Source organism: Hordeum vulgare, chromosome 5H (assembly GCF_904849725.1).
Source record: "Hordeum vulgare subsp. vulgare chromosome 5H, MorexV3_pseudomolecules_assembly, whole genome shotgun sequence".
Classification (NCBI taxonomy): Eukaryota; Viridiplantae; Streptophyta; class Magnoliopsida; order Poales; family Poaceae; genus Hordeum; species Hordeum vulgare.
In genome coordinates, this window is record NC_058522.1 from 390,670,391 (window position 1) to 390,742,479 (window position 72,089).

General features: G+C 44.2%; 3 protein-coding genes across 3 annotated transcripts; all 3 read left to right on the forward strand.

Moving 5' to 3' along the window:
* The first annotated feature begins 19,442 nt into the window (after positions 1–19,442).
* LOC123396135 (oleosin 16 kDa-like) lies at positions 19,443–20,174 on the forward strand. The gene has a single exon (XM_045091187.1). The coding sequence runs from the start codon at positions 19,549–19,551 to the stop codon at positions 20,050–20,052; it is 504 nt and encodes a 167-aa protein (XP_044947122.1). The 5' UTR covers positions 19,443–19,548; the 3' UTR covers positions 20,053–20,174.
* A 1,459-nt stretch (positions 20,175–21,633) lies between these two features.
* LOC123396757 lies at positions 21,634–52,285 on the forward strand. Its single transcript, XM_045091598.1, has 9 exons — positions 21,634–21,692; positions 21,772–21,919; positions 38,751–39,317; positions 39,447–40,397; positions 49,339–49,585; positions 50,015–50,666; positions 50,802–51,582; positions 51,715–51,935; positions 52,183–52,285. The coding sequence occupies exons 1-9, from the start codon at positions 21,634–21,636 to the stop codon at positions 52,283–52,285; spliced, it is 3,729 nt and encodes a 1,242-aa protein (XP_044947533.1).
* Positions 52,286–64,815: 12,530 nt separating this feature from the next.
* Positions 64,816–65,555, forward strand: LOC123395708 (pathogenesis-related protein 1-like). Its single transcript, XM_045090739.1, has one exon. The coding sequence runs from the start codon at positions 64,907–64,909 to the stop codon at positions 65,399–65,401; it is 495 nt and encodes a 164-aa protein (XP_044946674.1). The 5' UTR covers positions 64,816–64,906; the 3' UTR covers positions 65,402–65,555.
* Positions 65,556–72,089: the final 6,534 nt, after the last annotated feature.

Genomic DNA, 72,089 nt, shown 5'->3' on the forward strand with positions numbered 1-72,089 from the left:
ATGGCTCCTGCCGGTTGCCGTACCATCGACGTGCAAGTCGATATTAACTATTACAACATGATCATCTCATACATCCAATATATCACATCACATCGTTGGCCATATCACATCACAAGCATACCCTGCAAAAACAAGTTAGACTCCCTCTAATTGTTGTTGCATGTTTTACGTGGTGACCATGGTATCTAGTAGGATCGCCTCTTACTTACGCAAACACCACAACGGAGATATATGAATTGCTATTTAACCTCATCCAAGGACCTCCTTGGTCAAATCCGATTCAACTAAAGTTGGAGAAACCGACACTTGCCAGTCATCTTTGAGCAAGGGAGTTACTCGTAACGATGAAACCAGTCTCTCGTAAGCGTACGAGTAATGTCGGTCCAAGCCGCCTCAATCTGACAATACCGCGGAATCAAGAAAAGACTAAGGAGGGCAGCAAAACGCACATCACCGCCAACAAAAACTTTTGTGTTCTACTCGAGAAGACATCTACGCATGAACCTAGCTCATGATGCCACTGTTGGGAACGTCGCATGGGAAACAAAAAATTTCCTACGCGCACGAAGACCTATCATGGTGATGTCCATCTACGAGAGGGGATTTTTGATCTACGTACCCTTGTAGATCGCACAGCAGAAGCGTTAGTGAACGCGGTTGATGTAGTGGAACGTCCTCACGTCCCTCGATCCGCCCCGCGAACCGTCCCACAAACCGTCCTGCGATCTAGTGCCGAACGGACGGCACCTCCGCGTTCAGCACACGTACAGCTCGACGATGATCTCGGCCTTCTTGATCCAGCAAGAGAGACGGAGAAGTAGATGAGTTCTCCGGCAGCGTGACGGCGCTCCGGAGGGTGGTGGTGATTTGATCTCGGCAGGGCTTCGCCCGAGCTCCGCAGAAACGCGATCTAGAGGAAAAACCGTGGAGGTATGTGGTCGGGCTGCCGTGGAAAAGTCGTCTCAAATCAGCCCTAAAACCTCTGTATATATAGGTGGGAGAGGGGGGGCCTTTCATTGAGGCTCAAGGAGCCCCAAGGGGGTCGGCCGAGCCAAGGGGGGAAGTCCTCCCCTTCCAAACCGAATCCAACTAGGTTTGGAAGGTGGAGTCCTTCTCTCCTTTCCCACCTCCTCTTTTTTTTCTTTCTCTTTGATTTCTTATCCTTTGGCGCATAGGGCCTTCTTGGGCTGTCCCACCAGCCCACTAAGGGCTGGTGCGCCACCCCCAAGGCCTATGGGCTTCCCCGGGGTGGGTCCCCCCCCGGTGAACACCCGGAACCCATTCGTCATTCCCGGTACATTCCCGGTAACTCCGAAAACCTTCCGGTAATCAAATGAGGTCATCCTATATATCAATCTTCGTTTCCGGACCATTCCGGAAACCCTCGTGACGTGTGTGATCTCATACGGGACTCCGAACAACATTCGATGACCAACCATATAACTCAAATACGCATAAAACAACGTCGAACCTTAAGTGTGCAGACCGTGCGGGTTCAAGAACTATGCAGACATGACCCGAGTGACTCCTCGGTCAATATCCAATAGCGGGACCTGGATGCCCATATTGGATCCCACATATTCTACGAAGATCTTATCGTTTTAACCTCAGTGCTAAGGATTCATATAATCTCGTATGTCATTCCCTTTGTCCTTCGGTATGTTACTTGCCCGAGATTCGATCGTCAGTATCCGCATACCTATTTCAATCTCGTTTACCGGCAAGTCTCTTTACTCGTTCCGTAATACAAGATCCCGCAACTTACACTAAGTCACATTGCTTGCAAGGCTTGTGTGTGATGTTGTATTACCGAGTGGGCCCCGAGATACCTCTCCGTCACACGGAGTGACAAATCCCAGTCTCGATCAATACTAACTCAACGAACACCTTCGGAGATACCTGTAGATCATCTTTATTGTCACCCAGTTACGTTGCGACGTTTGATACACAGAAAGCATTCCTCCGGTGTTAGTGAGTTATATGATCTCATGGTCATAGGAACAAATACTTGACACGCAGAAAACAGTAGCAACAAAATGACACGATCAACATGCTACGTCTATTAGTTTGGGTCTAGTCCATCACATGATTCTCCTAATGATGTGATCCCGTTATCAACTGACAACACTTGCCTATGGTCAGGAAACCTTGACCATCTCTGATCAACGAGCTAGTCAACTAGAGGCTTACTAGGGACAGTGTTTTGTCTATGTATCCACACATGCACTGTGTTTCCAATCAATACAATTATAGCATGGATAATAAACGATTATCATGAACAAAGAAATATAATAATAACTAATTTATTATTGCCTCTAGGGCATATTTCCAACAGAAAAGTGCCCGAGTGATTCGAAGTCCATCTATCTTGATGCTAAAAGCATTAAAAGTGGGGTAGAAGACGTTAAAACTTTGATTAGTAATGAAATTACTACCATGGATTTCAAGGAATTCAATTATGATAGTTGCTCCTTGATTGAATGCATTTCTTTGATGCAATCCATGTTGAACTCTCCACACGCTTATAGCCAAAACAAAGCCTTTACCGATCATATCGTCGAAGCTATGATGAAAGCTCTTGAAGAGAAACTGGAATTGGAAGTCTCTATTCCTAGAAAGCTTCATGATGAGTGGGAACCTACCATCAAAATTAGAATCAAAAACTATGAGTGCAATGCTTTGTGTGATTTGGGTGCTAGTGTTTCTACGATTCCAAAGTCTTTATGTGATGTTCTAGATTTTAATGAGATTGAAGAGTGTTCTCTTAATTTGCATCTTGCTGATTCTACTGTCAAGAAACCCATGGGAAGGATTGATAATGTTCTTATTATTGCAAATAGGAACTATGTACCCGTGGATTTCATTGTGGTTGACATTGATTGCAATCCTACATGCCCTATTATTCTTGGTAGACCTTTCCTAAGGACTATTGGTAGTATCAGCGATATGAAGGAAGGGAATATTAGATTTCAATTTCCTTTAAGGAAGGGTATGGAACACTTTCCTAGAAATAAAATAAGATTGCCTTATGAATCCATGATGAGGGCCACTTATGGTTTGAGCACCAAAGACGACGATACGTGATTCTATCGCTTCTATGCCTAGCTAAGGGCGTTAAACAATAGCGCTTGTTGGGAGGCAACCCAATGAATTTATCTTTTTTCTTTCTGTTTTGTTGCGTCCACACTTTCATAATTCTGTTGTGATTGTGTTTTTGTGTTTCTTTTTGTGTTTGAGCCAAGCAAAGCCTTTATGATTAGTCTTGGTAATGGTTGTTTGATCCTGCTGGAAAAAGACAGAAACTTTTCGCTCACGAGATGATTTTTCATTTTTATTAAGAAAGATCTTTTGAGTTGATTATTTTTGCTTCTGATTGATATTCTTTTTCCCCAGACGTCGTAAGTTTTCAGATTTTTTGAGGTACCAGAAGTATACGAAGAATACAGATTGCTACAGACTGGTCTGTTTTTGACAGATTCTGTTTTTGTTGGGTTGGTTGCTTGTTTTGATGAAACCATGGTTAGTATTGGTGGGTACTAGCCATGGAAAGTGAGAATACAGTATCCCATCATCAATATATATAGAATTCAAGTTTGCTGCAGTACCAAAAGAAGTGGTAGTTTGTTTTCTTGTACTAATGTTATCACAAGTTTCTGTTTAAGTTTTGTGTTGTGAAGTTTTCAAGTTTTGGGTCATGTTCTCATGGACAAAGAGATAAGGTGTGGAAAGAGCTCAAGCTTGGGGATGCCCAAGGCACCCCAAGCCAAATTCAAGGACACCAAAAAGCCTAAGCTTGAGGATGCCCGGGAAGGCATCCCCTCTTTCGTCTTTAATCCATCGGTAACATTACTTGGAGCTATATTTTTATTCACCACATGATATGTGTTTTTCTTGGAGCGTCTTGTATCTTAGGAGTCTTTTCTTTTTGTTGTGTCACAATCATCCTTGTTGCACACCTTTTTGAGAGAGAGAGACATGCACTCATCGTGATTTTGCTAGAATGCTCATAGTGCTTCACTTATATCTTTTGAGCTAGATACTTTTGCTCTAGTGCTTCACTTATATCTTTTGAGCTAGATACTTTTGCTCTAGTGCTTCACTTATATATTTTGAGGTGGATACTTTTGCTCTAGTGCTTCACTTCTATCTTTTTGAGCTAGATACGTTTGCTCTTGTGCTTCACTTATATCTTTAGAGCACGACGGTGCGTGATTTGGTAGTTGGCTTATGCTATGAAAGTAGTCCCATGTGCTAGGTACCCAAAGAGGATGCAAAAACCCTCCATCTTCATGTGCATTGAGTAGAAAGAAAAGTTTCGATTCCTCTCAATTAGTTTTGAGACATGGATTCGGGAATATTAAAAGCTATGTTAGTAGGGTGTTGTGAATCTAGAAATACTTGTGTTGAAGTTAGTGATTCCCGTAGCATGCACGTATGGTGAACCGCTATGTTAGGAAGTCGGAGGATAATTGATCTATTTATTGTCATCCTTTGTGTTGAGGTCGGGATCGCGTGATGGTTTACACCTACCAACCCTTCCCCTCGGAGTATGCGTTTAGCACTTTGTTTCGATTACTAATAAAAACTTTTGCAACAAGTATGTGAGTTCTTTATGACTAATGTTGAGTCCATGGTATAGATTCACTTTCACCTTCCACCATTGCTAGCCTCTCTAGCGCCACGCAATTCTCGACGGTGCACAAACCCACCAAATTCCTTCCTCAAAACAGCCACCATACCTACCTACTATGGCATTTTCATAGCCATTCCGAGATATATTGTCATGCAACTCCCACCGTTCCGTCTTATGACTTGTGCCATCACTCTCATATTGCCATTGCGTGATCATACTAGATCGTTGGACATCCCGGTACACTGCCGGAGGCATTTCCTATGGAGTCATCATCATTGTGATCTTTGAGCTTTGAGTAACTAAAAGTGTGATGATCATCATTATTAGAGCATTGTCCCATGTCAGGAAATAAATAAATAAATAAAAAGAGGCCAAAGAGCCCAAACACAAAAAAAAGGTGACAAAAGAAAAAAGAGATTGCTAAGAGCCCAAATAAATAAATAAAAGAAATGAGAGAAAAAGAGAGAAGGGACAATGCTACTATCTTTTTCCACACTTGTGCTTCATATTAGCACCATGTTCTTCATGATTGAGAGATTCTTGCTTTGTCACTACCATATGCTAGTGGGAATCTTCGTTTTATAACTTCGCTTGTATATTCCAATGATGGGCTTCCTCAAAATTGCCCTAGGTCTTCGTGAGCAAGCAAGTTGGATGCGCACCCACTAGTTTTCCTCTTGAGCTTTCACATACTTATAGCTCTAGTGCATCTTTTGTATGGCAATCCCTGCTCATTCACATTGATATCTATTAATGGGCATCTCCATAGCCTATTGATACGCCGAGTCAATGTGACCATCTCCTCCTTTTTGGTCTCACAACCACCACCACACTTTATTCCACCTATAGTGCTATATCCATGGCTCGCGCTCATGTACTGCGTGATAGTTATAAAAAGTTTGAGAAAGTAAGAGTGCGAAAACAATTACTTGGCCAATTCCGGGGTTGTGCATGATTTACATTTGTTGTGTGAGGATGATGGAGCATAGCCAGACTATATGATTTTGCAGGGATAACTTTCTTTGGCCTTGTTATTTTGAAAGTTCATGATTGCTTTGCTAGTTTGCTTGAAGTATTACTGTTTTCATGTCAATATCAAACTATTGTTTTGAATCATATGGATCTGAACATTCATGCCACGTGAAAGAAGTTGCAAAGGACAATTATGCTAGGTAGAATTCCACATCAAAAATTCATTCTTTATCACTTCCCTACTCGAGGACGAGCAAGAGTTAAGCTTGGGGATGCTTGATACGTCTCCAACGTATCTATAATTTTTGATGGTTTCATGCTATTATCTTGTCAAACTTTGGATGTTTTGCATGCCTTTTATATATTTATTGGGACTAACTTATTAATCCAGTGCCAAGTGCCAGTTCCTATTTTTTCCATGTTTTTGACCCCTTTCAGAGGAGATTTTGAAACGGAGTCCAAACGGAAGAAAATCCCCGTAAAGATTATTTCTGGAATGGAAGAAGATCGGGAGACTTGGGAGCCAAGCCAGAAGAGCCCCAGGGGCACCACAAGCCCCCACCCCGCGGCCAGGGGGCGGGCCATGCAGGCTTGTGGGCCCCTTGGAGGTCCCCTGACCTAGATCTTGCGCCTATAAATTCCCAAATATTCCCAAAAAAAATCAAGGGAGCATCGTAATCACTTTTCCGCCGCCGCAAGCTTCTGTCTCCGCAAGATCCCATCTGGAGCACGTTCTGGTACCCTGCCGGAGGGGGGATTCGGACATGGAGGGCTTCTTCATCAACACCATGACCTCTCTGATGATGCGTGAGTAGTTCACCATAGACCTACGGGTCCATAGCTAGTAACTAGATGGCTTCTTCTCTCTCTTGGATCTTCAATACAAAGTTCTCCATGATCTTCATGGAGATCTATCCGATGTAATCTTCTTTTGCGGTGTGTTTGTCGAGATCCGATGAATTGTGGATTTATGATCAGATTATCTATGAATCTTATTTGAGTTTCTTCTGATCTCTCTTATGCATGATTTCATATCCTTGTAATTCTCTTCGAGTTGTGGGTTTTGTCTGGCCAACTAGATCTATGATTCTTGCAATGGGAGAAGTGCTTGGTTTTGGGTTCATACCGTGTGGTGACCTCACCTAGTGACAGAAGGGGTAGCAAGGCACGTATCGTGTTGTTGCCATCAAGGGTAAAAAGATGGGGTTTTCATCATTGGTTTGAGATTATCCCTCTACATAATGTCATCTTGCTTAAAGCGTTACTCTGTTCGTCATGAACTCAATACACTAGATGCATGCTGGATAGCGGTTGATGTGTGGAGTAATAGTAGTAGATGCAGAAAGTATCGGTCTACTTGTCTCGGACGTGATGCCTATATGCTAGATCATTGCCTTAGATATCGTCATGACTTTGCGCGGTTCTATCAATTGCTCGACAGTAATTTGTTCACCCACCGTATTACTTGCTATTTTGAGAGAAGCCTCTAGTGAACACTATGGCCCCCAGGGTCTACTCCATACCATATTTTCAGCCTTAAACTTTTTACTTCGTTGCAGTTTCCTCCTTCAGATCTCACTTTGCAAACAATCTTGAAGGGATTGACAACCCCTTTGAAGCGTTGGGTGCAAGCTTGTTTGTGTTTGCGCATGTACTCTGGACTTGACGAGACCCTCCTTCTGGATCGGTACCTTGGTTCTCAAATTGAGGGAAATACTTATTGCTCCTGTGCTGCATCACCCTTTCCTCTTCAAGGGAAGAACCAATGCAAGCCCAATCTCCGTCAACGTGTCAATTTCTAGCGTTGTTGTTTGAGAAGTAGCACTCACCCATTAAGCTTTGCTAGTCTTGATACCTTTGGAAATGAGATTGTTGAGTCCTTGTGGCTCACAGTTTATTACAACACCAGTTGCAGGTACACGTAAAGTGATATTATGACATGAGCGTGATGGTTGTGCTATTTGGAATTCTTCTTCTTCTTCAATCTAGGATGGGTTCCAGGGCGGCAGCCTGGGATAGCAAGAATGGACATCGTTCTTTTATCCTTCATGATGACTGATTATGTTGTTGTACTGATGTGAACTTCATGTAGCTTATGGCGAGTATAAGCCAACTCCTTATACTCATCTTTTCAGTGAATGTAGTTGTAACGATATCCATTCTTGCGAAACGACGAGATGCGTTTCTATCCATCTCGAAGCCCTCACATCGAAATAAGGATAGGACCGCATCTTGGGCGTTACAAGATTAGAGGGAGCCAACGTATCGTACGACCTAGTGTCCAAGGATCCTTTTACCGACGACCCTCTTAGGCCTTTTTATTCCCTTTGTTCCTCTCGTCCTTCTCCTTCGGAGCCGTGTATGGCTTCCTGACTAGCATGGCTGCCAATAAAGGCATCATGGGGTCCTCAGGTAAGGGCACCGGGCAGGTGACTAATACGTCCATTTTGCATCATGCTTTTATATTGATATTTATCGCATTATAGGCTATTATTACACATTATGGTACAATACTTATGCCTTTTCTCTCTTATTTTATAAGGTTTACATGAAGAGGGAGAATGCCGGCAGCTGGAATTCTGGGCTGAAAAAGGAGCAAGTTTGAGATACCTATTCTGCACAACTCCAAAAGCCATGAAAATCAGTGAGGAATTATTTTGGAATATATAAAAAATATTGGGCGGAAGAAATACTGGAGTGGAGCCACGAGGAGGTCACGAGCCTGCCAGGCGCGCCCCACCCCCCTGGGCGCGCCTCGGCGCTCGTGGGCCCCCTGTTACCCCTCCGACTCCCATCTTCTGCTATATAGAGGGTTTTGTCCCAGAAAAAAAATCAAGAGAGAGCTTTCAGGAAGAAACGCCGCCGCCGCGAGGCAGAACTTGACCAGAACCAATCTAGAGCTCTGGCAGGGCCGTCCTACCGGGGAAACTTCCCTATCGGAGGGGGAAATCATCGCCATCGTCATCACCAACACTCCTCTCATCAGAGGGGACTCATCTCCATCAACATCTTCATCAGCACCATCTCATCTCAAAACCCTAGTTCATCTCTTGTACCCAATCTTCGTCTCGCGACTCCGATTGGTACTTGTAAGGTTGCTAGTAGTGTTAATTACTCCTTGTAGTTGATGCTAGTTGGTTTACTCGGTGGAAGATCATATGTTCAGATCCTTAATTCTATTCAATAACTCTCTGATCATGAACATAATTATTCTTTGTGAGTAGTTACGTTTGTTCGTGAGGACATGGGATAAGTCTTACTATAAGTAGTCATGTGAATTTGGTATTCGTTCGATATTTTGATGTGTTGTATGTTGTCTTTCCTCTAGTGGTGTTATGTGAACGTGGACTACATGACACTTCACCATTATTTGGGCCTATAGGAAGGCATTGGGAAGTAATAAGTAGATGATGGGTTGCTAGACTGATAGTAGCTTAAACCCTAGTTTATGCATTCCTTCGCAAGGGGTTGATTTGGATCCCCCAGTTTAATGCTATGGTTAGACTTTGTCTTAATTCTTATTTTGTAGTTGCGGATGCTTGCGAGAGGGGTTAATCATAAGTGGGATGTTTGTCCGAGTAAGGACAACACCCAAGCACCGGTCCACCCACATATCAAACTATCAAAGTAGCGAACGTGAATCATATGAACATGATGAAAACTAGCTTGACAGAAATTCCCATGTGTCCTCGGGAGCGCTTTACCTTATATAAGAGTTCGTCTAGGCTTGTCCCTTGCTACAAAAGGGATTGGTCCATCTTGCTGCACCTTTGTTACTATTGTTACTTGCTACCCGTTATGAATTATCTTATCACACAACTATCTGTTACCGATAATTTCAGTGCCTGCAGAGAATACCTTGTTGAAAACCACTTGTCATTTCCTTCTTCTCCTCGTTGGGTTCGACACTCTTACTTATCGAAAGGACTACGATAGATCCCCTACACTTGTGGGTCATCAAGACTCTTTTCTGGCGCCGTTTCCGGGGAGTGAAGCGCCTTTGGTGAGTGGAATTTGGTAAGGAAACATTTATATAGTGTGCTGAAATTTATTGTCACTTGTCACTATGGAAACTAATCCTTTTAGGGGCTTGTTCGGGGTATCTTCACCTCGACCGGAAGCACAAAGAATTGATCCTCAACCTACTGCACCTACTGAAAATATTTATTATGAAATTCCTTCGGGTATGCTAGAGAAACTGTTGGCTAATCCTTTTACAGGAGATGGAACATCACATCCCGACTTGCATCTAATCTATGTAGATGAAGTTTGTGGTTTATTTAAGTTTGCAGGTTTGCCCGAGGATGAGGTCAAGAAGAAGGTCTTTCCCTTATCTTTGATGGATAAAGCATTGACATGGTATAAGCTACGTGATGATACTGGATCATGGAACTATAACCGATTGAAATTGGAATTTCATCAAAAGCTTTATCCTATGCATTTGGTACATCGTGATCGGAATTATATATATAATTTTTGGCCTCGTGATAGAGATAGTATCGCTCAAGCTTGGGGGAGTCTTAAATCAATGTTATATTCATGCCCCAACCATGAGCTCCCTAGAGAAATTATTATTATGAACTTTTATGCTCGGCTTTCTCATGACAATCGCACCATGCTTGACACTTCTTGTACCGGTTCTTTTATGAAGAGAGATATTGATTTTAAATGGGATTTATTCGAAAGAATTAAACGAAACTCTGAAGATTGGGAGTTTGATGGAGGTAAGGAGTCAGGTATGAATCTTAAGTTCGATTGCGTTAAATCCTTCGTTGAAACAAATACATTTCGTGATTTTAGCGCTAAACATGGACTTGACTCTGAGATAGTAGCTTCTTTATGTGAATCATTTGCTGCTCATATACATCTCCCTAAGGAGAAGTGGTTTAAATACCATCCTCCCGTAGAAGTTAATGTAGTAAAACCCAATCCAGTTGAAGAGAAAGTTATTGCTTATAATGATTCTATTGTTCCTAGTGCTTACATTGAGAAACCACCTTTCCCTGTTAGAATAAAGGATCACGCTAAAGCTTCAACTGTGATACGTAAGGGATACATTAGAACACCCACACACCCTGAGCAAACTAAAGTTGAACCTAGTATTGCTATTATTAAAGATCTCTTGGCCAATAATGTTGATGGGCATGTTATTCAATTCTGTGAAGCTGCTGCTAGAATTGCTAAACCTCATGCTAGAGACAAACATAAACCTGTTGTTGGCATGCGTGTTGTTTCTATTATGATAGGAGATCATTGTTATCATGGTTTATGTGACATGGGTGCTAGTGTTAGTGCAATACCATAATCTTTATATAATGAAATTAAAGATGAGATTGCACCTGTTGAGATGGAATTTATTGATGTTACTATTAAACTTGCTAATAGAGATACTATCTGCCCTATGGGAATTGTTAGAGATGTTGAAGTCTTGTGTGGTAAAACTAAGTATCCTACTGATTTTCTCGTTCTTGCTACCACACAAGATAGCTTTTGTCCCATCATATTTGGTAGACCTTTTCTTAATACTGTTAATGCTCAAATTGATTGTGAGAAACAAATTGTTACTGTTGGCTTTGAAGTTGTGTCACATGAATTTAATTTTTCTAAGTTTGGTAGACAAGCTCATGAAAAAGAATTGTCTAGTAAGGATGAAATTATTGCTCTTGCTTCTATTGTTGTGCCTCCTACTGACCCTTTGGAGCAATACCGGCTTGAACATGAAAATGATATGCATATGGATGAAAGGAATGAGATAAATAGAGTTATCTTTGAACAACGTCCTATCCTTAAGAATAATTTGCCTGTTGAATTACTTGGAGATCCACCTCCACCAAAGGGTGATCCTGTGTTTGAGCTTAGACAATTACGTGATACTCTTAAGTATGCTTATCTTGACGAAAAAGAGATATATCATGTTATTATTAGTGATAACCTTTTAGAGCATGAAGAAAAGAAATTACTGAAAACTCTGAGGAAGCACCGTGCTGCTATTGGATATACTCTTTATGATCTTAAGGGCATTAGTCCCACTCTATGCCAGCATAAAATTAAAACTGATCCTGATTCCAAACCAGTTGTCGATCATCAATGAAGATTAAATCTAAGATGAAAGAGGTGCTAAGAAAAGAAATACTAAAGCTCCTGGAAGTAGGTATTATTTATCCTGTTGCTCATAGTGATTGGGTAAGTTTGGTGCATTGTGTCCCTAAGAAGGGAGGTATTACCGTTGTCCCTAATGATAAAGATGAATTGATCCCACAAAGAATTGTTACTGGCTATGGTAATTGATTTTAGGAAATTAAATAAAGCTACTAAGAAAGATCATTACCCTTTACCTGTTATTGATCAAATGCTAGAAAGATTGTCTAAGCATACACACTTTTGCTTTCTAGATGGTTATTCTGGTGTCTCCCAAATACCTGTTGCACAATCTGATCAGGAGAAAACCACTTTTACTTGCCCTTTCGGTACCTTTGCTTATAGACGTATGCCTTTTGGTTTATGTAATGCACCTGCTACCTTTAAAAGATGTATGGTGGCTATATTCTCTGACTTTTGTGAAAAGATTGTTGAGGTTTTCATGGATGATTTCTCCGTTTACGGATCTTCTTTTGATGATTGCTTGAGCAACCTTGATCGAGTTTTGCAGAGATGTAAAGATACTAACCTTGTCTTGAATTGGGAGAAGTGCCACTTTATGGTTAATGAAGGCATTGTCTTAGGACATAAAATTTCTGAAAGAGGTATTGAAGTCAACAAGGCTAAAGTTGATGCGATCGAGAAAATGCCATGCCCTACAGACATTAAAGGTATAAGAAGTTTCCTTGGTCATGCTGGTTTCTATAGAAGGTTTATTATAGACTTCTCTATGATTTCTAGGCCTCTCACCAATATCTTGCAAAAATATATTCCATTTGTTTTTTATGATGATTGTGAAGAAGCATTTGAAATACTTAAGAAGGCCTTGATAACTGCACCTATTGTTCAACCACCCGATTGGAACCTACCTTTTGAAATTATGTGTGATGCTGGTGATTATGTTGTTGGTGCTGTTCTAGGACAAAGAGTTGATAAGAAATTAAATGTTATTCATTATGCTAGTAAAACTCTAGACAGTGCCCAAAGAAACTATGCTACTACTGAAAAAGAATTTTTAGGAGTTGTGTTTCCATGTGATAAGTTCAGATCTTATATTGTTGATTCCAAAGTTACTATTCACACTGATCATGCTGCTATTAAATATCTCATGGAAAATAAAGATGATAAACCTAGACTTATTAGATGGTTTCTCTTGCTACAAGAATTTGATTTGCATATTGTTGATAGAAAGGGTGCAGAGAACCCCATAGCAGATAAGTTGTCTAGGTTAGAGAATGTTCTTGATGACCCACAACCTATTGATGATAGCTTCCCTGATGAATAATTGAATGTCATCACCAACACTCCTCTCATCGGAGGGGACTCTTCTCCATCAACATCTTCATCAGCACCATCTCATCTCCAAACCCTAGTTCATCTCTTGTACCCAATCTCCGTCTCACGACTCCGATTGGTACTTGTAAGGTTGCTAGTAGTGTTAATTACTCCTTGTAGGTGATGCTAGTTGGTTTACTCGGTGGAAGATCATATGTTCAGATCCTTAATGCTATTCAATACCTCTCTGATCATGAACATAATTATGCTTTGTGAGTAGTTACGTTTGTTCCTAAGGACATGGGATAAGTCTTACTATAAGTAGTCATGTAAATTTGGTATTCGTTCGATATTTTGATGTGTTGTATGTTGTCTTTCCTCTAGTGGTGTTATGTGAACGTCGAATATATGACACTTCACCATTATTTGGGCCTAGAGGAAGGCATTGGAAGTAATAAGTAGATGATTGGTTGCTAGAGTGACAGAAGCTTAACCCTAGTTTATGCGTTCCTCCGCAAGGGGCTGATTTGGATCCCCCAGTTTAATGCTATGGTTAGACTTTGTCTTAATTCTTCTTTCGTAGTTGCGTATGCTTGCGAGAGGGGTTAATCATAAGTGGGATGTTTGTCCAAGTAAGGACAACACCCAAGCACCGGGCCACCCACATATCAAACTATCAAAGTAGTGAACGCAAATCATATGAACATGATGAAAACTAGCTTGACAGAAATTCCCATGTGTCCTCGGGAGCGCTTTACCTTATATAAGAGTTCGTCCAGGCTTGCCCTTGCTACAAAAGGGATTGGGCCATCTGGTTGCACCTTTGTTACTATTGTTACTTGCTACCCGTTACGAATTATATTATCACACAACTATTTGTTACCGATAATTTCAGTGCCTGCAGAGAATACCTTGCTGAAAACCACTTGTCCTTTCGTTCTGCTCCTCGTTGGATTCGACACTCTTACTTATCGAAAGGACTACGATAGATCCCCTACACTTGTGGGTCATCAGTGACCTGCTGGGACTTTTTTAGCCACATCTGCGAGAATGGAGGAAGGAAGAAGTGAGCACTTTACTAAGAGGAAGGGATGAAAATTAATAATATGATAAAAACCTTACCGATCCGGTAGGATTAAGGACGGAAATGCCAACGTCCTCTTCTTCAGTTGGCCGAGTCTACTGTGGCTTGAACAACAATTTCCACAACTTCTCGTGAGTAATGAGGAAAAAGTTCCGCACAGTGGTCGGGTCGTCCGGATTATAAGCCCACATCGGGATGGCCCGATGTTGGCAAGGGAGAAGGTGGCGGTGTAGCATTACGTGGACCACGTTGGTGAGCTCGATTTTCTTCTCCATTATAGCGGAGATTTTCTTTGTGAGCGCCTTCACCTCCGCGGCCTCCCCCCCCCCCAATCTAGGGCTTTCTCTGTCCAGGACACAAGTTCGATGGGAGGACCAAATCTGAATGCCGGCGAAGCTACTCCTTCCGTGTTGCGTGGCTCCATGATATAGAACCACTCTTTCTATCACACCTTGATGGTGTCTATGAATGTGCCTTCCACACATTGGATCCGAGCGAGTTTGCTAACTGTTGCTCCCGTGCAGTCAGCCTATTCGCCATTAACGACTTTGGGCTTGATGTTGAGGACCTTCGGCCATATGCCAAAGTGGGGATGAAATTGCAGGAATGCTTCACAAACTACGATGAAGGCTGAGATGTGCATAATGGAATTTGGCGGAAGATCATGGAAGTCTACCCCATAATATTACATAATACCCTGAACAAAGGGGTGAAGGGAAAAAACAAGACCCCGACAAAAATGAGGAACGAAAACCACCCTGTCCCCGTCTTTTGGTGTGGGGATGACTTGTCCTTTTTCGGGGCACGGTGGGCTATGTTCTCCGGTAGAAAAATGGAGCTCTTTAGTTCGTGGATATCCTTCTCGGTGACGCATGAGCCCTTCCACTTGCCTTTCGAGCCCGAGCTGGCCATGGCCGGATTGGAATTAGGGTTCGAGGAAGTGGAGCGAATAAGAGAACTTGGGCACTGGAGGTTTGGAGGCTGGGAAAGGCAACAACTATGCGAGATCTGGAATGTATTAGGAGGCTATGGTGACGGTTTTACCTTTTATGAACAACTGAGATAACAAGAGTCCCACTACTACGTAGTGAACTTCGTCATTTCCCGATAAAATTGTGCGGTTATGCGGGTGTGGGATAATCCAAATCATAAACCATATCCCTGAAAAAGAGGAACATGATCTCCATAATGGAACGTGTCAGTAAAGACGGTCTCGAACCACGCTACCATAAAGGTCATAGACCTTGACCAGCCGGGACCTTTCGTTAGAAAGGGTGTGAGGCAAAAAACACTATTATTGGTCGAACGATCGGCCTTATATATATATATATATATATATATATATATATATATATATATCTGTGTGTGTGTGTGTGTGTGTTCGTGTGTGTGTGTGTGTGTGTGTGTGTGTGTGGAAGAGGGTACGTCATCAGCAACCGAACTATTGTCGGCTAAATGTAAGAAGAGAGGAACTCGCCTCGTAAGCCAAAGTCTTTGGGAGCATAAAGTAGATGAAGGTCAAGACTACGGCATTGGAGGGCCAGTTTGGGGTCTACTGAGGGAGTCCGGGACTAAAGGGTCCTCGGGCCGCTTGCTCATTTCCATGGGTCAGACTCCTGGACCGTTCTACCATCATTAAGTGATGCTGAATTCAAGATGGACTCTTCCCAAGACTTGGCGTCTAATCCAAGGACACATAGTGATTGGTATATTCCTTTCATGATTTAATCAACATTGTGTAACCTTAACGCCCCTGGTATGTATATATCAGAGGGCCATAGTTCGTAGGAAAGATTAAGCTCATTAATGTTTGGGTGTAGACCACAACATCTGATCTCGAAGTAGATCAACTATGTACTTTGTGCAACCCCATCAATATAACAAGAGGAGGACGCAGGGTTTTACATCCATCAAGAGGGCCCGAACCTGGGTAAACATTGTCTCCCTTGTCTCTTGTAACCCGTCGATCCAAGATCAATAGTTCGGAGCCCCTACTCGAGATCTGCCGGTTTTAATACCGACAACGTGCCATGCATCATGCCATGGTATGCAAGTCATGTATCCTCTTTTTGGTTCAAATGACTAACTCGGACGATTAAGTTTCACTCACATGTGAGTCAGTGGATTTGCGACTCAAGACTTTAGTAACTCTAAGTCACCTGAATTGTGAGGAAATCCCAGTCCTTCTCCCACCATTAGACCATGTCGCGTCACTGCCTTGTTTTTAATCCAATCTCTAAGATATCTGGGCCAAATGAGCCTAGGACGAAAAGTTGTCTTCGACAAAATACATGTCTACATAACTTGCGACCTTAGGGCTTCTCCAACGCTAACCCATAAAGCGGACACATTGAAGCAGGAGCACATCATCCAACAATATCCTCTAAATATCCATCTATGCATACGCATGTCCGGATGTCCGACGTGGCTAGACGTGTTAGAGCTGTCTCGAATATTATTGTACAAGGTATGTTAAAGTTGGACTTGTAGTTGTACTGTGTTTAGATAGGATATGGAGTCATGCTCAAGCAGGGCACTTGTATCCTAGGCCTCTCATATATAGCGGGTCTAGACACTCGATGTAACCTATGCCAACATAATAGCACAGGTGTGCAGGGGGAGCCGGTGGCGTGTGCCGGCGGCCAGGGTGTGGTATTGTGATGGTGTCACGGAGAGGAGCGCCCGTAGTCATGCCCCGGGGATGTAGCCATATCGGTGAACCTCGTTAACAAATCTCGGTATCGTGCTCGTGTGTTTTCTTGGTCCTCGGATGATCGACGAAGTGCCTCGGATTATTCTAACAAGTGGTATCATGAGCTAGGTTGACGAGAGGTTGCAAAAGGTTGATCTAGAGGAGGGAACAAAACACGATGAAAGTCTGCAGGAAGCAATCGTAATACAGCGAGTTTTGATGCAAAGCAGATGTATTGGTCGTGTTGTAATCATCATGAAGCAATTAGAAGCTGGCAGAGTTCTCGACGGGATTGGAAAGCAGCGTTGCAAGGGACGTGCGGCAATCGATCGGCGGATCGGATCGATCGGCGGATCAGTTGATCAGGCGTGTGTGGCGGCATGCCGTGTCGATGGCAAGTGTGCGATCCGGAGGCACGCGTGGCAGGCCAGTCGGTTGAGGTCGAAGTGTATTCGGAGCTAGCTAGTGCGTGCATGTGTTGAGCTAGTGGACCAGGCACGAAAGGAGCTCGACAGGCTCTGCGTGAAAGGTCTAGAGTGCAAACTGCAGAGATTTGTTTGGGGAAAAAGAGAGGATCGTGTCCTCGTATACGACATGGAAAGAGGCGGTAGCTGATCGTACTGGGAAAGAACAATCCATCACGTTGGTATCCATTGGAATTAGCAGGAGGCGTTGACAAGGTAATTGCTAGTATCCGAGTTGAGGCCAATGTCGTCTTTCGCAAGGTCACCCGTTTAAAGAATCATGACGTCATCAGGCATCAGGTTTGAGGTGAAGAAGTTCGATGGAACTGAAAACCTTGAGTTATGGCAGACATGGATGAAAGATTGTTGGCGCAACAGGAATGCTTGAAGGCGTTGCGGGAAGTTAAGCCAGCTTAGATGGAATTATCATGTGATAGATGGAAATTCACGACAGTCGGACGATTTCGGCTGGGTCGGACTGGACAGTCTGACGGGTCGACGCGAGTCGGTTGGTATAGAAGACGGTGGTAGGATCGGCGACGACAACATAGGAGCGTGATGCTGATGGTGACCGACTTCTGGGCGTGGAAACACGCGGCGCATGCTCTAGGGCTTGTGTGGCTTCGACAAGACTATGGCGCGGGGTTGATTCAAGAGGGTGCACATGTGAGCTTGAAGTCGACGGGGCGCAAGGGATGGACTGATTATCTACCATGGAGTCATGTTGAAGGTGGAGCTGGAGTCTGAAGGACTTCACTCGGGGAAAAGCGAGTGGCACGTGGTTCGGACTAGAGCTCGCTGGTCTGATGGAAACGTGATACTCGTCATCGGTCGGTGAGGATCGGTGGTACTCTGCAGCGGGGGTTGAGTGGTGTGGGTTCGCGACTCTTGAGACTCGACCGGGACAGCGGAGGCTCGACTTGGTAATAGCGGCGAGGCGTACGGTACACACGGGACATGGAGACGGGCTAGGGCTCTGGTGGTCATACATGTGGTGAAACAAACTGCGAATTTGACTCGAGATGACTACAAGCAATGGCGAAATTCTTTCAAGTTTCAGACAGGCGGTCAAGGAAAAGCAGTGATGTTGAGTTCAGGTAACTCTTGTGTGAGCGACACCCAATATGAGTTGTTCACTTTCACGTAGGTTAGTGATCGGTATGTGATGATGTTGGATACTCTGGAAGTTGGGAGCGCAACTAGAGTAATGTGGAGCTTAATTTCGTTCGAGCGTTGACTATGGTCAGGAAAAGAAGGAACTACAAGTTGCAGGTGAAGTCACATCGACTCTTTGGAGTAGCAGCGGTGCTCATGGGATACGCTCAAGTCCAATGTACATGGAAGATTGACGCATGAACGAATTCAAGGTGGTGGAGAATATTCGCCAGGGTGGAGTTTGTTAGAGTTGTGTCGAATATTATTGTACAAGGTAGGTTACAGTTGGACTTGTAGTTGTATTATGTTTAGATAGGATATGGAGTCGTGTCCAAGCAGGACACTTGTATCCTAGGCCTCTCATATATAGCGGGTCTAGACACACGATGTAACCTATGCCAACATAATAACACAGGTGTGCAGGGGGAGTCGGCGACGTATGCCGGCGCCCAGGACGGCCAGGATGTGGTATTATGACGGTGTCAGAGGGAGGAGCGACCGTAGTCATGTTCCGGAAATGTAGTCATATCGATGAACCTCGTTAACAAATCTCGGTGTAGTACTTGTGTGTTTGCTTGATCTTCGGATGATCGACGAAGTGCCTCGGATTATTCTAACAAGATGAATGTCCAAACTGCCTAACCTAGGTGAAAACCTGTTAAAACAGACTTTGAGGTTCGAGAATTGTCTAGAGGCGAAGTGTCTCTAGGTGAAAATGTGTAAAGCGGCGTCCAGCTTAACTCCAGACGCGCGGGCCAGCAAGGCAACGCCCACGCCGTCGATGAAAGACGTCATGTTGGAACCATGTCCTGCAGGCTGCTCGTCGAGCTCAGCGGCGGGGAAGGGTACTGCATTCGCAACACGTAAGACGAGAGTGCGCCGGGAGCCTGCAAGTTGGCACGTACGTGGCAAGGCTTGAGGCATCGCTATCCATGCAGATCACCACGTACCCTGCTGTGCGTCCACATGTTCGAGACTCGCTCCACCGCCGCCCTACACTCTCACTCACATCACATCTTATATACCACAATCCATCTCGCCGAGAAACCCACGGCGCATTTGGTTATCGCATTTCTCAGGTAAGGCTCAGGTTTCGGAGTAGCGAAGCTTTTAAAGTGTGCATCTGGCTACCGGCATGGCTGGAGAGCAAGCGTTCCACCGGGGAGGCGTGTACGGAGGCGGCAGCGCCGTCGGGCCGGACTACATGCGGGCCATCCGCGGCGACGACGACTACTACGGCGGGCACGGCCAGGGCCACAACCAGCCGGCGGCCGTCACCCTCGCGAAGGGGGTGGCCGCGGCGGCGGCCGCCGGGTCGATGCTGTTCCTGTCGGCCCTGACGCTGACGGGCACGGTGCTGGCGCTCATCGTGGCGACGCCTCTGCTGGTGATCTTCAGCCCCGTGCTGGTGCCCGCGGCCATAGCGGTGACGATGCTGACGGCTGGGTTCGTGTCGTCGGGGGCGTTCGGCGCGGCGGCGGTGGCGGTGCTGGCGTGGATGTACAAGTACCTGTCGCACGGGTCGCCCTCGCCGATGGGGGCTGACACGGTGGACCACGCGGGCGCGAAGCTGGACTCCAAGGCGCACGACGTGAAGAACTGGGCGCAGCATCGCCTCGACCAGGCCCGAGCTCCGTAGGCATGTTTTGGTCATTTGCCCTCCTATGTGGTTACCAGTGTGGATCCACGCCTCTCTATGTACGGACGTGCCTGCGGGCGGTGCTAGTACCACCGACGAATAATAAGTTGTTGCATATCTTATCTACTACGTAAATTAAAAATAAAAATGGAAAACGCCTGTACTACTTGTTCCTTCTAGCGTCTACTTGCGCTGCTTCGTCTTCAGATGCAAGGGACTACTCATTTCGAGACTCTGATCGTCGATTCCTGTTATGCTGCTTCGGTGCTACCGCTCTCATTTCTAAATCCCTCCTTTGTTCTTAGAGCAACTACAATAGTAGAGCCGACTGTAAGCTCATGCCATGTCACATATAGCCCATCTTATAGCTATCATGTACAATAGTTGGTTAGAAGAGTACTACTTATTTATTATATGATCCACTCCATGTCACATATAGTCCATCTTATAGCTATCATGTACAATAGTTGGTTAGAAGAGTACTACTTATTTATTATATGATCCACTTTTCATTCTCACAAAGTGCTTAGGAGCACGTGTAGCTGGCTCTTAGCTAAGAGCCCGTTTACCTTTTCTCTCCTCTTCTCTCTCCTCCAACTAAGCAAAAATATACTACTTTATTCCTTATAGCCAGCTGACTCAGCTTTATTGTACTTGCTCTTACTGTTCTCTTGCCTCAAGTCCCATCCATCTGAAATTGGGCCACCTTCAGTTCTGCTATAATGCGATCTTAACCATTAGATTTTGCTATTAGAGCATCTCTAGCAGACCCGTATAATGCCCGATAAAAGTTCGTCTAACCTCTAGAAGATTTACCAGCTATGACCTTGTCCCCTATCCGCAACGAGATTTCAAGCTCTACCCTTATTCGCAACGAAATTGACCTAAGCTCTACCCTTATTCGCAACGAAATTGACCTACCTTTATTCGCAACGAAATTGACCTTGTCCCCTATCCGCAACGAGATTTCAAGCTCTATCCTTATTCACAACGAAATTTGTGGCGCGAAGAAAATTTCCACGCAGTCGCTCCCCCTCCTCGGCAGCCATTGTACCGTCATCACGCGTCCCGGACCATCTTCCCCACCATTTTCGTCGTCATTTAAGCCTCCAGTCGTCCCAACATCTTCCCCACCATTTTCATCGTCATTTAACCCTCCAGCCGTCCCAACATCAACGTGGAGCCGTCCCAACATCAACGTGGAGGTCGTGCATGCGCAATCCCCTCCGACGAATCTCGTAGCCGGCCATGTCGCCCCCGTCGTCGCCCAAGGCACTAACGTGCCTGCCCACAAGCGGCAGGGCAACGTTGCCCCGCCGTCGCCAAAGGCATCAACGTGCCTGCCTAGAAGCAGTAGGACATCATTGTCGTGCAGGGCGGCAATCCTGCTGGAAAGGCACGCGCGTCGGGCGTCGTTGTTGCTGCACGATCTGACCGACCGTTGGCGGAGAAGATGATTAAGGTTTCGAACATGAAACGAAAGAAGGTTCCTATAAAAGATCGGCGCCTTCGTCCACTCGCTCCGCCCCGGCAAGATGTTCTTCGTCCACTCGCTCCGCCCCGGCAAGATGTTCCCCGACGATGTCTTCGAACAGTGTTGCTTCCACCGCAAGCGAGGTGTTCGATGAAATGGCTGGAAGGTATGCATCTTTCCTCCCTTGTTCTTACTTTGCTTTTTTGCTATTGTGGTATGTCATGACTTGCTGTCACTCAATATAGCGGTGGTTTGAACAATGTCGCTGTCGAGTTCGTGAACTTGTTAAAGACCAACGCCGTCGACATCGATCAAGCCCCAATCGCTGGTTTCGATTATAATGAATTGGAGGGTGGCGTGGATGACCACGATGGTGAAGATGAAGTGGAGAAGGTAGATGAGGGGCGTATCAGCAAGTGCAAGCAAAAAAAAAAGGGTGAGATCGAAGAACTACACGATTTTGGAAGATCAAATCTTGATCAAGGCTTAAAGTACGGTGTCTATGGATGCTTGCACGAGTGTGTCTCAAACTGTCAAGAGGTATTGACAAGGAATCGAAGATCAATACTTCCAATTCATGACCAAGTATCCCAATAGGACAACATGGACCTTTCGGTCACTCCAAGGTCGTTGGGATGTGATGAAACCGATTTGTAACCGTTGGGCAGCTTGCTTGGAACAAGTTTGCAATGCACCTTCAAGTGAAACCATGGAATCCGATTATGTGAGTTCGTTTTCACGTCCCAAGTTCTGCACACCATTTGCATCATATAAAAATGGTTGCGTCATTTGACTTTGCTTTAATTGTGTAGAAAAAAATGCCCAACAACGATATAAAGACATGGAAGCTTCTGAAGGTATTTTTTTTAAACTAGAGCATTGTTGAAAAATGATCAAAGACTGGGAGAAGTGGAAGTTAATGGACAAAGAATCCCCATCGAAAAAGGTTCACTTACGAACATGAATGAAGATGAAGATGATGATGGCCCAAGAAACTTGAACAAGCCCGATGATGACAAAAAGACAAAGGAGAAGATCAAGAGGGGACATAAAGCATCGAGCTTGCGGGACAAAATAGATGTCATGATGCAATCAAATGAGGTGATGCTAGTGAAGTCTTCGGGGACAAAGATAGAGTTGGCCGAGAAGAAGGCACGAGAGAAGCAAGAGAGATGGAAATTTCTCAAAGACATTCACGAGAGAAGAGCACATGCCGCTGAGAAGAAAATCATGTCCAACCTTCTTACCGAATAGAATATGATCATTGCTTTGAACCGCAATGACATGAACGACATCAACAAAGAATGACATGATATGACAAGGCGAGACATCTTGAAGAGGAGGATGCTTGCGTGTTACAGTGGCATTGATGTTTTCTCATCGGGAATCCGAACCAATATCACCGATGATTTTGGTACCGGAGTTGGAACAAGTGTCGACGATGGATTCGAGGGCAGCGATGACCTCGATGATGCGGAGTGAAGAGCGACCGGGATGCATGAAGTCCTTTTGCGTTTGTCTTTAAAAACTATGCTTTCATTTTGTGAGCGAACTATGTTTTATTGTTTGAATTTGAACTCATTTGTTGGAATCACTGTCAAATTCGCTTATTGGAGGGTTTTTGGTTTGCGGGTCGACACGGCGATGCCCGAGCAGACCCTCCATAGCCGATCCGTAAAAGAGCATCTTCTGTCCTTTTTTACGGGTCCGTTTTGTGGGGTCTGACTTTGTTCGTGCCTGTACCGGCACACAAAACTGTTTTTCCGCGAACTGTAAACGAGTTTTCCGGGTCGGCTTTATATGGGTTCTGCTAGAGATGCTCTTACAACTCGCAATACCCCACAAGAACTAACTATACTTGCACTCGATAACATATATTTTTGTGTAGCAGTAAACAAGCAATTTTGCCTTGACAGTGGTGCATTCTTCTGCAATATATGGAGTTCATTTCTGTCGTTTTGAATTACAGTACTGCTCTCAGATGAACAATTGTACTCAAATCTAAAACAAATTGGCAGTGCTTTCGTTTATTCGTTCCTTGCAAATGAGTGTGCCTTCATTTATTCCTTCCTTGCAAATGAGAAGCTTGACAGAGTATTGTCAACATGTTTTTCAAAAATAAGTCGACCACGAGATTGCTAAGTTTAGTAGCAGGTTTGATGTGTTGCTTGTTAAGTGAGTATTACTAACATGTTCCAAAATTAAGTTTTTCAAAAATAAGTCGGCCTGCCAACGAGATGGTACATGAGATTGCTAAGTTTAGTTTTAGTAGCAGGTTTAATGGGTTGCTTGTTAACTCTATCCCGCCACGCAAGGCGTAATGAATGATTGTAATAACCTTTTGTTTGCTTAATTAATATAAGGCATGCTTTTCAAAACAAAAAATCTAAAACAAAAAGAAAAATATAAGATTTTTTTTGTGACAAAACACTGGTTAATGTTCCATATGCATGCAATGTTTCTATCACTAAGGGAAAATCGATACTTTAAAGATGTTATTTTTTCGAGAAATTTCGGAGCACCGAATTCATCTAGGTTTTTTACAGAATCATAATTTTGCACCGTGAAACATTCAACAATGTTTGCTAAAAAATATTGTCTAACATAGTATTTTCTGCAATTCTTAGATTGAAATCATGGCAACTTTTTACAAACTGAACCATGAAGTCATGTGAATTGTTTAGGAGGTGGCATTTTAAAAATGTCTATAACCATGGCAATTATTTCTAAAGTGACATGGAATTATTTTTGTTAAAATATCATGGCAAAATTCACAATTTTTGTATGGCATTTTATTGTATTCAACATGGCATTTTCAATGTATGGCACTTTCTTTATTGAACTTGGTATGGCATTATTTACATACATGGCATATTATTTATAAGGAGCCTGGCATTGTTGGTACAACTATTATAACATTTTTAATATGGTTTTGGACACAAAGTTTTAAATATGCGTCTACCGATTTTTTTCGCCATTGATTTTTTGTTTGAAAATAAGATGGCATTTTTTCATAAATCTTTTGTGTACTTGAATTAGGTCATCTCATGTAGAAATTGCCATGGGCAACACAATGCCAGAGATTGCCTCGTTCTGAATTTTACTAAGAGTGTTTATATTGAAGTTGTCACACTATTCAGTTTTCACCCATAAGAATTGACATGTTCCTACAATTGTTCGTAAAGGTGCATTTTTATTAGGATGTATCTAGAACACATCTAGATGTGACATAGTTATTGCACATCTAAATAACTAAATAAAGCATGAAAAGGAAAAGAAAAGAAAAAAAATACCCACACGAATTTCATGTAAGATCAATGATAGAGGACTTACATGTGCAATACTTATCTTACATTTAGAGGTATTTTAGCAAAGCCATTTCTATTATGGAATCCAATGCAATTTTAGTCATCAGATTATGGTATATTTACTAGTCAGAACTTGGTAGTTTATATTTGGGTACCATGGCAATTCTTTAGCTGGAGGATGGAATTTTCCAAAATTAGACAATGGCCATTTCAAGTCATGTACCATGGCAAGCCTATTTTATTTAGATCATGGCAATTTGTTTAGTTGCACCATGAGTTTTTTTTCGTTGGGCTTTGTACCTTTTACTATTCATACGATGGCAATTTTATTTAGTTAGGCAATGATAGTTTACTTTTTGAAGCATGGCATTTTTTTGCGGAAAAAGTCCAATTTCAACCTTGAATTTGTATTGGTCGGACGGAATAAACCCTCAACTCGAAATCCCGGTCGATTGCACCCTGAACTATGCAATCCCGGTCTAAATCAAACCCTCGCACCGTGTCAACCGGGATTTATTTTTTAGGCCGGCCCGTTTTAAAATCACAAACATATTTAATATTTTTAGAACATATTTCAAAACGGCCAACACATTTTCAAACAAATAATTTTTTTCCTGAAACACGAACATTTCTTATAATATGTGAACCATTTTATAAAATCTCTCAAAAATAGAAAACATGATTTTTTTCAAAATCGGAACATTTTTCAAATTCGAAAATATTTTTTGGATGCGCGAACATTTTTTCTTGTAGTTGTGGAGTGATGCATGCATTTGTTCTTGTAGTTGTGAGTATATTAAGACTGTACCTTTAAGCTCTACCTGGTCAGCATTTTTTTAAATTTGTTAATCTTTTTAAAAAATGAGTAATCTTTTTTCAAATATTTCTTACAGCGTGTTGGGACAAATCCGGTCCAGCGATGAACGCCGAATAGCCTACAGGTATGTATAATACACACCATGACAATCCACACATACACGTACATGCACACATGATATACAATAAATATTTTGACGACACACAATGAACTCTATATAATATAAGTGAAAATAAAACAGTAACAAAAAAAGAAATAAAAAATAAAAAAATAAAAAGTATAAAATATAAATTGAAACAGAAAATAAAAATAAAAATAAAAACAAAAGGAAGAAAAGAACCAGAAAACAAAAATATAAAAAACATACATGTGTGTAATTTTAACATATATATCAAAATTATAAAAATATACATGTGTGTAATTTTAAAATTGTTGCATTTGGAAAATGTTCATACATTTCGAAAAAGTGTTGGGGACAATTAAAAAATTGTATATGATGTATTAATATTTTTAACATGTATTCTAAAAAAATGTTAATCATATGTTAAAAACCATTTTAAGGTGCTTCCTACGTACTATAAAATAACCTGTGGACTTCACAATGTTTTTGAAAATCCCTGAATTTTAATTTTGAAAATCCATTTATTTGTTTCTAAAATCGTTGAACTTTTTTTATATCCGTGGTTATTTCTTCAAAATTCGTGAACTTTTATTCTCATTTTTTTAATTCCGTAAATGTTTTGTGATGTACGATACCGAGATGGGCCTAACTGGTCAAATCAGCAATCCCAGTTTGTCAAACGAATCCAGGGTTCTTTTTAGACCAGGATTACATAGTTCAGGGTGCAATCGACAGGGATTTCGAGTTGGAGTTTCATTTCGTCGAACCTCTACAAATTCAGGGTTCAAAATGGACTTTTTCCTTTTTTTTGCACCATTCAATTTTGTTAAAGTGCATGGGGTTTGTTTGTAGAGCATGTCATGTTTTTATGCAAGATGGTACTTTTATTTTAAAGAGCATGACACTTTTATTTTTATATAGATGACAATTTTTTGTTAGAGAGAACATGTCATTTTTGTATAGAGCATGCCATTTTTTATTAAGAGCATGGAAATTTCGTTAGTAAGAAAACGACATATTTTAGCATATCATGGACTTCTTATATGACATTTTTAGGTTCAACATCATGTTTTATGTGTGCATAATGTATTTTTATTTTAAAATGTGGCAGTTTTGTGTATAAACATACCCCATTTTTCTTGTCGTTTGTATTCTTAGCTCTTAGGGTATGGAAGGTTCTTTTTTCCAAGGATTTGTTTTTGCATGTGATCCATCTTTTTTGAACATGATGGCATTTTACTTGTGTTACGCCATTTTTCTTTCAAACATGACGGCAATTTTATTTTTGAACAATGTTTTTTTGCACCTGTTCTAGAAAATGAATTGTAGCTTGATGTTGTGTCTTGAATGGTGCTACCTTGATTTTTTTATGACTTTATGATATGCTACTTTGACGTAGGAGTAATTAACTAAGGGTTACCCCTTGCGGGATCCTCTCATTTTGGGTGGCTGAGCAAATTAACATGCGGTTGGATGGTTAGAAGGACAATGGTATCTCTAGCCCATCAGGATTGAAGTCCTAGTGCTTGCATTATTTCTGAATTTATTTTAGGATTTCTAACGATACACTTTATTGGGAGGAGACGTTTCCGTCGACGATGAAGTGTCTACGGTGACTTCGTAAATTTCAAGATGATATGCCGGCTCAGTCTCTCGGAGGTGATCATAGAAATAAGGCGTGCGTGTCTATGTTCATAGGGGTGAGTATATAGTTATACGTGTATATATGAGCATTTTGCATGTGTTCAAAAAAATCGGGTGGACTGAGACCGCGTCAATCGATGTGCTTTTGGTTGCCACTTGTCGCGTGTTGGACGCTTTTTAAGGGTTTTATTTTTATTCTATTTTCTGTATGCTTTTTCAGATTTTAGATGATTCTTATGGCTTTTGCCCAGTTTTCCTAGATTTTGGACAAAAAAGTACGGAGAAAAAAATTGTATGAAAAAATGTTATTTTCTTTCATCGGAACAACAGTTTGCTTCCACTGCACCTTTTGGGAAATAGAAAAAAACATTGTTTTATTCCGCAAGATGCACATACTTTGTGCCTCTCAAAAAGATAAAAAAAATCTTTCGTGAGAGGCACAGTTATGCCTCATATAAAGCAAAAAAAATATTGTTTGTTCTCTTACATGAGAGGTACAAGTTTGCTTCACGTGGGGACATGGATTTTATTTCGTGAGAGGACAACTATAACTCTCGGAAATAGAAAATGTGAGAGAAATAACCGTGGTTTCGGTCTGTTTTCTTTTCTTCTGGTTTTTTCATGAAAAAAATTTCGTCAAAACCTATTAACATGAGATCTAGTTTTAAAAATTTCAACGCATGAAATCCAACGATGAAAAAAGCTCGCAGTTTGGACATAAGGTTTAAGATAAACCGTATGGATAAACGAATCTACCTAAAAAGGGAAAACTCTTCGGAAGCAACAAGTTGCCCACATACACTACACCACTTGTCGCATCCAGAGAAGGTGGGATTGATTTTTGTAGGGAACCCTTTAATTAATGACTTTGATTTGATTTTGTTTCAACAGTAAATCACACTTTATTAAGGAGGATTACCGGATACTCGGATAATTAAACGGGCCATGGGGCATTCCTAACCAGACATAACGACCCTCGACTAAAGAAGAAGAAAACTTTGCCAAACTATGAGCCTCAAAAGTTTAAAATGAGTCCTTCAAACGTGAATCTACAAAAGTGGACTATCATGATCTTTTTGTGACTTCTTTGATGGGCTATACCTTCCTTTGGTTCCATTCTTTATCTCTTATACTACTGATTTGCAATCGCATGCAATAATCACTCTTCGCACAGAATTTTTTTTTTTTGATAAAGGAAATATATTAATATCTCGAAGATATCAATTACACCCAACCTCTGCAACAACGCAATACACTAATGGCATTACGGCTGGACGCAACCAAAAAAGAAAGAAGAAGCTAAAAAAAGAAAAGCCCTGCTACATAGTTCCAGTCCTTGCAGCAGCAGTACAACCACCACAAAAACAACCCCCGTAGTCCAAGTTCCCCAAAAGCGATGCCTCAAAGAAGGAAACAGTGCACAAGCGTCGTCGTCATCCGATTATATATCTTGGTTTTCACCCTGAAGTTAATGTCCGCTCTCAAAACAATGCCTTCAACAAGGCCATTGTGATACACAACCAACTAAGGCCAAGTCTTAGATTTTCATCCTGAAAGGTAAGATCTTGAACATTCACATATGTTGTTGCCCCACTTACATACCACCGCTACGAATCCCGAAACTCCAAGCAAATTCCTCAGCGTTGTAGGCTCCAATCACCATTACCAGTCCTCCAACATCGGCTTCCATGACATTCTCCACATCTGACTTCACCATAAAGCAAAACATAGCTCCTGATGGCAACAGATAGCAGAGCTTCGTGCCGCTCCCTTTTAAACGGAGGACCAATGGACACGACCGAATCCCACCCGATCTGCACAAAAATATCAAGAGCTAGAGCTAATTCTTCTCGACAAGCAAGTACTTCAAGCGTTTGCCGGAGCATGTACAATGTTGAACACCATTGCAGAAGAATCCTGGGAATTATACCATTGTAATCTTTACAAATAGCAGCTGAGGGAGCTCCTAACCGCCACTCTAAGGGCATGTACAACAGCATCAACTCAGTCGTCTATAACACATGTCACATAAGATTTTTTTGTTACATGGAAGATAGAGAATATATAGAGAAAAGGAGGTCGTGTGTAATATGGCAGATGGTCGTATCCCACGAGTATCGCTACTTATCGATAGCTTCTTCACTGTTGTACGCTCATGCATTTTTAATTTCCGGTTTCTCCTCCCAGCCACCTTATCCCATGATGTAGATTTAGTTTTCAGATCCTATAGTTTCGGAGATTCCATAAACTTTTTTTGAAAATCAATGATTTTTTTTGAATTTTGTGAACTTTTTGAAAAAACATAAACATAACTAAAAAATTGGTGAACTTTTTTTATAATCATTGAACTTTTTTGCAAATCTGATTTTTTTTATAAACTTTTTTGATTTTTAAGAACCAACACATTCTACATGGGCCGACCCACGAGAAGGACGCTACAACCCCGGTTTGCCTAACCGACGCTAAATGGGTTGTATAGGACCTCCAAAGAAAAATCCATACTAACTCCGGTTTGCAATGTTGCCAGCCCACCGCAATAACCACTAGACCAAAGTAACTTTGTTTTCTAGTGCAAGAAAACAATGCTAGATAACCTTTTTGCTTAGTAAAACATTAACATGTACCCAATATAAATTATCTGAAAAATGTAAACTCGAAACCAAGTTCATGGATTTTTTAATAATATATTGATTTTGAAAAAAGTTCATCGATTATTTGGAAGAGTTAAAGACGTACTGTGAGCGTTCGTTTGCAGAAACACTAAAAACACACGATGTAGGCCACAAATAAGAATCACTAGTTGTTGCATTTTGGGCTGTAGCTTGATGATGAAGAGCGGGGAGGGAGGTCGCGACGGAAAATCCTATTTGATACTTTGTGTGTTGAAATGTCGACCAAATGCACATGGAAGAGAGGGATGGCTTCAGATTGGGCTGGCCCATTAGAGAGTCCCGGTTTTGGGAACCTTCTAGAGGTTCTCAGCCGGATTTTTTTGGTTTTGGAAAACTTCTAGAAGGTTCACTGAACTGCTTCAGCTTTTTCAGTTTTTTCTTTTCTGTTTCTCTTTCAAAAAATGTTTTGAATATTCAGAAAAAATTCGTTTCCTTTTTCTTTATTCTTTTCTGTTTCCTTTTTTTCTATTTCTGTTACAAAAATCTTCTGGATTTGGAAAAAAGTTCCGGTATTTGGAAAAATATTCCAGAATTTGAAGAAATATTCCAAAAAAAATTAATTTTTTTTGGATTTTGAATTTTTTCCAGGATTTGAAAAAATGTTCTGGAATTTGAAAAAATGTTTTCCGGAATTTGAAACAATGTTCCTGAATTTTTGAAATTGCGAAACAAATTCAAGAAAGATTTTTTTAACTTGTGAACAATTTGAAAAACTGGAGCATTTGTCGATAATTCAGAACATTTTTAAAAACAGAAACAAAAAATGTTCTGGATTTTGTTTTTGCTTCAAATTCTAAAAGAAAATGAATAAAGAAAGAAAAAATGAACAAAAAAGGAAATAAACAGAAAAAGAGCAGAAAAACAAAATACAAAAAATAACTGGGCCGGGCTAGTCGGGCAACCCCTATGTGTTTGCTCGGCAGTTGGCCGCAAGGAGCGGTGTATAGGAGACCCGATCTCGATGGGGAAAATGTTCGTTGGTTTGTCAAAAAAAAGACCCGCACTAGGCGTCAGACGGATGATTTGTATGAGTTTTAAGCCGTCTTTCGAGTCGTACGATGGAACAAGCAAATCGTTGGTTCTTGTTCTGCTTGGCTGGGTACATATCACGTGGATGTATTGGTGCGGACTCAACTGTCTTCTTCATACTTCGATTAATCTTGATCTTACCGTTGGTCAGACAAGTCAACGGGACCACTCCTCACTGTCTTGTTTCGTTCTTCCCCATCGTAGCACCGACTTTTCACACATCGGCGTTGTCGCAACACCGACACGCAGCAAATCGGTATTGCTCGTAGCACGCCGATCGTCATAGCATGACTACCGTTGCACCACGAACTCATAGCATGCCGTCGTCATTGCAGCATCGCTGGTATCCTGTCAGCTGAGACACCATCGTAGCATCCGTCGCAGCATGGTCATGTTGTGGAAGCACACCGCCGCTGCGGCCTGTCGAGCATCGCAACATAGTCGTGTCATATAAGCATGCCGTTACCACGGTTCATCGAGCGTCGTAGCACCGTCCTGTCGTGGATGAATGCCATCATTGCGGTCATCAAGCGTCACATCGCCGTCATGTGGTGGAAGCAATCGGACCATCATCGCAGCTCCAGCATCAGCTCTCAACAACTCCACCCGTCGAAGCTGCTCCATCAACCTCGCACCATCGCCATCCGTCATTGACGTCGCAACATCGCCACCCGTCGTACCAATTTTGACGGCCTCATAACATGTGGCTTGTAGCAGTGTTGTCCGTCGTACCAACCCCGACGACCTTGGAGCAGCAGCTCACAACATCACTAAACGGCCTTGCAGCAGCGAGCACCTGGACGATGTTGTCCGGTCCTTGCAACATTACTTCTCAAGGCTTGCAGCACTGGTGGTCGGTCCTTATAGCAGCGCGTGTCTTAGCGGGATGCCCACCCATTGTAACATGGAGAGTCATCAGATTGCACATAGTGTGTCTAGTGCTCAATACATCTCGCAATTCCTCTTCCTGCACCCCCGGGCGCAACATCTATGGTCGTCACTCGCAACACCAATGGGACTCCTTAATCATGGCTCGCAACACCTGCTTGTAGCGTGCCTCGCCACACGCCGATAGTCCCTCGAGGATGGTGACTCCCCTCGTAACATTGCCTCGCAGCAGCAACGCAAATCTTGTAGCATGGAGATGCCCCTCATAGCATTGGCTTCGGCGTGCGTCGTATTATGTCGGCACTCCAACGACACTGGCTTTCAACATGTTGCATAACATGACGATGGTTGCCCACATCGTGCCCTTGCAACACCAGCTAATAGTACATTTTCATGGGAAACACTATCTATGACTGAAGAGTATAAGTATTGTTAGTGGTACCCTCAACCATAGATCCCTCCTCAAGTTCAACAACTCAGGATAGAGCAGGCTGAAAGATGGAAAGCGTTCTACCCACCGTAGCAGGCCGCTGTTGCGTGTTTATATAGGGATGGAACAGCCCCATCCGTGGCGTACAAGTATTGATAAATTACAACTTGATACGTAAGAGAAGATCATAATAGAAAACGGTTTAAGGCTTTAACTCCAGCCAACCGTAACAGAAACAAATACTAATGAAGCCATAGAAGATTCTAGTTACTTTAACACAGGCCATACAGTATAGTCTCACAAAGGAGAGAGAGGACCCACACTGACATTGTCAAAATTGCAAAAGAAAGCAAGTGAGTGAGGAACAGGAGAAACAGACCAAGCACCTGCTTTTTCCTTTTTTAAGACAGCACAAGAAGCACAAGAGGAAGCATTTTTCTAGTACTATCTTCTTATTTTGCTACAACCGACAAAAAAGTTGCTGCATCCGGCGATATTTTTTGTTTGCGAACACCGGCCACGACATATTTTTATCGAAACCGTGATGTTTTTTTACTGGAACAGTTTTAGTTTTTTGCTACAACCAGCGAATATTGTTTTTGTTCCTGATTTTTTTTGCTGAATATAATGGTGGTGGAAGCCTCCGTCGACGGCGAGCCGAGACGGCGGGGGTGCTGCAGGCCTGCAGCCACGGCGCCCACATGCAGGAACCACTACAAAATTTTGCATGCGCGCGTCCCATTTTTCACAGAAAAATATCCGTATATCACAGCTTCCTACCAGCGGCTTTGCAGTGGGCAAACAATGGAATATTCCATATTTTCGAAAAAGCAAAACCAATCACTAGTGGAAAACGGGCCTTTGGCCGTAACCCTTTAGTCCCGGCCTGCCTCTGGGCCGGGACTAAAGGCCCGGCCACGTCGCCCCAATTCTCAATGCCTGCCTCGAGGCTTTAGTCCCGACCCGTAAGGAGCCTTTAGTCCCGGTTCGTGTCCCAAACCGGGACTAAAGTCCTCTGCCCATATATAGCACAGCCCCCCTCTCCCCTCTTCCTTGCATTTTTCTTGGATGGAGGATTGTGGGTGTGTGCTAGCTCTCCACTTTTTTTGATGCACTAGAGGTGTTTGTTGAAATGTGTGTTAGAGCGATGCCGCTTCAGTTCACCGAACACAACTACGATATGAGATGCCTGAGCCACGCTTAAACCTCTTCCTCTTTATTTCTACTTATTCTAAAAGGTTAGCAACTATATTTCCTCATTTAGACCGTGCGGTACTAATTTTTAGGATCGTGATTGTATTTGATATACTGTCGTATAACACAGATGAGCCATCCATGGATGTACGGTGATCGACGCACAGCCGCTTACAGAGAAGGCGTGCATTCTTTTCGAGATGCAGCCGATGCGAACAAGCATGGTGGTGGCTATATGTTTTGTCCATGTGTTGATTGTCGGAATGAGAAGGATTACACTTCCTCAAGAGTCATTCAGAGCCACCTGCTTCGGTCCGGTTTTATGTCGGGCTATAATGTTTGGACCAAGCACGGAGACAGAGGGGTTATGATGGAAGACGACGATGAAGAAGAAGAGAACGATGATGACAACTACCGATATATGTTCCCTGAGTATGCTGATACCGCAATGGAAGACAATGAAGAAGAAGATCATGATGAAGAACGGGAACCAGATGAGCCCGCTGATGATCTTGGCCGGGTCATTTCTGATGCACGGCGAGGTTGAGACACAGAAAAGGAGAGGTTGCAGTTCGAGCAGATGTTACAGGACCACAAAAAATTGTTGTACCCAACTTGTGAAGATGGCCAGAAGAAGCTGGGTAGCACACTGGAATTGCTGAAGTGGAAGGCAGAGACCAGTGTGACTGACTCGTCATTCGAAAAGTTGCTGGTACTCATGAAGAAGATGCTTCCAAGAAAGAACGAATTGCCTGCCAGCACGTACGAAGCAAAGAATCTTGTCTGCCCTCTAGGATTAGACGTGCAGAAGATACATGCATGCCCTAATGATTGCATCCTCTACCACGGTGAGAAGTACGAGAATATGGATAAATGCCCGGTATGCACTGCGTTGCGGTATAAGATCGGAAAATATGACCCTGGTGATATTGAGGGCGAGCCACCCAGGAAGAGGGTTCCTGCCAAGGTGATGTGGTATGCTCCTATAATACCACGGTTGAAACGTCTGTTCAGAAATAAAGATCACGTGAAGTTGTTGCGATGGCACATGGAAGATCGTATGAAAGACGATAAGTTGAGGCACACCGCTGATGGTCGTGAGTGGAGAAAAATCGAGAGAGAGTTCCCGAGATTTGCAGCTGACACAAGGAACTTATGGTTAGGTCTGAGTACAGATGGCATGAATCCTTTTGGGGAGCAGAGTTGCAGTCACAACACCTGGCCCGTTACTCTATGTATCTACAACCTTCCTCCTTGGTTGTGCATGAAGCGGAAGTTCATTATGATGCCAGTGCTTATCCAAGGTCCAAAGCAACCCGGCAACGATATTGATGTGTACCTAAGGCCATTAGTTGATGAACTTTTACAGCTGTGGGCCGAACCAGGTGTACGTGTGTGGGACGAGCACAAACAAGAGGAATTTGACCTTCGAGCGTTGCTTTTCGTAACCATCAATGATTGGCCTGCTCTTAGTAACATTCCAGGACAGTCAAACAAGGGATACAATGCATGCATGCACTATTTGGATCAGACAGAAAGTATATATCTGGACAAATGTAGGAAGAATGTGTACCCGTACAATCGTCGTTTTCTTCCGCCCAAGCACCCCTTAAAGAAAAAAGGCAAGCATTTCAATGGCAAGGCAAAACCCCGGGGGAAGCCTGTCATCCGTACTGGTGCTGAAGTATTTGATATGGTCAAAGATTTAAAAGTAATCTTTGGAAAGGGTCCTGGTAGACAACCTGTTCCTAACGGCCCTGATAAGCGCGTACCCATGTGGAAGAAGAAATCTATATTTTGGGAGCTACCCTACTAGGAAGTCCATGAGGTCCGCTCGGCAATCGACGTGATGCACCTGACGAAGAATCTCTGCGTGAATATTCTAGGCTTCCTGGGCTTGTATGGGAAGTCAAAAGATACACCGGAAGCACAGGAGGACCAGGAACGTCATAAAGGAAGAGATGGCATGCATCCAGGGCAGTTTCAAGGGCGTGCCAGCTACGCTCTTACTAAGGAAGAGAAGGAAATCTTCTTTGAAGTCCTTTTCAGTATCAAGGTCCCGACTGGCTTCTCGTCAAATATAAAGGGAATCGTAAATATGAAAGACAAAAAATTCGAAAACCTAAAGTCTCATGACTGCCACGTGCTTATGACGCAATTGCTTCCGGTTGCATTGAGGGGAATTCTACCGGAAAATGTTCGCCTGGCAATTGTGAAGGTACGTGCATTCCTCAATGCAATTTCTCAGAAGGTAATCGATCGAGAAAGTCTATCAGGGTTACAGATTGATGTGGTCCAATGTCTGGTCAGCTTTGAGTTGTTGTTCCCGCCATCCTTCTTCAATATAATGACACACCTCCTAGTTCACCTAGTCGAAGAGATTAGAATTCCCGGTCCTGTGTTTCTACACAATATGTTCCCCTTCGAGAGGTTCATGGGAGTCTTAAAGAAATATGTTCGTAACCGTGCTAGGCCAGAAGGAAGCATCTCCAAGGGCTATGGAACAGAGGAGGTCATTGAGTTTTGTGTGGACTTTCTTCCCGACCTTAAGCTGATTGGTGTTCCTGAATCTCGGTATGAGGGTAGGCTGACAGGAAAAGGCACACTAGGAAGGAAAGCAAAAGTATGTATGGACGGGCATTCTTTGTCTCAAGCACACTACACAGTTCTACACAATTCCACCATGGTGGCTCCGTATATCGTGAGAAACAAGAATATTCTATGCTCAGAAAACCCGGGGAAGGCTGACTCCTGGATTAAAGGGGAACACGAGAAGACTTTCGGCAGTTGGTTGCAGACACATCTCATGAATGACGACACCGTTGGAGATGAGCTGTACTGTTTGGCCAGGCCACCATCTTCGACTATATGTACTTTCCAAGGGTATGAGATAAATGGGAATACATTTTACACGGTTGCCCAAGATAAAAAGAGCACCAACCAAAATAGTGGTGTCCGCTTTGATGCAACAGACGAGAATGGGCACTGTTTGGAAAGATATTACGGGTACATAGAGGAGATATGGGAACTTGACTATGGACCTACTTTTAAGATCCCTTTGTTTCGGTGCAAATGGGTGAAGCTGACAGGAGGCGGGGTAGCTGTAGACCAAAAGTACGGCATGACAACAGTGGATCTCAACAATCTTGCGTACATGGACGAACCATTTGCCCTAGCCAATTGAAAGGACGTGGATGTCGCCTAGAGGGGGGGTGAATAGGCACTTTAAAATAATTAAGGTTTAGGCTTGAACAAATGCGGAATAAAACTAACGTTTAATATGTCAAGCACAAAACCTCAAACAACTAGGCTCACCTATGTGCACCAACAACTTATGCTAAGCAAGATAAACAACTAAGTGATAGCAAGATATATGACAAGAGACAATATGGCTATCACAAAGTAAAGTGATGAGGACATCCCTACACTTGACCCACCTCCAACCTATGATGATGATCACCAAGTGGCTGCAAAGAAGACGTCCAATGATGAAATCAGAATTGGACCTATCACAAGAGCTCGTGCAAAGATAATAGAACAACGGGTGAATTCTCTCTTAGTTGAATATGCTATTTATTTTAATGAGAGCTTTCTACTACCTAAGTCTTTGAGTGTTTGCATACTCAGGTGCATGGGAGAAGAAGGCATAGCACGAGGGAGCGAGGAGTTGCAGCAAGAGGAGCATGATGTGGAGTACAAGCAAGAGGGCGCGAGGGAGGAGAGGCAGTCAGGCGCTAACGTCAAGGAGGAGGATCCCCACGTCGAGTAACACCAGGCGCACCAACACCATGTTGCAGCGCCATACCTCAAGTACATGGCCTGCGTGCCAAGGGGCTGAACCCAAGTTGGGTCAGTTTGTATCAAGTTGAGTCGAACCACATTTTGAGTCGACCAGTTTAGGTTGCACCAAGTCAGGAGGACCAGGCTGGGCGCACCAGACCTAGCACCCCCCCTGGGCGCATCACCCAGCCCCTCTTATATAGAGGGCTGCTCTCAGATTAGATAGATAGACCACGTTTAAGATAAAACCTAGTTCATGAGACTGCTATAAGCATTCATCTTGAATTCTTGTCTCCAATTCATATCGATCTGGAGATTATATACTACAAGTTAAGTGTGATCTGCTGTTCCATTGGGAATTAGTATATTGCAATTCTAACCGTCTCGTGGTCGACGGCTACGTTGCGCAAGTGTGTGAAGTTGGGAATATCCGAAGGGTAGAGAGCTGCTGCATTGGCATCAGGGATCTAGCAAGGAGAGATCATCGGCGACACCAAGCTATCTAACCACCATCATCATCTACGTTACCGCTCATTGAGAAGATCGGGCTACCCCATATCATCTTGGTATCAGATTTCCAGCGTTTACTCGGTGAGCATCCACACATCCACCCCGTAGATTAGTTTGTGTTCTTATTCCTATCCAGAAAAAGCCAAAAATAGTAGGGTTCGTAGTTTTTGCCATAGCCTAGATTGCATCGTAGCTTCGTTCTAGTTGCTGGTCAGTTGTGTTCGTCCTTTTGATCCTTTCAGTTTTGCTAGTAGGAGTCTAGGGTTTGTCTTTCTAGTTGTTACACAGAAAAAAAAGAAAAAAAGAGAGAGACATTGGCCAGAAGTTGCTGCTATCTATTGCTGGCATTGTATTATCTTGTATTTGCACTAGTAGTGAGCAATCTTGTGCCTGTATATCCTGAGCTTTTTGCTAGCGTCTCTCCCTGTGCATTGCAACACGAGCATTACTCCAACACATACGTCAAATCTACGCTCATTTTCAGAGTTGCAATTGCCCCATTTATCTCCACTGCATGAGTTTCTTTGGGTGTGTCTCACACGATCAGCACTAGGACTTGTCTTCGGTGTAGATAGGGTACCATACCTACAGCTCCACCAAATTTAATCCTGCTCTGTCATGTGGTAGCTCTTATACCCTGGTATTCACTTCATCACATCCGTGCACTAGCCTTCTATCCGACCTGGTAAGTGTGCATTACTATTCACTTTGGAACGGTAAGATTCCCTTTTCTTGTCAGTTCAGTGAGTTGTGAGTGTTCCACCCACACGATTTTTGATTTAGTGCACTAACCTGCTAATCATGTCTGAGAATGGTGTTGATGTGATGCAGAAAAAGGATGGTGACGAGTGTGTTACATGGAAGGAATATGAAGCTCTTCGTGATCATTTGACAGGGCTTATCCATAGATCCACTGACAATATTGATGCTGATATTCAAGCTATACACATGAAAGTGGATGCAACTGAAACTACAGTCAATGCTATGCAAACACAAGTCAATGATCTCCACACAAGCATACAACAATTGACAACTTCAGTCCATGGGCTGCGTGTAGCTATTGAGCAACGCCAACATGAGGGCCATGGAGATGATGATAGTGTCCATGGAGACAATGAAAACATGATGGGAAATAACGGCCGTGGGCGTGGCTTGCAAGGGCCTGGTCGTCCACCACCACTTGGTGCTCGACGTGTACCACTGCAGGAGGATGATGGTTTGGGTAAGCCTAAGTTCACAATTCCCAGATTTGAAGGCTCCACTGATGTAGAAGAGTACCTCACATGGGAGCTCAAGATGGAGAAATTATGGCGTTTGCATGATTACACTGAAGATAGGAAGATCAAGCTTGCTTCCTCAGAATTTGATGGTTATGCTTTGCGTTGGTGGGATACCATTGTGCGCGAATGACGAGAAGACAATGCGTTACCTATTCTTACTTGGCGCCATATGAAGGACATCATGCGAGCTCGTTTTGTTCCCACTAATTACTTGCGGACAGTTTATGATAAATTGACACAATTGAAGCAAGGTTCCCTGACGGTTGATGCATATTACATGGAGATGGAGATGTTGCTGCAGCGTGCACGAGTTAGAGAATCTGCTGAGATGACTATGCAACGTTTTCTCCATGGGCTGAAATATAACATCAAGGGTATTGTTAGGCATCACCAATACAATACAATGAACGAGCTCCTACACCATGCAAGAGAAGCTGAGTCCCAGTTGGCCGAAGAAGGTCAAATTAAAGCCCGTTATGCTACAGCGGGACGGTTCTCCAACAGAACACAGCTGCCTCCTTACACGCCTAGTGAGGGCGCTGCCAGCCGCCCCTTTTCTTCTGCAACAAAATCAGCCTCCACTGTTTCACAATCAAAGAAACCTGCTACTCCTGCTGCTAGCTCCGGTTCCAACATGTCTACAGCCCGTAACCGAGATATGCTCTGTCATACATGTGGAGGCAAGGGACACTTCAAGAGAGAGTGCCCAAACAGAAAAGTGATTATTGTGAACGATGACAATGAATATGAGACTAGAGACGACGCTGACCCATATGCTTCCGATGGTGATGGGTACGCAAGTGAGGGCGGCATCGATGCCTTTGCTTCTCCCGCGCCCATTATTGTTGTCAAGCAGCGTGCCCTTAGTGTGCAGCCACATGCTGATTCACAGCGTTGCAATCTGTTCCAAACCAAAGCACTAGTTGGCCCCAACAAAGCTTGTAAGGTGATCATTGATGGAGGTAGCTACCGTAATCTTGCAAGCAAAGAATTATGTGCCAAGCTGAAATTGAAGTATTTGCCTCATCCAAACCCATACTACGTACAATGGCTGAGTGACAATGGAGAGATGAAAGTGAATCATATGGTGCGTGTGAATTTTGAAATAGGACCATACACGGATTCCATTGAGTTTGATGTGGTTCCTATGACTGTTTGCCATCTCTTGTTGGGTCGGCCATGGCTGTATGATCGCCATGTGCAACACAATGGCCGCGCCAACACTTATCACTTGGAGTTCAAGGGCAAGAAAATAAATCTACAGCCTATGTCACCACAGCAAATTGTGAATGAGTCTCGTCAGAAAACAGAAGTGAATATCGACCAGCCACCTGCACGAGAGAACCCCATGAGTGACAATATAACGAAAAGTGCGAGAGAGACTAGTTTGCTTCTATTAGCCACCAAAGAAGACATGAGAGAATTTAGAGAGGATTCTGTTGGAAATATGCCCTAGAGGCAATAATAAATTAGTTATTATTATATTTCTTAGTTCATGATAATCGTTTATTATCCATGCTATAATTGTATTGATTGGAAACACAATACTTGTGTGGATACATAGACAAAACACTGTCCCTAGTAAGCCTCTAGTTGACTAGCTCGTTGATCAAAGATGGTCAAGGTTTCCTGGCCATAGGCAAGTGTTGTCACTTGATAACGGGATCACATCATTAGGAGAATCATGTGATGGACTAGACCCAAACTAATAGACGTAGCATGTTGATCGTGTCATTTTGTTGCTACTGTTTTCTGCGTGTCAAGTATTTGTTCCTATGACCATGAGATCATATAACTCACGGACACCGGAGGAATGCTTTGTGTGTATCAAACGTCGCAACGTAACTGGGTGACTATAAAGATGCTCTACAGGTATCTCCGAAGGTGTTCGTTGAGTTAGTATAGATCGAGACTGGGATTTGTCACTCCGTGTGACGGAGAGGTATCTCGGGGCCCACTCGGTAATACAACATCACACACAAGCCTTGCAAGCAATGTAACTTAATGTAAGTTGCGGGATCTTGTATTACGGAACGAGTAAATAGACTTGCCGGTAAACGAGATTGAAATAGGTATGCGGATACTAACGATCGAATCTCGGGCAAGTAACATACCGAAGGACAAAGGGAATGACATACGGGATTATATGAATCCTTGGCACTGAGGTTCAAACGATAAGATCTTCGTAGAATATGTAGGATCCAATATGGGCATCCAGGTCCCGCTATTGGATATTGACCAAGGAGTCTCTCGGGTCATGTCTACATAGTTCTCGAACCCGCAGGGTCTGCACACTTAAGGTTCGACGTTGTTTTATGCGTATTTGAGTTATATGGTTGGTTACCGAATGTTGTTCGGAGTCCCGGATGAGATCACGGACGTCACGAGGGTTTCCGGAATGGTCCGGAAACGAAGATTGATATATAGGATGACCTCATTTGGTTACCGGAAGGTTTTCGTGCATTACCGGAAAAGTTTCGGGCTCATCGGTAGTGTACCGGGAGTGCCGGGAGGGGTGCCGGGGACCATCGGGAGGGGTGTCACGCCCCAAGGGGTCTCATGGGCTATGGGAAGAGATAAACCAGCCCCTAGTGGGCTGGAATAAGTTCCCACTAAAGCCCATAAGGTTTGAGAAGAAAAAAACACAAGGTGGAAAGAGTTTCCAAGTGGGAAGGTGGAATCCTACTCCAAGTAGGATTGGAGTAGGACTCCTCCACCTCCAATTTCGGCCAAACCTTTAGGTTTTGAGGCTGCCTCCTCCCCTCCCTCCCACCTATATATACGGAGGTTTTAGGGCTGATTTAAGACGACTTTCTCACGGCTGCCCGACCACATACCTCCATAGTTTTTCCTCTAGATCGCGTTTCTGCGGAGCTCGGGCGGAGCCCTGCTGAGACAAGATCATCACCAACCTCCGGAGCGCCGTCACGCTGCCGGAGAACTCTTCTACCTCTCCGTCTCTCTTGCTGGATCAAGAAGGCCGAGATCATCGTCGAGCTGTATGTGTGCTGAACGCGGAGGTGCCGTCCGTTCGGTACTAGATCGTGGGACTGATCGCGGGATTGTTCGCGGGGCGGATCGAGGGACGTGAGGACGTTCCACTACATCAACCGCGTTCTCTAACGCTTCTGCTGTACGATCTACAAGGGTACGTAGATCACTCATCCCCTCTCGTAGATGGACATCACCATGATAGGTCTTCGTGCGCGTAGGAAAATTTTTGTTTCCCATGCGACGTTCCCCTACAGTGGCATCATGAGCTAGGTTCATGCGTAGATGTCTTCTCGAGTAGAACACAAAAGTTTTTGTGGGCGGTGATGTGCGTTTTGCTGCCCTCCTTAGTCTTTTCTTGATTCCGCGGTATTGTTGGATTGAAGCGGCTTGGACCGACATTACTCGTACGCTTACGAGAGACTGGTTTCATCGTTACGAGTAACCCCCTTTGCTCAAAGATGACTGGCAAGTGACGGTTTCTCCAACTTTAGTTGAATCGGATTTGACCGAGGAGGTCCTTGGATGAGGTTAAATAGCAATTCATATATCTCCGTTGTGGTGTTTGCGTAAGTAAGATGTGATCCTACTAGATGCCCTTGGTCACCACGTAAAACATGCAACAACAAAATTAGAGGACGTCTAACTTGTTTTTGCAGGGTATGATTGTGATGTGATATGGCCAATGATGTGATGTGATATATTGGATGTATGAGATGATCATGTTGTAATAGAAATATCGACTTGCACGTCGATGGTACGGCAACCGGCAGGAGCCATAGGGTTGTCTTTATACTAACATATGTGCTTGCAGATGCGTTTACTATTTTGCTAGGATGTAGCTTTAGTAGTAATAGCATAAGTAGCACGACAACCCCGATGGCAACACGTTGATGGATGATCATGGTGTGGCGCCGGTGACAAGAAGATCGTGCCGGTGCTTTGGTGATGGAGATCAAGAAGCACGTGATGATGGCCATATCATGTCACTTATGAATTGCATGTGATGTTAATCCTTTTGTGCACCTTATTTTGCTTAGAACGACGGTAGCATTATGAGGTGATCTCTCACTAAAATTTCAAGACGAAATTGTGTTCTCCCCGACTGTGCACCGTTGCGACAGTTCTTCGTTTCGAGACACCACGTGATGATCGGGTGTGATAGACTCAACGTTCACATACAACGGGTGCAAAACAGTTGCACACGCGGAACACTCGGGTTAAGCTTGACGAGCCTAGCATGTGCAGACATGGCCTCGGAACACATGAGACCGAAAGGTCGAGCATGAATCGTATAGTTGATATGATTAGCATAGGGATGCTTACCAGTGAAACTATTCTCGACTCACGTGATGATCGGACTTGAGATAGCGGATTTGGATCATGTACCACTCAAATGACTAGAGAGATGTACTTTTTGAGTGGGAGTTCATAAGTAATATGATTAATTGAACTAATTGTCATGAACATAGTCTAATGGTCTTTGCGAATTACGATGTAGCTTGCGCTATAGCTCTACTGTTTTTATATGTTCCTAGAGAAAATTTAGTTGAAAATTGATAGTAGCAACCTTTGCAGACTGAGTCTGTAAAACCGAGGATTGTCCTCATTGCTACGCAGAAGGCTTATGTCCTTAATGCACCACTCGGTGTGCTGCACCTCGAGCGTCGTCTGTGGATGCTATGAACATCCGACATACACGTTACTGATGACTACACGATAGTTCAGTGCAAGATACTTGATGGCTTAGAAGCAAGGCGCCGAAAACGTTGTAAAACGTCACGGAACATAAGTGATGTTCCGAAGAGATGAAATTGTGATTTCATGCTTGTGCCCTTGTTAAGAGGTACGAGACCTCCAAACAAGATTCTTTGTCCACAAAGTAAAGGAGAAAAGCTCAATCGTTGAGCATGTGCTCAGATTGTCTGAGTACGACAATCACTTGAATCAAGTGGGAGTTAATCTTCCAGATGAGATAGTGATGGTTCTCCAAAGTCACTGCCACCAAGCTATGAGAGCTTCGTGATGAACTATAACATATCAAGGATAGATACAATGATCCTTGAGCGGTTCGTGATGTTTTTACACTGCGAAAGTAGAAATCAAAAGGGAGCATCAATAGTTGATGGTTAGTAAAACCACTAAGTTTCAAGAAAGGCGAGGGCTAGAAGGGATACTTCGTGAAACGGCAAAACAGTTGCTGCGCTAATGAAGGGACCCAAGACTAAACCCAAACCCGAGACTAAGTGCTTCTGTAATGAGGGGAACAGTCACTGAGGCGGAGCAACTCTAGATACTTGGTAGATAAGAAGGCTGGCAAAAGTCGAGAGAAGTATATTTGATATACATAATGTTGATGTGTACTTTACTAGTACTCCTAGTAGCACGAGGGTATTGGATACCAGTTCGGTTGCTAAGTGATTAGTAACGCGAAATGAAAGCTACGGCGTAAACGGAGACTAGCTAAAGGCGAGGTGACGATACGTGTTGGAAGTGTTTCCAAGGTTGATATGATCAAATGTCGCACGCTCCCTCTACCATCGGGATTGGTGTTAAACCGAAATAATTGTTATTTGGTGCTTGCGTTAAGCATGAACATGATTGGATCATGTTTGTTGCAATACGATTATTCATTTAAAGAGAATAATGGTTACTCTGTTTGCTTGAATAATCACCTTTAATGGTTTATTGAATCTCGATCGTAGTGTTACACATGTTCATAATATTGGTGCCAAAAGATACGAGGTAGTGATGATAGTACCACTTACTTGTGGCACTGCCGCTTGAGTCATGTTAGTATAAATTGCATGAAGAGGCTCCATGCTGATGGATCTTTATACTCACTTGATTTTGAATCACTAGTGACATGCAAATCATACCACATGAGCAAGGCCTTATTTTCATTGAGATGAAACAAGATAGTAACTTGTTGGAAGTGATACATTTGATGTATGTAGTCCAATGAGTGCTGAGGCACGCAGTGGATATCATTATGTTCTTACTTCACTGACGACTTGAGTAGATACAGGAGTATTTACTTAATGAGTCACAAGTCTGAAATATTGAAAAGTTCAATTCTGTTTCAGAGTGAAGTTCGTCGTAACAAAAGGATAAACTGTCTACGATATGATCATAGAAATGAATATCTGAGTTACGAGTTTTGGTACGCAGTTAAGACAATGTGGAAGTTGTTTCGCAGTTCATGCCACCTGGAACATCATAGTGTGATGATGTGTCTGAACATCATAGCCACGCACTATTTGGTATGATGCATACTATGATGTCTCTTATCGATTTACCACTATCGTTTATGGGTTATGCATTAGAGACAACCGCACTCACTTTAAATAGGGCACCGCGTATTTCCGTTGAGATGACACAGTATAGACTGAGGTTTAGAGAAATCTAAACTGTCGTTTCTTGAAAGTTTGGGGCTTCGACACTTATGTGAAAAAGTTTCAGTCTGATAAGCTCGAACCCAAAGCGGATAAATGCATCTTCATAGGATATCCAAAACAGTTGGGTACATCTCCTATCTCAGATCCGAAAGCAAAGTGTTTGTTTCTAGAAACGGATCCTTTCTCGAGGAAAGGTTTCTCTCGAAAGAATTGAGTGGGAGGGTAGTAGAACTTGATGAGGTTATTGAACCATCACTTCATCCAGTGTGTAGCAGGGCGCAGGAAGTTGTTCATGTGGCGCCTACACCAATTGAAGTGGAAGCTGATGATGATGATCATTGAGCTTCGAATCAAGTTACTACAAACCTCGTAGGTCGACAAGGTCGCGTACTGCTGCAGAGTAGTACGGTAACCCTGTCTTGGAGGTCATGTTGTTGAGCAACTGTGAACCTGCGAGTTATGGAGAAAGCGATGGTGGGCCCGGATTCCGACAAATGGCTGGAAGCCATGAAATCCGAGAGAGGATCCATGTATGAAACCAAAGTGTAGACTTTGGAAGAACTACTTGATGGTCATAGGACTATTGAGTAAAGATGGATCTTTAAAAGAAGACAGACGATGATGGTGATAAGTCACTATTAAGAAAAGCTCGACTTGTCGCAAAGATGTTTTCGACAAGATCAAACAGTTGACTATGATGAGACTTTCTCACTCGTAGCGATGCTAAAGGTCTGTTAGAATTATGTTAGTTGTTGATGCATTATTTATGAAATATTGCACGTAGGATGTCAAAACATTGTTTCCTCGACGGTTTCCTTGAGCAAACATTGTATGTGATACAACCAGAAGGTTTTGTCGATCCTAAAAGATACTAGCAAGTATGCAAGCTCCAGTGATCCTTCAAAGGACTAGTGCAAGCATCTCGGAGTTGGAATATACACTTTGATGAGATGATCAAGGATTTTGGGTTTGTACAAGGTTTATGAGAAACTTGTATTTCCAAAGAAGTGAGTGGGAGCACTATAGAATTTCTGATAGGTATATGTGGTTGACATATTGTGGATCAGAAGTAATGTAGAATTTCTGTAAAGCATACAAGGTTGTTTTGAAAGAAGTTTTCAAAGGAGTACCTGGATTACGCTACTTGAACGTTGAGCATCAAAGATCTATGGAGATAGATCGAAAAGCGCTTAATGGAAGTTTCAACAAGATGCATGCCTTGACAAGTTTTTGAAAGGAGTTCAAAATAGATCAGCAAAGAAGGAGTTCTTGGTTGCGTTGTGAGGTGTGAATTTGAGTAAGACTCAAAACCCGACCCCGGCAGAATAAAGAGAATAGACGAAGGTCGTCTTCTATGCCTTAGCCGTAGAATCTAAAGTATGCCATGCTATGTACCGCACCTGATGTGTGCCTTGACTCAAAGTATGTTGAGAGGTACAGAGAGTGATCCATGATTGAATCACTAGCAGCGGTCAAAATTTATCCTTAGTAACTAATGGACTAAGGAATTTTTCTTGATTATGGAGGTGGTTGAAGAGTTCGTCGTAAAGGGTTACGTCGATGTAAGCTTTGACACTAATCCGAATAACTATGAGTAGTGAAACGGATTCGTATAGTAGAGTAGATATTTGGAGTATTTCCGAATAGTACATAGTAGCAGCATCTATAAGATGACATAAAGATTTGTAAAGAGCACACGGATCTGAAAGTTTCAGAACCGTTGACTAAAACCTCTCTCACGAGCAAGACGTGATCAGACCCCATAACTATATGGGTGTTGGATTCGTTGGAATCACATGGTGATGTGAACTAGATTATTGACTCTAGTGCAAGTGGGAGACTGTTGGAAATATGCCCTAGAGGCAATAATAAATTAGTTATTATTATATTTCTTAGTTCATGATAATCGTTTATTATCCATGCTATAATTGTATTGATTGGAAACACAATACTTGTGTGGATACATAGACAAAACACTGTCCCTAGTAAGCCTCTAGTTGACTAGCTCGTTGATCAAAGATGGTCAAGGTTTCCTGGCCATAGGCAAGTGTTGTCACTTGATAACGGGATCACATCATTAGGAGAATCATGTGATGGACTAGACCCAAACTAATAGACGTAGCATGTTGATCGTGTCATTTTGTTGCTACTGTTTTCTGCGTGTCAAGTATTTGTTCCTATGACCATGAGATCATATAACTCACGGACACCGGAGGAATGCTTTGTGTGTATCAAACGTCGCAACGTAACTGGGTGACTATAAAGATGCTCTACAGGTATCTCCGAAGGTGTTCGTTGAGTTAGTATAGATCGAGACTGGGATTTGTCACTCCGTGTGACGGAGAGGTATCTCGGGGCCCACTCGGTAATACAACATCACACACAAGCCTTGCAAGCAATGTAACTTAATGTAAGTTGCGGGATCTTGTATTACGGAACGAGTAAATAGACTTGCCGGTAAACGAGATTGAAATAGGTATGCGGATACTAACGATCGAATCTCGGGCAAGTAACATACCGAAGGACAAAGGGAATGACATACGGGATTATATGAATCCTTGGCACTGAGGTTCAAACGATAAGATCTTCGTAGAATATGTAGGATCCAATATGGGCATCCAGGTCCCGCTATTGGATATTGACCAAGGAGTCTCTCGGGTCATGTCTACATAGTTCTCGAACCCGCAGGGTCTGCACACTTAAGGTTCGACGTTGTTTTATGCGTATTTGAGTTATATGGTTGGTTACCGAATGTTGTTCGGAGTCCCGGATGAGATCACGGACGTCACGAGGGTTTCCGGAATGGTCCGGAAACGAAGATTGATATATAGGATGACCTCATTTGGTTACCGGAAGGTTTTCGTGCATTACCGGAAAAGTTTCGGGCTCATCGGTAGTGTACCGGGAGTGCCGGGAGGGGTGCCGGGGACCATCGGGAGGGGTGTCACGCCCCAAGGGGTCTCATGGGCTATGGGAAGAGATAAACCAGCCCCTAGTGGGCTGGAATAAGTTCCCACTAAAGCCCATAAGGTTTGAGAAGAAAAAAACACAAGGTGGAAAGAGTTTCCAAGTGGGAAGGTGGAATCCTACTCCAAGTAGGATTGGAGTAGGACTCCTCCACCTCCAATTTCGGCCAAACCTTTAGGTTTTGAGGCTGCCTCCTCCCCTCCCTCCCACCTATATATATGGAGGTTTTAGGGCTGATTTAAGACGACTTTCTCACGGCTGCCCGACCACATACCTCCATAGTTTTTCCTCTAGATCGCGTTTCTGCGGAGCTCGGGCGGAGCCCTGCTGAGACAAGATCATCACCAACCTCCGGAGCGCCGTCACGCTGCCGGAGAACTCTTCTACCTCTCCGTCTCTCTTGCTGGATCAAGAAGGCCGAGATCATCGTCGAGCTGTATGTGTGCTGAACGCGGAGGTGCCGTCCGTTCGGTACTAGATCGTGGGACTGATCGCGGGATTGTTCGCGGGGCGGATCGAGGGACGTGAGGACGTTCCACTACATCAACCGCGTTCTCTAACGCTTCTGCTGTACGATCTACAAGGGTACGTAGATCACTCATCCCCTCTCGTAGATGGACATCACCATGATAGGTCTTCGTGCGCGTAGGAAATTTTTTGTTTCCCATGCGACGTTCCCCTACAGATTCTACAACCATGCCTCTCGTGCTTATGTACAAAGGCGAGGTTTTAGTTTCTAATGATATGCAACCTGTTTCTCTTGGTGTGTCTGCTGTTTTGCAGGAATTTGGCGATGTGTTTCCGGAGGAGGTACCAGCGGGGCTACCACCATTGCGTGGAATTGAGCATCAAATTGATCTCATACCCGGCGCTACCCTCCCCAACCGAGCGCCATACAGGACCAACCCCGAAGAAATGAAGGAAATACAGAAGCAAGTGCAAGCACTACTAGACAAAGGGTATATTCGTGTTTCTCTTAGTCCTTGTGCGGTTCCTGTTATTTTGGTGCCTAAGAAAGATGGTACATGGTGTATGTGCGTCGATTGTAGAGCTATTAACAACATCACTATTCGATATCGTCATCCTATTCCACGCTTAGAGGATATGCTAGATGAGTTGAGTGGTGCTGCTGTTTTCTCTAAAATTGATTTGCGTAGTGGTTATCATCAAATTAGGATGAAAGAAGGGGATGAATGGAAAACTGCTTTCAAAACTAAATTTGGTTTATATGAGTGGCTAGTTATGCCTTTTGGTCTTACTAATGCACCTAGTACATTCATGAGATTAATGCATCATGTTTTGAGAGAGTTTATTGGTCGTTTTGTGGTTGTATATTTTGATGACATACTTATTTACAGCCGCAATGAATCTGAACATTGTGATCATATTAGACAAGTTTTGCAAGTGTTGCGTGATGCTAAATTGTATGCTAATCTTGAGAAGTGCACATTTGCAAAAGATAAGGTCATATTTCTGGGATACGTTGTATCTAAGCATGGAGTACAAGTCGATTCATCTAAAATTGAAGCAATTCAAAATTGGCCTACTCCCATGAATGTTAGTCAAGTACGAAGTTTTCACGGTCTTGCTGGTTTCTACCGGCGTTTTGTGAAAGACTTTAGTACTCTTGTTGCACCATTGAATGAATTAACTAAGAAAGGAGTGCCTTTTGTTTGGGGCGCTGCACAAGATCATGCATTTGATGAGCTAAAACGTTTGCTTACTTCTGCACCATTACTTGCACTACCAGATTTTTCTAAGCAATTTGAAGTTGAATGTGATGCTAGTGGTATAGGAATTGGTGGTGTGTTGATGCAAGAAGGTAGACCTATTTCTTATTTCAGCGAGAAACTTTCTGGTGCTAGATTGAATTATCCTATTTATGACAAAGAATTGTATGCGCTTGTTAGAGTTCTTGAAGTTTGGCAACATTATTTGTGGCCAAAAGAATTTATCATACATTCTGATCATGAAGCTTTAAAATATCTGAAAGCTCAATCTAATTTGCATAGGCGCCTCGCTAAGTGGGTTGAGTTCATTGAGTCGTTTCCCTACATAATTAAGCATAAGAAAGGGAAATATAATGTTGTTGCTGATGCTCTCTCTAGGAAGAACATGTTATTGACACATCTTGATGTTAAAATTCCTGGTTTAGAGAGCTTGTGTGATTTGTATGCAACTGATCATGATTTTGCTGAACCATATCGTTTGTGTATGCTTCGACACGCATGAGACAAGTACCACATACATGATAGATTTTTGTTTCGTGCTAACAAACTATGTGTTCCAGACTCGTCGGTGCGTTTGCTGTTGTTGCAGGAATCACATACAGGAGGATTGATGGGTCATTTTGGGCGTGAGAAGACATTGCTCATGCTAGCTGATCACTTTTATTGGCCCAAGATGAGGCGTGACGTGGACAGGTTTGTTAGGCGCTGCATTACATGTAACAAGTCCAAGTCAAAACTAAAGCCTCACGGTTTGTATACGCCACTACCTGCACCTACCACACCATGGGAAGATATCAATATGGATTTTGTGTTAGGTTTGCCACGCACTAAAAGAGGTCATGATTCTATATTTGTGGTAGTGGATAGATTTTCAAAGATGGCACATTTTATTGCATGCCACAAAAGCGACGATGCGTCGCATATTGCTAACCTGTTTTTCAGGGACATCGTACGCTTGCATGGAGTGCCAAAGACAATTGTTTCTGACAGGGACGTGAAGTTTATGAGCTACTTCTGGAAGACCCTATGGGGAAAGCTAGGAACGAAGCTGCTGTTCAGTACTACATGTCATCCCCAAACGGATGGTCAAACGGAGGTGGTGAATCGCACATTGTCCCAATTGCTGCGAGCTATGATCAAGAAAAATCTACGTGAGTGGGAGGAGTGTTTGCCACATGTTGAGTTTGCATATAACAGAGCGGTGCACACTACTACCCAGCTTTGTCCTTTTGACGTGGTGTATGGCTTCAAACCAATCACACCGCTAGATTTGCTGCCTCTTCCATTGCATGAGAGAGTAAATATGGAGGCATCAAAAAGAGCAGATTATGTGAAGAAAATTCATGAGAGGACACAAGCGGCTATTGAGAAGAAAGGCAAGTACGTTGCTGCTGCAAGAAACCACTCAAGAAAGCAAGTTTTGTTTCAGCCTGGAGATATGGTTTGGGTGCATCTGCGCAAGGATAGGTTCCCACAGCTGCGGCGTTCCAAGTTGTTGCCGCGTGGTGCTGGTCCTTACAAGGTGCTAGCCAAGATAAATGACAATGCCTACTCGATTGATATTCCTATTGCTGAGTTTGGTGGTGCTAGCAACAACTTCAACGTTGCTGATTTGTCACCATATGATGGAGAGGACCTTGGAGCGTCGAGGTCGACGCCTTTTGATGGGGGGGGGAGATGATGAGGACATCCCTACACTTGACCCACCTCCAACCTATGATGATGATCACCAAGTGGCTGCAAAGAAGACGTCCAATGATGAAATCAGAATTGGACCTATCACAAGAGCTCGTGCAAAGATAATAGAACAACAGGTGAATTCTCTCTTAGTTGAATATGCTATTTATTTTAATGAGAGCTTTGTACTGCCTAAGTCTTTGAGTGTTTGCATATTCAGGTGCATGGGAGAAGAAGGCATAGCACGAGGGAGCGGGGAGTTGCAGCAAGAGGAGCATGACGTGGAGTACAAGCAAGAGGGCGCGAGGGAGGAGAGGCAGTGAGGCGCTAACGTCAAGGAGGAGGATCCCCTCGTCGAGTAACACCAGGCGCACCAACACCATGTTGCAGCGCCATACCTCAAGTACATGGCCTGCGTGCCAAGGGGCTGAACCCAAGTTGGGTCAGTTTGTATCAAGTTGAGTCGAACCACGTTTTGAGTCGACCAGTTTAGGTTGCACCAAGTCAGGAGGACCAGGCTGGGCGCACCAGACCTAGCCCCCCCCCCCCTGGGCGCATCACCCAGCCCCTCTTATATAGAGGGCTGCTCTCAGATTAGATAGATAGACCACATTTAAGATAAACCCTAGTTCATGAGACTGCTATAAGCATTCATCTTGAATTCTTGTCTCCAATTCGTATCGATCTGGAGATTATATACTACAAGTTAAGTGTGATCTGCTGTTCCATTGGGAATTAGTATATTGCAATTCTAACCGTCTCGTGGTCGACGGCTACGTTGCGCAAGTGTGTGAAGTTGTGAATATCCGAAGGGTAGAGAGCTGCTGCATTGGCATCAGGGATCTAGCGAGGAGAGATCATCGGTGACACCAAGCTATCTAACCACCATCATCATCTACGTCAAGTGTGTGAAGTTGTGAATATCCGAAGGGTAGAGAGCTGCTGCATTGGCATCAGGGATCTAGCGAGGAGAGATCATCGGTGACACCAAGCTATCTAACCACCATCATCATCTACGTTACCGCTCATTGAGAAGATCGGGCTACCCCATATCATAAAGTGCATAAGTAAAGGGTTCGGGTAAGAGATAACCGAGGTACGCGGAGACGATGATGTATCCCGAAGTTCACACCCTTGCGGATGCTAATCTCCGTTGGAGCGGTGTGGAGGCACAATGCTCCCCAAGATGCCACTAAGGCCACCGTAATCTCCTCACGCCCTCACACAATGCAAGATGCCGTGATTCCACTAAGGGACCCTTGAGGGCGGTCACCGAACCCGTACAAATGGCAAACCTTGGGGGCGGTTACCGAACCCGTACACGTGGCAACCCTTGGGGGCGGTTACCGGTACCCGTACAAATTGCTCGAGGCTATCTCCACAACCTAATTGGAGGCCCCGACGCTTGCCCGGAGCTTCACACCACAATGATTGAGCTCCGAGACACCACCAAGCTTCTAGGATGCCAAAGCATCCACGAAGAACAATATCTAGGGTACTAAGTACCAAAGGTAGTAAGCTTCTCAACCTTCACTTCCACGTATCACCGTGGAGAACTCAAACCGATGCAACCAATGCAATGGCAAGAACACACGAAGTGGTCAAGTCTCTCACACTCAAATCCCTCCACAACAACGAAAGCTATGGAGAAATATGAGAGGAAGAACAAGGAGCTCACAAAGAACTCCAAGATCAAGATCCAAGGGGTTCCCCTCACATAGAGGAGAAAGTGATTGGTGGAGATGTGGATCTAGATCTCCTCTCTCTTTTCCCTCAAGAACAAGCAAGAATCATTGGAGGGATTGAGAGTAAGCAAGCTCTAAGAATGTCAACAATGGAGGTAGAACAAGAGCTCAACGAATGGATAAGGCCAAGGGGGAAGAAGACCCCCTTTATATAGTGGGGGAAGGAATCAGACCGTTACCCCCACTCTCTGCCCGAGCTCCAGCGGTACTACCGCTGGCACCCCAGCGGTAGTACCGCTGACTACAGCGGTACTACCGCTGGGCCCCTGGTAGTGCAAAGGCACTACCACCGCCAAGAAAGTCTTTGCAAAAATGTCCGTCCACGAACAACCGCTAGGCAGGCGGTACTAAGCTCCTGGAGCGGTACTACCGCTGACCAGGGGCGGTACTATCGCCAGCCAGCGGTACTACCGCCAACTCTAACGGTACTACCGCTAGGTCCAGCGGTACTACCGCTCGCCACTGAAACAGCCATAACTTTCGCATACGAGCTCCGAATCGAGCAAACCCAAGCTTGTTGGATTCAGGACGACAAGAGCTATCTTAAGACCATGCAGATATGAGTCCTATATGAAAATGCCAATGATATAGAGATGTGAGTCCTCTATGAATGAAGAACCGGCAAAAACTCCAACATCGAAAACATCATAGTAGATGCATATGGACTCCATTTTCGATGAACTCGAGCCTGTCACGAAGATGACCATAAGCTCTAAAACTCACAAAGAGAAACACCAAACAAGAACCAAGAAGTATGATGCAAGGATGCAAATGGTTTGAGCTCTCAACGAACGATACGATCAAGCTACTCACTTGAGAGCCCCCCTTGATAGTACAACAATCTATCCTAAACAGAAAACCTATCAAGGGCAAACCTATACCTTGCACCTCGTCCTCTTGAGCTAGAAGATGATGATCTTGGCTTCCTCAAGATGGACTACCTTTCTTGATTGCGTTGGCTTGATGAAGACTAGTTGATTGCTCCCCCATACTCACTATGGGTGAGCCACTCTTCAGCATATCTTCACAAGTCCATTGCCACCACAATGGACGGCAAGCTTCAAGCATGATATCTTCGTGCTGATCCACTTGAAATTGCACATCGCAATCTTGATGACGATCACAACTTGACGTCATACTTCATGGGTTGTATGAGATCTTCCCTTTGACGCAAGCCCATGGAAACACACCTAACCCCCACATAGAACTCTCACGAAGACCATGGGTTAGTACACAAACACGTAATGGACAATGCTTACCATACCATGGGATCACTTGATCCCTCTCGGTACATCTTGTACGCTTTGTGTGTTGATCATCTTGATTTGCTCTTTGTCTGAGATCTTGATCAACCATGTGTCTCTATGACCATTCTATGGATAATACCTTGAATACCACCTTGGTCATCATATAAACTCCTTGAACCCAACAGATGGACTTCAAGAAGTGCCTATGGACAAATCCTATAAATATAACTTAAGGCAACCATTAGTCCATAGGAATTGTCATCAATTACCAAAACCGCATATGGAGATATATGCTCTAACATTCTCCCCCATTTTGGTAATTGATGACAACTACTTCAAGAGAGTTTATATAAGGAAATAAGCATAACCAACCGCACACATACAAAGCAATAATGCATGCGTGCAAGATGTAAATGCTTACGCAATAAAAGCAAACCCCTCTAAACATATCCAAAGTAAACTCTCTAAACTTCTCCCCCATTGGCATCGATTGCCAAAATGGACGAAAAGTTTAGAAAGCCAATATATTTGGTGGTCCTCAAAAAAGTGTGTACTTCTCAGCAAATGAGTGCCAAGAAATACACAAATACAATGATAAGTAGTTGGAGGAAAACAAACTATATTGAGGACCCAAAGATTGCAAATAAAAGAATCGTATGCCACAAGGACATACCACAATAGAGGCAAGCAATCAAAAGATACCGGATGGGACAAACAATCATATGGTCCTTCGAACCACATGAATAAAAGATATTATGATAAAAGCAACGGAGTGTTTTATCAAAACTAGAGAAGCTCCCCATGATTTGTGCACTAATAGGAGATTTTTGTATATGATACAAGTGCACAAAATAGGATCGTTGCTCCCCCAAAATTAATAAAAACACACAATGGGTGCAAGAAGAAAGATGAGACAATAAGCAAATCTCTTGCACAAAACAAGTGTTTGAGCAACATGTAAAAGAAGCAACTTAAGATTAGGCTCAACCAAAATAATGTGTGTGAGTCATGGCAAGGCACTTGAGAAGACTAAGATAAGGATGAACATTACTCATCAACATAGTCTTGATGAAATGAGACACAAAGTGCAAGACATATCATTCCCACACACACATACTAGAAAATGGGTTCACAAGCTTACTAATAAACAAAATAAGAACCAACGCTTGTGACAACCCATGGTGAAGAAAGGAAATAAGAGCCTTGTCAAGAGAGGAGGGATACCAATCGAAATGGCAAAACCCTCATCAAGACAGGCATGAGGAAAAATAATCTTCACGGCCAAAGAGTGCATCAAGATGTAGGAAAATAAGATACACACTCAAGACAAATCCTTTCACGAAGCCACCAAAAACTGAAAAAGGAAATGCAACGGTGGACGTAAAAGAAAAGAGGATATAAATTAGAGATGTAACTTCTCTCATGTGTAAAAGATTCTAAGTAGAAGACAATCATGATGATATATATCCACAAAGAAGAATGTACACACAAAATGGTTACAAGAAGGAACAAACTAGATATCCAAAAGGAAGTCATAAATATATCAATAAGATCTTTTGCTTGGAAGCCCTTTGTAAGAGATGAGTTCTCGTTCGAAACCCTGATACTTCAAGAGAGATTGTCCGTTTTGTACACGAAGTGCATCCAGTTTTTGTCGTAGCCCTCTCAACTTTTTAACACATGCTATGTGGGTGAAATGATGATAGCATGCCAACTTTCAACATTTTTAGAGTTCATTTGTAGTGCTTTTCAATTTCAGGGTCAACTAGCTCAAAAAAATAAGTAAATGCACGAAATATACCAAATGAAGTCACAAATTGTTGAAATTTTGTGACGTGCCTTTGAATGGTGCATTTTGAACACACAAAAAGTATGGAGTTCAAATAAGTTCAAAAAAATGAAATCCCTTTGTAAGAGATGAGTTCTCGTTCGAAACCCTGATACTTCGAGAGAGATTGTCCGTTTTGTACACGAAGTGCATCCAGTTTTTGTCGTAGCCCTCTCAACTTTTTAACACATGCTATGTGGGTGAAATGATGATAGCATGCCAACTTTCAACATTTTGAGAGTTCATTTGTAGTGCTTTTCAATTTCAGGGTCAACTAGCTCAAAAAAAAGTAAATGCACGAAATATACCAAATGAAGTCAGAAATTGTTGAAATTTTGTGATGTGCCTTTGAATGGTGCATTTTGAACACACAAAAAGTATGGAGTTCAAATAAGTTCAAAAAACCATATTATGAAATTAAATATTATCATTGACGATTCATCTCTATTATGAAATTAAATATATCAAAAAACCATTGCAGAACATATGACCAAATTAATACAAGTTCATCATCACATTAAAGCCAAAGAACAGTAGTGATGTTATTATTGCAAAAAATAAATACATAAAGTTCTCTCATAAAACAACATACAACTATGTAAAACATTTAAATGCAACAACAAACGCGATCAAAATCGCAACTAAGGTAACAATTGACCCAACAACATAATGATACCAAGCCTCTTTATCAATGGCATATTTTCTAATATTCCTAATCTTCAAGCGCATTTCATCCATCTTCAAGCGCATTGCATCCATCTTCAACCGCATCGCATCGATCTTCATCTTGCGATCATCGATGACACCGACAACATGCAACTCCAGTTCCATATTCTTATCCTCAATTATTTTCAATTTTTTCTTCAAGTATTTGTTTTCTTTTTCAACCAAATTTAACTTCTCGACGAGAATTTTTATGTGGGTTGGAATTTACGGTTCACATACCTCCTAGATTAAAAAATATATGTCACGTTGGTCGTCATAATTGTCATAAACACTAAATAAAACAAATAGTTATAAAACATAATATATACCACATCCGAATCATAGACAGGACGAGGGCCGACGGAGGCGGATACCAAAACCATCGCACTATATAATAACAAAAAGTAATGAAAGTGAGTAATTTATACAAGTATGTATCTAAATCATACAAGTAAGATTTTTTTTCTTTTAAAAAGAAGATAAGAACAAGAGGCTCACCACGGTGGTGCTCGCGACGAGATCGGCACGAGGCGATCGACAATGGTGAGGACGGACACGGGACGACACCCTACGCATGTGCAGACTCTAAGAAGTTAATTTGAGCATTTGAAATGAGCTACACTAGCAGTGACAAATGAAAGGATGAAGTAGCTAACCTTTTAAAACACTTGTGCAGTTGGTGCATGGCCAAACCTAGACAAATATTAAGGAAAATGGAGCTTGGAGGTCGAGCTTGGAGAGGAGAAAGCTTAAGTAGAGTGGCTCGGGCATTTCATCGAACACGTCATGTGCATGAACTAGAGTGGCAAGAGCATGGCATGGTCACACTTCAACAACCAAAAAACAGGGGATATGGTGGGCAGGGGCGAGGGTTTATATAGGCAACACTCTAGTCCCGGCTTTTGTCTAAAACCGGGACTAATAGCCTAACCTTTAGTCCCGGTTCTTTCCATGCCCCGGGACTAAAGGCCCCTGCTTCCCGCCTTCTGGTCTGCCGAAAAAGGGCCTTTAGTCCCGGGTGGAGCCACGACCCGGGACTAAAGGGGGTCTTTAGTCCCGGTTCGAGCCACGCACCGGGACTAAAGATCCACCTGTATAAGCGGGAGTTGGAAAATTTCCAACCCAAATCGTCCATTTCTCTTCTTCTTCCTCTCGTTCTCCTGCCCGGCGCGGCACAACGACGAACTCGACGACGCCGTCAGGCTGCCCGCCGTCCTGCTCGCCGCCGCCTGCCGTCCTCCTCACCTTCGCCGTCGTCCTGCTCGCCGTCGTCGTCATCCTCGCCGCGTGCAGCCCTCCTCGCCGTGCGCCGCCGTCCTCCTCGCCGCGCGCCGTCGACACCTCCGGCCGGTAAGCCCCCCGCCCCCTCCTCCCCAACACTCCGGCCAGTAGAAGAAAAGAATAAAAAGGAGAAGAAAATAAGAAAAAGGAGAAGAAAGGAAGAAAAAGGAGAAGAAAGGAAGAAAAAGGAGAAGAAAGGAAGAAAAAGGAGAAGAAAGGAAGAAAAAGGGAAGGAGAAGAAAAGAAGAAAAAGGAGAAGAAAAGAAGAAAAGGGGAAGAAAGGAAGAAAAAGGAGAAGAAACGAAGAAAAAGGAGAACAAAGGAAGAAAAAGGGAAGAAAAGAAGAAAAATATTTTTTTTGTCATTTAATTCCTATTGTTATTAGGTTTGTTCTAGATTATTAGGGTTAGTAATATGTAGAATTAGGAAAAAGGAAAATAAAAAGAGGAGGAGAAGAAAAGAAGAAAAAGGAGAATAAGAAGAGGAGGAGAGGAGAAGAAGAGGAAAAATAGAAGAAGAGGAGAAGTATAGAAGAAGAGAAAAAATTAGAAGAGGAGGAGAGGAGAAGTAGAAGAAGAGAAGAGGAGAAGTAGTAGAAGAAGAGGAGAAGTAGAAGTAGAAGAAGAAGTAGAAGAAGAGGAGAAATAGAAGAAGAGGAAAACTTAGTTTAGGGTTACAAGAAGAAGAAATATTTTTTTTGTCATTTAATTTTGCTATTGTATAGTGTATATGCTTAAGTGTTAATAGTGTTTCTTAGATTATTGCTTAATTTTGCTATTGTATATGCTTAAGTGTTAATAGTTTAATTTTGCTATTGTATATGCTTAAGTGTTAATAGTTTATTTTTAGCAAGAAAATTAATAGAACTAGTTTAATTTTGCTATTGTATATGCTTAAGTGTCCGGGACTGGGCTCCGCCCGACTGGTATTTTAGAGTTTAGGTTCTAGCCAAGACCCGGGACTAAAGGTCCTCCTATATAAAACGACACTTTGAAGTTTCCAACCCTTCTTATATAGTTTGCTAGTTTATTAGTTAATCAAATGTCCGTTTTTTGCAGAACTATGGATCCACATATCAGGAACCTCGAAGAGGAAGAACTTCTCGAAGATATAATCAAAGACGGCCCCGACGTTGAACCAGCTGAATCTCCGTCGTCATATCTAAACGCCTACCGATATGGAATGGAGGTCGAGCGACACGAAGATGAAGCCGATGGGCAGGAGATAGGTCCAATGACGGAGAAGGTGATAGCTCCACTGATGGAGAAGCCGGTGGAGAAGCCGGTGAAGAAATAATAAAGTCCGGCGAGGTATACATATGATGTTCGACAATCACTTGTAATATGTGAAAAATATTGGAGATAGCTCTATATTGTATACATATACATTCACTTGACGAATGTTTCTCCCTCTTAGGCCTCCACATAGAGCAAAGCTACGAAACGAGGCCCGACTAGAAAGTTGGATGCACGGACGCATTACACCTTTGAGGTGATATTGCCTACGGGCGAACCCAAGCTTCCTAAGAATGCTGCTGACACATTCAAGAAGCAATGCGGAGTTCTCGTTAGGGATCACGTCCCGATCAGCGTTCGGGAGTGGAACAAGCGCAAAGGGGCAGCCGATAGTGACTATGTCGCCGAAAGGTACAAAGATAATCTTTGGAATGATCTCATGTCACATTTCAACCTGCCAGAATGTGAGAATGAAGACGCCTCAGACAAACTGAGGGCCAAAGTCAAGAAGTGGACTCTAAAGAAGATGGCCGAACTGTTCCATAGCTGGAAGAAAAAGCTATGGAAAAACTATCTGAAGACAAAGAAAGTGCGAGTATTCGAGGGGTATCTAGCCAAGGAGGCGAATCACTGGAAGGCATTTCAAGAGTACAAGGAGTCAGAAGATGCCCAGACATTATGAGAAAAGAACAAGATAAATGCCGACAAGAAGAAATATCACCACAAGCTGGGGCCAGGGGGCTATGAGACTGCCATCCCAAAGTGGGATAAGAAAGAGCAAGATCTGCTAGATAAAGGCATCGTACCTGAACCACTCCGTGATGAGTGGGAATTGAGAGCAAGAAATTGGTTCCTTGCGCATGGTGGTTCGTACGACGAAGAAACAGGGGACCTCATCTGCAGTGACGGTCTTAGGATACCCAGGGATAATTGGAAAAGGATAGTGAAAGAAATTAAGGAGGGAAAAAGAAAGTTCACTGCAGATAGAGATAAAGATTTGCTCACACTGGTCCTCGGCAATGGCGAACATGGAGGACGAACGCGAGGCTTCGGTCCTTCTTACCCGTGGTGGCTTGGGTTTGCCAGAGACCAAGACACTTACAGAAGCCGAAAGAGAGCAAAGAAGCGGCAGCAGGATGAGGAGAATGACAAGTTCAACCAGTTCCTTGCCAGGATTAACGAGCAACAGAAGCAGATTGATGAGCTTAGAGGAGTATCGCGCCAGGAAGATCCTGCACTTGATATTACGGGCACCCCATCTAAGCGGAAAAGCAGCGTGGCTGAATCTGAGGCCCCGCCCGACGATGCACGAAGAATGATAGAGGGCGGTCCCGGCTACCCCGTGGATGGAATCAAGGAGTCAACATCATGTGAACTCCATAATAAATTCAAGAACATATCCATGAAGGTGGCCATCGGACAAGCTTTACCTTCTGGCCCTGATGCACGCTGGCATGGCCGTGAGATTCGAGCTGGCTTTGCTAAAGTCGGGGTGGATGAAATCCTGACGGGGTTTCATGATATGGAGCTCGACATAGCTGGACCCGAAGATGAGAGGACACTCGGAGAAGTACTGGGTGGATTCATCCTATGGGACAAGAAGTACATCAAGCTTCCAGGCTCGGCCCCAAGGACAACACCGCCTCCGAGTCGTCGCAGGTCACCTACACCTCCATTACCTCCAAGCCCTCCACATGACGTCGGCCAGCACAACACGAGTCCATCTCGATCACCGCCGCCGGACTTGGGTCGTCCGTCTCCGTCGCCGCCCGCTCCGGATACTAAGCGGGAGCGTACCACCAAGAACGCTCCGCCGACGATTCCTAAGCGACGGAGCCCCCCAAAGCGCAAACGGTCGCCTCTCCCAAAGGTACGTCATGCTAATCTTCCTACTAGACCTTATGATCGTACCCCCGAGGAAAACGCCAGGATAGCAAAGGAACATCATGATGCGCAGATGAAAAAGAAGGAACCCGAGCCCCGCCCGGAATACACCGAGAAGCAAATAGCATTTGCAAAATACTTCACGACCCTTCCATCATAGTATGACTTACACCATAAGCCTGATGACTATACACACACATTGCAGAAGGAAGTGAAAAAGAGCAGATCACCTCCAAGCCCTCCACATGACGTCGGCCAGCACAACACGAGTCCATCTCGATCACCGCCGCCGGACTTGGGTCGTCCGTCTCCGCCGCCGCCCGCTCCGGATACTAAGCGGGAGTGTGCCACCAAGAACGCTCCGCCGATGATTCCTAAGCGACGGAGCCCCCCAAAGCGCAAACGGTCGCCCCTCCCAAAGGTACGTCATGCTAATCTTCCTATCAGACCTTATGATCGTACCCCCGAGGAAAACTCCAGGATAGCAAAGGAACATCATGATGCGCAGATGAAAAAGAAGGAACCCGAGCCCCGCCCGGAATACACCGAGAAGCAAATAGCATTTGCAAAATACTTCACGACCCTTCCATCACAGTATGACTTACACCATAAGCCTGATGACTATACACGCACATTGCAGAAGGAAGTGAAAAAGAGCAGATCACGTGCAAGTGCAAGTGGGGGCAAATCAAGTTCAACTACAAGCAAGAAAAAATCAGACGTTCCTCAGCTTGGGCAACAGGCCAAACAGTCGATCCCACCCCTCAAGGTGTTAACCGAGAATGTTCCCCCTCCGGTGCAGGGGCAAGCTTTTGAAATAGCAAAGGAGTGGGCGGCTGAATGTGGTGTCTCGGTTGAAGTTTTGCTGGCTTCCCAAGACGACAGGATACCCAAGGCTGTGGTAGCCCCTAAGCCACAGTTTGTCATGGGAGAGCCTTTGGTCAGCAAAGATGATCTCCCAACAAATATGCGTTACTTGCATCAATGGTACTTAAGTGAATCAAAGAATGGGAGAACGATGATCGTGCTGAGTGTCCCACGGGAGTACTACGGCCGCCCCGAACAAATCCATATCGACTTTGATGAACTCTTCCAGATGTACAATGGCGACGCCCTCAACAAATCGCTTATGAGTTACTATTGTCTGTAAGTTTTTCAATTCGTTGTCTACATATAACTTGTTTAGTTATTTCAATTCATTGTCTATATATAACTTGTACTCTATTATGCAGAATGAAGATTCTGGATTGTAAAAGTAAGAACATCCTAAATATTGGATTTAGATAAAATACATATAGTGACGCTAACTGATAAACCCAAGGAGACGGAGGAAAACCTTCTAAGGTTTCTAACAGATCAAAATTTCTGTTACCACATAATGTTTCCATACAACTTCAGGTGAGGGTCTTTACTCTGTTGTGTCCATTCACTTATAAGTGTAATTGATAAGTTACTGACACATATATATATATATACATGTGCAGCTTCCATTGGATTCTGTTGGACATTCAAATTGATAAGGGAAGAGTTGATGCCTTCGACCCATTATCGAGACCCTTGGAACAGTTCCAAAGCCTGCAGGACATGCTCCAAGGGTAATTTCAATCATTCTTGCGCTCTATCGGTCTCTTTCGATGATTTTCTGATATATCAATTAATGAAAAACTTAGCAAATCATTATCCTTGTCGGGCAGGGCTTGGAAGCGGTTCAAGTGCGTGACTCCCGGTAACTTTCCTGAGAAGCTGACCTTTAGAGCGGCTCAGGTAAGTAGTAGTATGATATACTTCTATTTTCAATACATTTATGATGCTAGATTATTATTTTGATTATATATATTCTATTCTTGTAAAGTGCGACCAGCAGCCACGGGGAACGCATCTATGCGGATACTATGTTTGTGAGACCATTCGCACGTTTACCTATGAGCACAAGGATCACAGATTCGACGTAAGCAATGAACATTCACACCTCTATTTTTACCCGTCATTCTTTGTTATCATGATTGATATTCATATTCATCTCCTCTTCTTATATAGTACACGGCCATGACGACGAAGGTCCTACTAGAGCAACGCGCGATTGCTGCTGCAGAGGAGCTTGCGACCTTTCTGAGGACGGAAGCTATAGATGACAAAGGAGGATTTAGTGTAGCTAGGGGCCATTACTGATGTTCGTCCATGTAATCGAATAGACGGCCTCTAGTCCCGATAATTCAGATCTCCATATAATTGTATATATATGCTCGCTTGTAAGATAAGTTAATCTTATATATATATATATATGCATAATTATTTCTATTTAAATTATATGAAAACTAATTCCCGAACACCAAATAAGGCATCACGTTAATCTCCCGAACACCTAAACCCTAAAACCCTAAAATCCAAAAATAATTTCATTCAAAAAAAAATCCAAAAATGAACAAAATCTGAAACTCTTGAGTCCCGATCCGTGTAACGAACCGGGACTAAAGGGCCTGCCCCTCGGGCGCTACGAGACGCCCACGTGGAGCACCTTTAATCCCGGCTTGTAACAGGGCCGGGACTAAAGGTTAGGCCTTTAGTCCCGCCCCTTTAGTTCCGGTTGGTGAACCGGGACTAAAGCCCCTTACGAACCGGGGCTAAAGGCCCCGTCCCCACTAGTGAATGGAATAGTCCAAGTAAGCATGCTCCTCCTGAAACCATGCGTACATACGCGAGCCACTCACGGCCTCACGGCTTCTCCTTCTGGATATGGGCGTAGATTAACCATGTGTTGACTGGACTAGCTATATATGAAAATCCAAATGACAGACTCGATCGAGTTGCTTCATGCATGTCTTGTTCGTGGAATTCTTTGCCAGTGCAATAAAATTCCTTGCCATGGTGCTAGACTTTCCAGGCAAACTGCAGAAATTGCTCGTACAAATCCACTATAAAACCCCCTCTAAACTGAAGCTATACGTACAAAAGCATAGCCAGCTAGCTACGGCCTACACATACGCAGGCACAAAGAAATCATTTAGACACCAAACCCAGAATGGAGACGCCCAAGCTGGCCATTTTGCTCGCCCTAGCCATGGCAGCCGCCATGGTTAATCTTTCCCAAGCGCAAAACTCACCTCAGGACTACCTTTCACCCCACAACGCCGCCCGCGCTGCCGTCGGCGTGGGCGCAGTGAGCTGGAGCACGAAGCTGCAGGCGTACGCCCAGAGCTACGCCAACCAGAGGATCGGCGACTGCAAGCTCCAGCACTCCGGCGGGCCCTACGGGGAGAACATCTTCTGGGGGTCGGCCGGCGCGGACTGGAAGGCGGCGGACGCGGTGAAGCTGTGGGTGGACGAGAAGAAGGATTACGACTACGGGTCCAACACCTGTGCAGGGGGGAAGGTGTGCGGGCACTACACGCAGGTGGTGTGGCGCGCGTCGACCAGCATCGGCTGCGCTCGCGTCGTCTGCAACAACAACGGCGGCGTCTTCATCACCTGCAACTACGAGCCCGCCGGGAATGTTGTTGGACAGAAACCATACTAAACTGTGATTGCTTTTCGCAGTACATATATTCATGCACGCTCGTATCTATAATTAGCTAGAGGGGCTGGGCGAGTAAATAAAAGGAATGCTGTAATAAGCTATGTATTCTCCTCTCCATCATGGACTGTAATAAATAATGAGCTTTTTTACTGTACCCTAAAATTCATATGAACCTTTCATTACAGTTAATCTAATCTTAAAGATGATTGTGATGATATATTGAATAATACTCCAGCACAAGTAAATAGGAGGATATACCCCCTAAAAATCCAAGGAGAGTACCAAGTGTTTAGCTAAGCGTATTGATGGAGTTATAGTCCGAGGGTAGGGTCATAGGTCTGCCCTATAGGTCCTACTCAAGGACTACCCTTCATAGAGGGCAAGGCCCTTAGACAGTTCCAACTGAACTAAGGACGTCCCCATCATCCAGTCGGCGACGATCCACTCGGAGCATATCTAACGTACCGACTGGAATCCACTCTGTAACGTCGTAACCTCCCAGGAGGGCAACAGTCATACGTTTTCATACACCATAACTAGCATTTAAGGCTTACGTTACCACTAACGCCAGCGTTTACTCGGCACTACTCCACCCCTGTCCACCGGACCATTATGAAGGGCAGCACACTCTATATAAGCCGTCCTTCACCACTGGTACAGGGGTTGGCACTTGCTGTAATCCCTTTATTCACTCGACACAAAGCTCCCAAGAGCACTGAGACGTAGGGCTTTTACCTCCACCGTAGAGGGGTCTGAACTCATACATCCTCGCCGTAGCTAAGGCTTTGCCCATATACTTTCGTACCTCGTACTTCTACTGTCAGACTTATACCCACGACAGTTGGCGCCCACCGTGGGGCAGGCGTCTAAGCGACTTCCGGCGAGTTTGCGATTTCATCTTTTCGTCATGTCATCCGGCGGAGATCTGTGCATGGGTCATGAGATCCTCTTCGGTGCACTCTCCTTCGTCGCCGATGATTCGGCATGGCTTCAGGATGCGCCCCTCGACATCGAGACGCTTCCTAGTCGCGGGGCTACGCACTTCCGTGCCAGTTCCTGCGGCGTTCTCCTTCTCCAGCCATCGACCCCGGTGTCGATCTTCGCCCCCGTCACGCGCCGCAACAAGCGATCCGGTCGTTCGCGGCTCCAGCGTTGGGTGCGACACGCCCTAGCGCGACAAAACATGTCCTCTCAAGTGGCAGTGCTCGAATCGGTTGTGGTCCCGCGGTCATCCCACTGCTTGGAGTCAGTTCCGACTGAACTACCTTCCGAGTATCAGGGTCACGGGCCTGCAGCCGAAGTACTCATGGCCAATTCCCACGAAAGTCCCTTTAAGACTGGTCGGAACGAGCGTGAGATCGGAGAATCATCCGACGCTCGTTGTCAGCACCCTCGTTCTTCCAGTCGACGCACTCGCCAGAGCAACATCGAGGTGTTCCGCACACCCATCCTCAACTTGGCTGCAGCTGCCAGGATAGCTGATTCTCTCCAGCCGACTGATTCGGAGGCTGGTAGAGGAATCGAGTAGATTCGTGCCTTGTTACATACGACGCAGCAGCAAAACTCGGCGGTCTCCCAGTCGCACAACAAGATCCACAACAGTTCTGTTCAAGCGAACACACATCGGTCGGTTTTCAGTCCCGACTCTCACCGGCGATGCAGAGGGGGCATCCGTTCCAGGGACCCGAGTCGGAATCCGCTTTCCATTCGGTCCCATCCTGAAGATCGTCGCCGTTCGTGTACTCCTCCGCGGAGTGGGCCTTACGGACCCCGGTATTACGATGATCATCGTTCGGGCGGTGGCGCGCATGATCAAAGGCCTGATGCAAGAGGCTATATCACTCAGAAGAAGGTTGATAGAAGCCGAGCCCACCGTGATGGTCACGATAGAGATCATCCGAGTGGAAGCAGGACCGTTGTTTCTTGTCCCGAGTGCTTCAGTCGGGCCATTCGCTCGGCTGACATCCCTCCCAACTTCCGATTGGCGACGGGAATCAGCAAATTCATAGAAGATTCCAAACCAGAAACTTGGTTAGACGACTACAGAGTGGCGGTCTAGATCGGTGGCGGAGATGACCATGTCGCCATGAAACATCTCCCACTGATGCTTGACGGTTCGGCTCGAGCTTGGCTAAACCAGTTAGCTCCATCAAGCATTTACAGTTGGGCAGATCTGTCCCGAGTCTTCATCAGGACCTTCGAGGGTACGTGCAAACGCCCTGCTGGTCTCATAGAGCTTCAAGACCGTGTCCAGAAGCAAAACGAGCCCTTGCGCGATTTCATCCAGCACTGGACAACCCTCTACCACACGGTGGAGAATGTTACAGAGCACCAAGCAGTCTGCGCCTTCGAGGCAGGCGTTCGGTACCGAGATCTATACCTGAAGTTTGGTCGGACAGGCGACATCTCCATGAGCAAGATGATGGAGATAGCCGCGCGCTATGCAAATGGCGAAGAGGAGGACCGCATACGTAGCGGCAAGCATAAGTCAGTCACCGACGGAGATGGGAACAGCAGTCGGAAGCAGAAACAGAAAGCTCAATCCACTCCGCAAGCAGAGGTGGCAGTCGTTACAAACGCTAAGTTCAAAGGCAAGGGGAAAGCACAGTACACCCCCAAGAAGAAACAGTCAGGAAATTCCATCCTAGATCAACCGTGTCCCATCCACACGAAGACGGATGAAGAAGGCAATGTCATATTGCCGAAACATACCACTCGGCAGTGTCGCCTCCTGATCCAAGGATTTGGTGAAGGACAGTCGAGTGAGAAAGACACCGAGAAAGATGATGAGGACAAGGAGGATCCGTTCCCTCAAGTCCATGCAACGTTAATGATTTTTGCTGATGTAGAAAGCAAAAGTCGACTGAAGCTGGTCAACAGGGAGGTAAACATGGCAACCCCATCCACTCCCACGTTCCTCAAGTGGTCACAGACTGCAATCACTTTTGATCAGTCAGACCACCCAGCACACGTACCCACCCGAGGGAGGCAAGCTCTGGTCGTCGACCCGATGGTGGAAGGAGTTAGGCTGCGCAAAGTCCTCATGGACGGCGGCAGCGGCTTGAATATCATGTATGCCGACACTCTCAAGGGAATGGGCATTCCGATGTCCAGACTTAGCAAGAGCAGTATGCAATTCCATGGAGTCGTCCTTGGAAGAAAGGCTAAATCACTCGGTCAGATTGCGTTGGATGTCGTTTTCGGCTCTCACAAGAATTTCCGCAAAGAGAAGTTAACATTCGAGGTGGTAGACTTCCAGAGTGCATACCATGCCATTCTGGGCCGTCGGGCATACGTACGTTTCATGGCCCGTCCATGTTACGTATATTTGAAGCTGAAGATGCCTGGTCTCAAAGGCGTGATAACTGTCACACGCAATCGGCAGCGGGCCGAGGAGTGTCTGCAGCAGGGTCGAGAATTGCAGACCATCAGATGGTTGTGCTCGAGTTGGATGAGTACAAGAAGATTGCCGACCCCGCCGACCTGATGCGTTCAAAGAAGCCAGCTTCCGAGTCCGCATTCCAGTCGGCGGGAGACACGAAGAAAGTAAGCATCCACCCGACGGATGCCACCACCGCCCCAACAAACATCTCCACCACCCTTGATGCAAAATAGGAAGCCGAGCTCATCCAATTACTCCGTGAGAACTGGGACATTTTTGCATGGAAGCCTGTTGACATGCCAGGTGTACCGAGGGAGTTGGCTGAGCACCGACTGCATGTGGACCCTGCCGCTCGGCCCGTCCAAGAACGCCTGCGTCGGTCCGCCGCGCACAAGAGAAAAGCAATCGGAGAGGAGGTAGCTAAACTTCTGGCTGCCAACTTCATTCGCGAGGTACACCACTCCGAGTGGCTCGCTAATGTTGTCATGGTGCCCAAGAAGGACAAGTATCTCCGTATGTGCATCGATTTCAAGCACCTTAATAAGGTCTATCCGAAAGACCACTTCCCGCTCCCCCGCATTGATCAAAATTGTTGATTCGACTGCGGGTTGCGAGCGCTTATCCTTCCTTGATGCCTATTCGGGCTATCATCAGATCCGTCTGCATGGTCCAGATGAATTAAAAACATCTTTCATCACCCCATTCGGGTGCTTCTGTTACATCACTATGCCATTCGGTTTGAAGAATGCAGGAGGAACTTTTATGCGAATGATCCAAAAATGCCTCCTAGACCAGATTGGTCGAAATGTGGAGGCATATATGGACGATATCGTAGTCAAGTCACGCAAAGGTTCCGACCTGCTGACTGACTTGGCAGAAACATTCGCCAACCTACGTAGGTACGATATCAAGCTCAACCCAGCCAAGTGTTCATTCGGCGTTCCCAGCGGGAAGTTACTCGGTTTCTTCGTTTCCGAACGAGGGATCGATGTCAACCCCGAAAAGTTCAGGACCATTGTTCGAATGGAGCGGCCGGTAAGAGTACATGACGTACAAAAGCTCACAGGTTGCCTAGCGGATTTGAGCAGGTTTATCGCTCGACTCGGCGAGAAGGCGTTACCTCTGTACCGACTCATGAAGAAGTCAGATACCTTCGAGTGGACAGACGAACACCAAATCGCATTCGACGACCTCAAAGCCCTGCTTTCCACACAGCCGGTTCTTACTGCCCCGCTCAGTAAAGAACCCCTTCTTCTGTACATCGCGGCTACAAATCAAGTCGTCAGCACTGTTCTGACAGTCGAACGCGAAGAAGAAGGCAAAGCGTACAAGGTTCAACGACCAGTATATTATGTTTCCGAAGTCCTGATTCCTTCCAAGCAGAGGTATCCCCATTATCAGAAGCTTATTTATGGGATCTACATGACTGCAAAGAAGGTGGCTCATTATTTCCAAGACCACTCGGTATCTGTCATATTTGATGCTCCATTGTCGGAAATTCTCCACAATCAGGACGCATCAGGCCGAGTGGCAAAGTGGGCAATGGAGATGCTATACTGCGACATCAAGTTCGAAGCCAAGAAAGCTATAAAGTCTCAAGCTCTTGCTGACTTCATAGCAGAATGGGTAGAACAACAACAACCGACTTACATCTACTCGGCTCATTGGACCATGTTCTTCGATGGGTCCAAGATGTTGAATGGCTCCGGCGCCGGCGTAGTGCTCATATCCCCGAAAGGTGATAAACTCAAGTATGTGTTGCAGATCCATTTTGATTCTTCCAACAACGAAGTAGAGTATGAAGCTCTCCTTTACGGGTTGCGCATGGCCATCACACTCGGCGTCCGTCGCCTGATGGTCTATGGCGACTCAGATCTAGTAGTTAATCAAGTAATGAAGGAGTGGGATGTAAGGAACCCCACCATGACTGCATAGTGCAACGCAATAAGAAATCTCAAAAAGAAGTTTGAAGGTATGGAACTTCACCATGTTCCCTGACTGAAAAACCAAGCAGCAGATGAATTGGCAAAACTTGGATCCATGCGGAGACTTGTCCCGAGTGATGTGTGCCTCGAGCACTTACACCTCCCATCGGTAAAAGAAGATCCTTTTATAGAGGAACCTGTGCAACCGAAGAGCACAACAGATTAGACTGAAGTCGAGGTTCCCGCTGTGGTTGACCTGGTCATGGAGATTCTAGCTGTCATTCCCGAATGGACCGTGCCATTCATTGCGTACATCCTGAGGCAAGAGTTACCGGAAGACGAAGTCCAAGCTAGGCAGATCGTTCGCAGGTCGAAGTCCTTCACCGTCATTGATGACCAGTTATACAGGGAAAGTGTTTCAGGCGTCCTTCAGCGGTGTATCTCTCCTGAGGAGGGGCAGTTAATTTTGAAAGAAATTCACTCAGGAACCTGCGGCCATCATGCCTCCTCAAGGGCAATCGTCGCCAAAGCATTCAGAGTTGGTTTCTTCTGGTTGCAGGTGAATGAAATGGCAAAATATATAGTCGACCGTTGCGAAGGTTGTGAGTTCTATTCAAACAAGTCCCACAAGCCAACGTCCGCGTTGAAGACAATTCCCCTTTCTTGGCCATTCGCCGTGTGGGGATTAGATACAGTCGGACCATTCAGAACAGGACAAGGAGGATTCACCCATCTGCTGGTAGCAGTCGACAAATTTACCAAGTGGATTGAAGCCAAGCCAATCAATAAGCTTGATGCCCTTACGGCCATCAAATTTATCAGAGACATCATTGCCAGATACGGGGTTCCACACAGCATAATCACCGACAATGGCACAAACTTTGACTCGGATAGGTTCAAAGGTTTTTGTGCAGACCAAGGTATCCGAGTGGATTTTGCATCCGTTGCGCACCCCCAAACAAATGGACCAGCGGAGCGGGCGAATGGACTCATTCTTCAAGGGTTGAAGCCTCGACTCCTGCGGGAAGTTGGACATGCCGCCGGCACATGGGTCACCGAGCTGCCTTCGGTGCTGTGGGGCCTCCGAACAACTCCGAATAGGTCGACAAGACGATCCCCGTTTTTCCTCGTTTATGGGGCAGAGGCAGTCCTTCCGAGTGACTTGCTCCACAACTCTCCACGAGTCGAACTCTTCTCCGAAGCCGAAGCAGAGCAAGCCAGGCAAGACGGAGTAGACCTTTTAGAAGAGGAGCGCGAGATGGCATTGATCCGTTCAACAATTTATCAGCAAGATCTGCGGCGATTTCATGCGCGGCACATTAGGAGCCGCACGTTCCAAGCAGGCGACCTGGTGCTCCGAGTGGATCAACAAAGACCACAC

Bases quoted from the DNA above. Each gene is read 5' to 3' on its own strand.
- LOC123396757 (XM_045091598.1), top strand. From the start codon at position 21,634: ATGTCTTCGAACAGTGTTGCTTCCACCGCAAGCGAGGTGTTCGATGAA. The intron at 50,667-50,801 runs GAACATGTTATT...CAAGTACCACAT, and splicing joins GCTGATGCTCTCTCTAGGAA to ACATGATAGATTTTTGTTTC. The intron at 51,936-52,182 runs GTCGACGCCTTT...TTGCATATTCAG, and splicing joins GAGGACCTTGGAGCGTCGAG to GTGCATGGGAGAAGAAGGCA.
- LOC123395708 (XM_045090739.1), top strand. From the start codon at position 64,907: ATGGAGACGCCCAAGCTGGCCATTTTGCTCGCCCTAGCCATGGCAGCC.
- LOC123396135 (XM_045091187.1), top strand. From the start codon at position 19,549: ATGGCTGGAGAGCAAGCGTTCCACCGGGGAGGCGTGTACGGAGGCGGC.